The 70,719-nt window shown below is 41.9% G+C and overlaps 3 protein-coding genes across 16 annotated transcripts; 1 reads left to right on the top strand and 2 right to left on the bottom strand.

Moving 5' to 3' along the window:
• Positions 1 to 10,311: 10,311 nt before the first annotated feature.
• Positions 10,312 to 34,454, bottom strand: Nfya (nuclear transcription factor Y subunit alpha). Of its 12 annotated transcripts, none has more exons than XM_076858768.1 (10): positions 34,341 to 34,454; positions 27,553 to 27,703; positions 25,998 to 26,078; positions 23,040 to 23,186; positions 19,666 to 19,797; positions 19,373 to 19,478; positions 17,861 to 18,009; positions 16,604 to 16,777; positions 15,596 to 15,697; positions 10,312 to 13,014 (listed from the first exon to the last, which is right to left on the bottom strand). In XM_076858768.1, exons 2-10 carry the CDS (start codon positions 27,625 to 27,627, stop codon positions 12,961 to 12,963), a joined length of 1,020 nt encoding a protein of 339 aa, XP_076714883.1. In that variant the 5' UTR covers positions 27,628 to 27,703; positions 34,341 to 34,454; the 3' UTR covers positions 10,312 to 12,960. The 12 variants fall into 12 exon arrangements, with proteins under 12 accessions (XP_076714883.1, XP_076714879.1, XP_076714881.1 ...); XM_076858764.1 differs by having other exon boundaries at positions 17,861 to 18,027; XM_076858766.1 differs by having other exon boundaries at positions 25,995 to 26,078.
• A 343-nt stretch (positions 34,455 to 34,797) lies between these two features.
• Positions 34,798 to 40,673, top strand: Oard1 (O-acyl-ADP-ribose deacylase 1). 3 transcript variants are annotated; one of them, XM_076860175.1, is made up of 6 exons: positions 34,798 to 34,900; positions 35,659 to 35,734; positions 36,083 to 36,227; positions 37,207 to 37,265; positions 38,298 to 38,410; positions 39,997 to 40,673. In XM_076860175.1, the coding sequence occupies exons 2-6, from the start codon at positions 35,696 to 35,698 to the stop codon at positions 40,097 to 40,099; spliced, it is 459 nt and encodes a 152-aa protein (XP_076716290.1). In that variant the 5' UTR covers positions 34,798 to 34,900; positions 35,659 to 35,695; the 3' UTR covers positions 40,100 to 40,673. The 3 variants fall into 3 exon arrangements, with proteins under 3 accessions (XP_076716290.1, XP_076716288.1, XP_076716289.1); XM_076860173.1 differs by lacking the exon at positions 34,798 to 34,900 and adding an exon at positions 34,916 to 35,086; XM_076860174.1 differs by lacking the exon at positions 34,798 to 34,900 and adding an exon at positions 34,916 to 35,086 and having other exon boundaries at positions 35,662 to 35,734.
• A 2,123-nt stretch (positions 40,674 to 42,796) lies between these two features.
• Apobec2 (apolipoprotein B mRNA editing enzyme catalytic subunit 2) lies at positions 42,797 to 53,567 on the bottom strand. Its single transcript, XM_076860176.1, has 3 exons — positions 53,300 to 53,567; positions 45,499 to 46,062; positions 42,797 to 43,194 (listed from the first exon to the last, which is right to left on the bottom strand). The coding sequence occupies exons 1-2, from the start codon at positions 53,428 to 53,430 to the stop codon at positions 45,519 to 45,521; spliced, it is 675 nt and encodes a 224-aa protein (XP_076716291.1). The 5' UTR covers positions 53,431 to 53,567; the 3' UTR covers positions 42,797 to 43,194; positions 45,499 to 45,518.
• Between the last annotated feature and the right edge of the window lie 17,152 nt (positions 53,568 to 70,719).

The following is a 70,719-nucleotide window of genomic DNA, read 5'->3' on the forward strand; positions in this document are numbered from 1 at the left end:
ATATTTGATAAAGGGGCTAAAAGCATGCAATGGAGGAAGGATAGCATCTTCAACAAATGGTGCTGGGAAAACTGGAAATCCATATGCAACAAAATGAAACTTAATCCCTTTCTCTCTCCATGCACAAAAGTTAACTCAAAGTGGATCAAGGAACTTGATATCAAATCAGAGACATGGCGTCTGATAGAAGAAAAAGTTGGCTATGACCTACATACTGTGGGGTCGGGCTCCAAATTCCTCAATAGGACACCCATAGCACAAGAGTTAATAACTAGAATCAACAAATGGGACTTATTCAAACTAAAAAGTTTTTTCTCAGCAAAAGAAACAATAAGAGAGGTAAATAGGGAGCCTACCTCCTGGGAACAAATTTTTACTCCTCACACTTCAGACAGAGCCCTAATATCCAGAATATACAAAGAACTCAAAAAATTAGACAATAAGATAACAAATAACCCAATCAACAAATGGGCCAAGGACCTGAATAGTCACTTCTCAGAGCAGGACATACAATCAATCAACAAGTACACGAAAAAATGCTCACCATCTCTAGCAGTCAGAGAAATGCAAATCAAAACCACCCCAAGATACCATCTCACTCCAGTAAGATTGGCAGCCATTAGGAAGTCAAACAACAACAAGTGCTGGTGAGGATGTGGGGAAAAGGGTTCACTTGTACATTGCTGGTGGGACTGCAAATTGGTGCGGCCAATTTGGAAAGCAGTATGGAGATTTCTTGGAAAGCTCGGAATGGAACCACCATTTGACCCAGCTATTCCCCTACTCGGTCTATTCCCTAAAGACCTAAAAAGAGCACACTATAGGGACACTGCTACATCCGTTCATAGCAGCACAATTCACAATAGCAAGACTGTGGAACCAACCTAGATGCCCTTCAATAGACGAATGGATAAAAAAAATGTGGCATTTATACACAATGGAGTATTACTCTGCATTAAAAAATGGCAAAATCATAGAATTTACAGGGAAATGGATGGCATTAGAGCAGATTATGCTAAGTGAAGCTAGCCAATCCCTTAAAAACAAATGCCAAATGTCTTCTTTGATATAAGGAGAGTAACTAAGAACAGAGTAGGGATGAAGAGCATGAGAAGAAGATTAACATTAAACAGGGATGAGAGGTGGGAGGGAAAGGGAGAGAGAAGGGAAATTGCATGGAAATGGAAGGAGACCCTCAGGGGTATACAAAATTACATACAAGAGGAAGCGAGGGGAAAGGGGGAAAAATATAAGGGGAAGAAATGAATTACAGTAGAGGGGGTAGAGAGAGAAGGGGGGGGAGGGGGGATAGTAGAGGATAGGAAAGGCAGCAGAATACAACCGACACTAGTATGGCAATATGTAAATAAATGGATGTGCAACTGATGTGATTCTGCAATCTGTATACGGGGTAAAAATGGGAGTTCATATCCCACTTGAATCAAAGTGTGAAATATGATATATCAAGAACTATGTAATGTTTTGAACAACCAACAATAAAAATTAATAAAAAAAATAAATATTAAAAAATTCTCTCTCTCTCTCTCTCTGTCTCTCACTCTCTCTTTAAAAAAAAAGATTAGAAAAATAATTTTTGTTACTACACAATGATGGGAATAGTACTTATTATCACTAGCCACATGTCAAATTTAATTTATAGGACATCAGGGATGGTATTAAGAAGACGTCTGCCTCAGGAATGGGGTAAAACTAGCCTTAGACAAAACATTCTCTGGTCTCATCTAACAAAGTTGACAAGCAAATCCTGAAAGAATTAAGTTGACCACATTCCAGAACTAAGCTCAGGAATACTTTCAGAAATATTAAAAAATCCAGCACCAAACAAAGTAAATTCATGTCCGGCGCCCATCTCAAAAACTACTGTGCGGGCAAAAGAAGAATATCTGACTTATAATAAGAAGAAAAATCAACCAATTGAGCCCATAATAGAACTAGTAGAAAAGGACATTAAAAGTTTTATGATAATTATATTCCATATACTCAAAAACCTAGAGAAAAGATTGAACAACTAGAGACGTGGTATACATATCTCTCAAACCAAATATATAAGTATGAAAACTATAGTGTCTAATATGAAAAATTAGACACAAAATATACTAGATAGGATAAAAGGCAAATCAGATACTGCAAAGGGAAAGGTATTACTATGAAGACCTAGTAATAGAAATGATCCAAAATAAACACAGGGAGAAAAAAGAGTGGGGAAAAATAAAAGAACTGAACTGTGAAATTATTACAAGCAGCCTAATATGTGTGTAAATGGAGACAGGAGTAGGGGAACAGATACAATTCTTTGAAGAAATAATGAGGGAATATTTTTCAAGTTTGAAAACAAACACACACCTATAGAATCAAGAAGCTCATGAGCTCCAAATGCAAGAAAAATAAAGAAAACTATACCAAGGTACATCATAATCAGATTACTTAAAACCAGTGATAAAGAGGAAAATCTTGAAAACAGTAATAGGGGTGGTGGTGAGAAGACAAATTATGTACAAAGAAGTAAAATTAAAGATTAAAGCAGACTTTTTTGTTGCAAACTCTGTAAGGAAGAAAACAGTGGAACAAAAGTTTCAATGAGAGAAAACTTCATCAACCTGAATGTCTATGTTCGGTGAAAATACCTTTCAAAATTAAATATGAAATAAAGATTTTTTTAGGCATGCAAAAGTTGAACTACTATATGTTCAGCAAATCTGCACTATGAGAAATGCTAAAGGAAGTTCTTCAAATAGACAATAATGAGTGTTAACAAAGACACAGAAAAACTGGAGCCTTCATACATTGCTGGTGGAAATATAAAATGAAATAATCACTTTGGAAAATAGACTGACAATTTCTTAGAAAATAAAACGTACCATATGACCAACCTCTTCCACTCTTATTTACCCAAGAAAAATAAAAGGATATACCTATACAAATAATTGTTCATAGATGTCCATAATAGCTTTATTTGTAGCAGCCAAAAACTGACAATAGCTTAAGTGTCCATCCGTAAATTAGCAGATATACAAACTGTAGTATAATAAAGCCACACATGTATCACTAGTTAATTCCTAATACTACCCAGCAGCAAAAAAGAAATTAACTAGTGATACATGCTATACAACTGATGAAACTCAAAGTAATTATGCTGAATAAAAATAGCCAAAAAGTATATATGTCATATAACATTTTTTTTCCAGTGTTGGGAATTGAACCATGGTCTCACATGTGCTGAACTACATGCACAGGTCTATAACATTTATTTTTTTTATTTTTTAAAGAAAGAGAGAGAGAGAGAGAGAGAGAGAGAGAGAGAGAGAGAGAGAATTTTTAATATTTATTTTTTGTTTTCGGTGGGCACAACATCTTTGTTTATTTTTTTATTTTTATGTGGTGCTGAGGATCGAACCCAGCACCCCGTGCATGCCAGGTGAGTGCGTTACTACTTGAGCCACATCCCCAGCCCAACATTCTTTTTAAGAAGCAAAATAATATCTAGCAACAGAAAGAAGATCAGTGATTGCTTAGGAATGTGGAAAGGGAATGGTGGGAGAAACCTTGTACAGAGGGACACAAGAAAATTTTTGTAATGAATGTGTTTTTTAAAAAGTTGCAGAAAATCTCACTGTAGACATATTACTTATTTAATCAGTCCTTTTAGACTGTTTTCCATTGTTTATCACAAACCATATTGCAATTAATAACCTTGTATATATAACACTTCACATATGCTGGAATGCCTCTAAGATGAATGTTCAGAAGTGGAATTGCTGGGTTAAAGAATGCACCTTTACTCTTGATGAAGATTAGCAAATCACCCTCCATAGATACTGACCATTTTTCATTTCATCAGTATAATAGTCATTCCTTATATCTTACCAACAACTGGTGTTTTCTAGCATCTGAATTTTTGCCTATCTACAGGTAAGAAAAAGTATCTCAACGTATTTTCAACTGGCATTTTTCTAATCATGAATGAAGATGACCATCTTTTATGCAGATTTAAAATACATGTTTTTCTATGCAGCATTTATTCATGTCCTTGTCCATTTTTCTCTCATGTTAGTTTTAATTTCTAGGTGCTCTTTCAATATTAGAGAAATTTACCCTTTGTCTATATGAGTTGCAAATATTTTTTTCTCAGTTTGTCAATTATCTTTTGAAACTTTTTGAAAAGATTTTTCTTTCTTTTTCCAATTGGAGCTCTCTTTTAGGAATTACTACCTATCTTTAGCCGCAGATCTTGGCCTTCTCTGGTGTGGTAGATCCCAAATTTCTCCTGTATCTCTAGACTGCATTTTGCCACCAGGGTTATGATGTCACTCAGTTGATTTTTCTCCACTGTCCAGAGTGCCAGGAGTACATTCCCTGTAGACACAGGAGTCAAATATCTAGACTTGTCCTATAGCAAAGCCTCCTATTATGCAGAATATCAACTTGATCTGATGTGGATATCATGCAATGTGCCAGGCAAGGTTTCTCAGCACTATATATTATGCAAGGTTAAAATATGGCCTTTGATCTTCAAAATCATTCAGTATACAAAAACCCAACTAGGTAAAAACTGAAAACATTCTAAGGATATTTTTTGTTATTTTTTCTCCTCCAGTATATTAACAAGGGTATGGGTTCTAACAAATTGGTTCATAACACGTAGGTTCAAGTTAAAAATCTAATTTTAAGGCTAGTTTATTAAGTTTAAATAAGGTGACAGGCTAACTCTGGACCATACAGCTGTTAATGATCCTAAGAGTTCTCCTGATTCTAAATTCACATTTAGCTTCTGGTATTAATGACCAAATTTCTCATCATTTTTCTCAAAAACACTTTATAGGCACATATTTTCCTATCATTTAATCTAAACTGAATGTAAAGCATATGTGATATTAATATGGGCAAAGCTTTTTTAAACTGGGAGATCCTTTGAGGCAGAGATACTTCCCTAGTGCTCAGTGCCTATTAAATAATCAATGAATGCAGAATAAGCAAATATGCCAAACTCCACTTAAACACAGTTTTCCTCACTCATAGTCCTTTAAATATTCATAAAAAGTACCTGTGATATTAAGGATATCCCCTCCAAAACAGAGCACATCTGAAATCAAGCAAGGGAGAAAATAAGTCAAGATTAGAGGGATATCAGATCATGGAAGAATTACAGTACATTTTTTTTAAAAGGCCTACTGTTTTTATTTATTTTTTCCTTCTTTCTCATCTACTTATTCATTCCCAGCCTCAGGACTGAACCTTATCCTCAGATCTACTTCTTTTTAAAAAATTTTTAATTAATTTATTTATTTTGGTACCAGGGATTGAACTCACGGGCACTCGACCACTGAGCTACATCCCCAGCCTTTTTTTTGTGTTTATTAGAGACAGGGTCTCACTGAGTTGCTTAGCACCTCGCTAAATTGCTGAGGCTGGCTTTGAACTCAGGATCCTCCTGTCTCTGCATCCCGAGCCACTGGGATTATAGGCATGTGCCACCATGCCAGGTGTACCTCTGTATATCATCTCTAAGAAGTATTCCTATTCCCTTCAAAGCCACAAATAGTGTGCTAGGGATCTTATCACCTCTCACCTTCTCAAGGACTTTGCTCTTATCTACTCTCTAAGGATCATTTCCATCCATATCTTAAAAAAAATCAAACAAAAATAATCTACCTCTTCTGAGTCTATCTCATTCTTTTGCTATTGGCTGTTTTCTGATTTCTCTCTCTCTTGAGAGAGACAGAGAGAGAGAGAGATAAAGAGAAAATTGACTGTATATACTTGTCTCATTTTCCATTCACTCTTTCTTTTAAATATCTCTACTATTCTCTTCTCAGCTTTTGCCAAAATGATGTTCATCTCTACCACCTCACCTAAATGATCAGGTCATCAACAACAGTCATCTAACTAAATTAGCATTTTTCCAAGTTCACTGTACTTGATGACATACATTTTCAACAACTAGTCACAGCCTTCTTCTAAGGCATACCATTTTCCCTTTGGCCTCAGGAACACGGTAATATCCTACCTCACTTGCTGCTTTATAGACTATCTTGTAGGTTCTTTCTCCCTAATCATAATCTTCCCTTGGTGTTCCTCAAGTCTCAGTCTTTCTCTTCTCTTTCACTAAGGCTCTTTCTGTATCTACTCTTTCCACATGAACTCAAACAATTTTTATGTACCATCTCTATGCCATTAGTAGATCTCTAAAGGAGATCTAGCCTCTGAGCTCCAGGTTCAATTATAGCTAACATGATTTCTCCACTTCAGTGACTTGCTGGCATCTTAAATTCAACATACTAAAAACAGAACCCTTTTCTAAGGATATTTTTCTTAAAAGAGTTTCTTAATATTTTCTTAAGAGGTCAGTTTTTCTCATCTCAGTGACACTATCATAGCAATTCAGTCATGGAAACCAAAAAACCAAAGGTCCCTTTTTTTCACCATTTCCTGCTGAAATCCAATCTATCAGCAACTCCTATGTGTTGAACTTGCAAAATACATTTCAAGTTAATCTATGCCTATACAGTTATGTTGCCATCTCTAGATCAACAATTTTAAATCCGGACTATATGTTGGGGCTGCTTGTGAAACTTAAAATATACTTATTCCTGGATATCTCCATCCCAGAGATTCTGATTAAAATGGTCTAGAGTGAAGCCATCAGGACTTCCCCAACTTTCTCCTGGAGTTAGCAATGGAATCCAGGGCCTCCGTGCATGCTGGGCAAGCATTCTACTATTGAACTACATCCCTGGCCATCAAGATTTTTTTAAAAGTTCCTCAGGTTTTCTAATGTGTAGCTGAGGTTGAAAAACACTACCCTAAACCGGGTAGCCTTAAACCTGTGATCCTCCTGCCTCAGCCTTCCAAGAAGCTGGGATTATAGACATGTGCCACTACAACCAGCTTCTCCATGACTATTCTAATTGCCTCTTTAAGCTTCCATTCTTACCATTCACTCTCCACTAGCTCTCTTTAATCCAATCTCCACGAGGCAGCAAAAATGAGCTTTGAAAATGTAAATCAGATCATATTACTACTCTTGTAGCACCTTTCAACAGTTCCCTTTTGTATAAAAATAACCACAATTGTCCAATTCTTATTATGAATTCCAGAGCTTGATAATCTGATAGCTGCCTTCCTATCACCTTATCTTAAGCCACTCTTTACTCTGCTAGCTATACTCTGGTCCCACCAGCCTTTTGTCAGTTCCTAGGACATGCCATGCTTTCTTCTTTGTCCTTGGCATTCTTCTGCTTGAAATGCTTTACTGGTAGCTCTTCACAGTGTTCCCCTCATCATTCCTGTCTCAGCTTAAATGTCACCTCCTCAAAGGAGCCTATGATCACTTGATCTCTTAGAGAAACTCCCTACCATTTTATTTCACTTCACTTGACTTATTTCCTTAATAGGATGTATAATCTATAATCACTGGGTTTTCTTATTATCGGACTCTCTTACTAACATGGGAACTTCACAAGGGCAGGTACTATGTCTTACTTTCCCCTGTATTTCTAGCACCCAGCTGTTCTTGATATTAGAATACATGAATGCTACATAATTTTAAATCTTCCTCTTTATTCAAACCTGATGAGAGAAAGACTTTCTATACTCATTCCTCATAGGTGAGGGGTGAGTGAAATAATAAAGTTCCTAAAGGAGGTGTCACATAGTAATGATTCTGGTGAATCTCAGAATATGGATATAACTGTATGGGGCACTATCTGTAAGTAGTGAGAATATTATTTAAGTAGTAAACAGTACAGGGCCAGAGTTATTTCTGTTGGGCAAGTTTGAATAGGGTTCTGCCACCCCAAAACCAATTACAGTGCTTGTCATAGAGTAGGTACTTGAAATATTTGCTGTACAAATAAGGAATTTTTTAAGAGAGTAGGTAGATATCCAAAAGCTTAACACATCTAAGAAAACAGTGAGAACACATTCATTTCTCAAGATCAAAATGCCATAACAGAGTAGAAAGGTGTTTTCTAATATAAATAAATATATATATATATATATATATATATATATATATATATGATGTATAAATGGGACACATTATTAGAAGACATATCATGAATTTTATTTCTAAATAAAATTCAATGTACAAAGTAAAAATCGACATTAGGTCCCTCCCTCCCTCTCCTTTTTCTGGGCAATCAATCAATGGGATTGGAGACTGGTTAGAATGGCAGATAGAGGCAAAGAATTAATTTATCATTAGTAATCTGATAAAAACAAAGATAAGTGATGCCTAAGGAATGACCCTTTAGTACCTATTTTAAAGTACCCCAGGTTCCTTCTTATAAACCCTCAGGAGACCAGACCACAACTCCTTGCTTTCCTACAAGGATCACTCACGCTCCACGATGTCACTAATGTAATAACTGAAGATGTGGGCCAGTTTGTCCATGTCATGTTCCGACTTGCACGTCAGGCTGAACCTGTCCATTAATGCTGTAAACCCTGACCAACAAAGCAAAAGTTATTATATTAGCTGTAAAGTTTAAACTTTTAAGCCCTCTTCCTTCCATGTATTGCCTAAGGTAATCAGATCCTTTCAAGTGGAATAATTCCTTGATCCATTAGCACAGTATTGGGTACTGGAAAGTACCCTGGGCTGGGCTGATTGCTGTTGTAAATGAAGATGCTTTACCTACAAGTACTCTTTTCATCTGAAGCCAGCTGCCTCTTTCTTCCCACCCTCCCTCTCAGGCCAGAGGAAAGTGTGCAATTTCGCCCCATGTGATGGCAAGAAAACACTTGACAAGGGAAAAGGATTAAAACTTGATAGAGAACTCATATGGTAAGGGCAGGCACCTCATGTTACCCATCTTCAAATCCATGACACATATACTCCATATTTATTATGAATGCCTCTCGAAGTGACTGCTAGGTTGCTAGCAAGTAGAACACGTGGGCGTATACTCAGGATGAGTTAACTGATGGGATAAAATGGAATGCTTATTGGAAAATACTCAGGGTTTTGAGGGAAACTTGGGTTCAAAGCCTCCTGTGGCCTGAAGAAATCCTTTTCCCCGCGTATCAATTTAGTCATCTCCGAACCGGGGCTAAACCAGTTCATCCCAAAGGGTGTCTTCCCGCTCGGAAAACAAAGGCCCTCAAAGGTTCCTCCGCGCAGTTAAACCGCGCCTTAGGTCGCCTGGGCACCAGGGCCGTAACTGCGGCCGCCTCCCGGGGATCAGGCCAACGGCCGCCGCTCCTCGCCCTCACCCATCACGTGGACTCCTAGGAGGACGCCCTGGGCCGTGGCGAGCTCGGGTTCCGATCCCCGGGGCTTCCTGAAGACCAGCAGGTCGGGAAGCAGCGCCGCCAACCGGGCCTCCACAGGCCACAGAGGCGGCGCCGCCTCCCGCTCGCCCGTCGCCATGGCGGCGGCGGGGCTGCCCGCCGTTACCGTGAACAGGTTCCCTCCAAGCAGCTGCCAATCCGCTTCGGTAGCCCTGGCGGGGCCCGCCCCCCAACCAATCCGCGCAGGCTTCCTTGGGACTCCGCCCCACCTGCTTCCCGCCGCATAGGCTCCCAACTTCCACCAGGGCCTAGGGGAGGTGGTTTCTGAGAACTCCTTGAAACGCGAAAGACGCTTCTGGGATAAAACCCATCATCTGGAATAAATATCACCAGAGTAGAAATTTGGGTCACTCTGAATTTAGTAAGGACACACGCTCAAATTACTTTAAACTATTCAACCTGTCATTTTTCTTTATTATAGGAAGATTGAGAGGACGTAAAAACTACGAAGCCTGAAAACTGCTAGATCGTGTTGAGAGCAAATGTCTGTCTTTAAAGGTCACAATTTTAACATTATCTGTTATCTGCCAGGACGGGCCTATGGCCTCATCCCAAGAAAGCTCCCAAAGTTTGTTTTTCTCTAGCTCTTGGTTCCAAGACTTCTTGTGATAATGGCACATTGGAAGCTGCTAGTCTTTGTTGCTCAAATTGCTAGACCATAAAGCAGCAATATAGGACGAGCATGCTGCGGATTTTCAACAATCAGAATCTGTTTTAGCTCTCTGAAAATATAAAAAGTGCCTCTTTGCACCCTTTAGGTCTAAATACTTAAAATACCTAATAAATGAAGGCTGTTTTGGTGATGAAAGGGCTAATTATGCTCCTGGTATAACTTCACATTTTGATGAGTATTTCCAGTAGTTAAGACCAAATCTATGTTTAACCCACAGGTGACAAATTCCTCAGCAGGGTGGGAAAGCCAAAAGGGAGTGAAAGAAGACTGAGGAGATAAAACTAGGAAGCCTGGACACTACTAGATTGTGGTAACAGAGATCAAATGTCTATCTACAAAGTTCACAATTTTAACATAAACACAACCTACAATCCAGGGATGCAAACTCCTCAAAAGTCAAATCACTTTTTAGTATTTTTATAAATTTATTTTAAAAAATAACAATTGCAATGACATGATTGATCACCTGTACTCCCCCTACCGCTGGGGGAAAACCTATATAGTGAGCCCCAAAGGAAAATCAAGACATTATTAGGCACCCTGTAGCTAGAAAATGCTGTTGGTCCAGTGGCATAGACACTGACACGTTCAATGTACCAGTGCAATTAAAATATATACATTTACAATTATCCTGCAAAAAAAAAAAAGAAAAAAAGCTCTCAAGAAGTGACACAACTATGCATCAAACCAATCATTCATTCATCTGTTCGCTCTGCATCATTGAAGTCATCACTGTAGTCACAAGGACAAATGAGTAGAAGAATTAGTAATAAAGGGAAAAAAATCCAAAGGTCAACTCCCCTGTTCCCACTTTGTGGGCTATTATGGTGTGCAAAAAATAACCATTACAAAAGGGTCATGAGCTATCTGAAATGCAGTGACAAAATGACAACTGATGCATTTCATTTCAAACAAAAGTCAAACTTGCCCCCCTCCATGAAAAATTCAGTAACAATGAGGTTGGAATTACTATGTACAAACTTATAGACACAAATAAATAGTATTTTAGAACCACCATTGGCTTCAGCATAGAAATTAGGTCTGGGGAATTTCTCTCTAAACTCTCCATCTTAGACTCCTAAACTAACCCCAAGATAAATTCCTCATCATCTTTAATGTTATCTGAGAAAACTGGGGTGGTCTAATTTCTGAAACATAAGAGAGCCAGAAATTTCTAGTGAGTTTACCAAAGAGTCAGCCCTCTGACACCTGGAAAGCAGGAAAAACTACTAGATTCCCGGATCTAGGAAGATATTTCACTTCCAGTTTCCTTTGCATAGCTCTATACCTCTATTTCTACCTTTACTATGGCCTCCCCCTCTGATTTTCTCTTCAAAGGGTTTACTTTCTTTTCTGTCCTAATGCATTTAGAGTGATGTCAAGGATGCAATCTTTACTCTTGGTATTTAAGCCAACCCCAAATGGTCTTCAGAATTATTGGATTTTCCTTCTTTGTTTCCAGAGAAGGCAGCCAACTCTTCTGAAATATCATCTTGGTTCTGTCTCCCAGAGTTCAACACCTGGAAAATAGATTTCTGAGGTCCAACTCATTCTGGCAACTGTGGCCCAGTTCCTGACCCTGCAGGCGTCTCTACTTTCTTCCAGACTGTAGTTTATTTCTATAGTATGGGAGCAGTGTGAAAACCTTTCTGCACAAGGCCTACAGAGAAAGGGGAAAACAAATGCAAATGGCACCAAAGAATCAGCTGCCATGGGAAGAATAAGAATGTCTGCTCTCTGTAGCCAGCACAAAATGCTACTGGAATGAGGCCAACATCCACATCAAGCTATAGCAGGTAACCTGGACTATGTCCAGGACAGTGTGCTTGAATAGTGCTTTCCTGGCCCTTTGTCAAGGACTCAATCTCAGAATTCTCCCTGGCAGTACTTGTAAAAAGGTTTTAGAATAAATGTGAATTAGTCTCTTCATCTTAATGATCCATTCCAGGTACTCATCCACTGGAGGAGAATCAAGCTCTATGACAACACCTGATAGGTAGACTACCCTTTCTCTTTCTTCCTAGGCTGAAACACTCTTCTATTCCCCAAATGTCATCAAAAAGACTACACCTGAAAATCTCTAGTTTGCCTCTCTGTTTAGGAATTACTACAGATGTTTTCAGTGCATCAGCACAGAAGTTTTTGAAGAGTTTTGTTTTCTACTTAGGAAAGGCAGTTTCCAGTTCCAGCACCCTCTATATTGTCTGAAAAGTAGCCACAGCAAGACCTATGGTCCTGATGACCTGTTAACAGAGACAAGCAGACCACAACTTGTCAAAGCTAAAAAGAGATTCAGCAATGTATATTTTAGGTTCTTCAAAATTTTATCATTTTATCCCTAGAGTCCAAAATATCCTTTTGGACTTTTCTTGGCTGAAGTCCTAAAATATGAACCCACAGAGATTCTTATTATTACCACAGATTAGATGGCTGTATCTCAGAGAATTTATTGTTTCCATATCACAGTATGGAACTTTCTTGCTCAGAGGCCATCTGAATACAAAGTATCTATTCAGTTGGTCAGCCTGAGATCCCCCACCAGAGGGATGGATGCTATCTAGATTCCATGGGAAGGAATGAGCTGCGGCTTCCCTGATTGCAGTTCAGGTTGAGAAGGATGATCTTCCCTGCTGAGATGGCTGGCTGGCTTCACCAGTCAACATAAGTGCTTGTATACTGCTGGGCTGGCAAGTGTCTCCTTGTATCATCCTAATCCATGAAATGTCAAATGTTATCAACAGTCTAAAATAGGTCCTGACTGAAAGGGTGAGACAAAGGCTTGCAACTTCAATTTGCCAGACATTGCTGCAATTATAATACTGAGCCACTTATTAAAAACTAAGTGGTTTCTGTCCTGTAGAAAAGGGCAGAAGTGATCGTCAGTGTCCCATTGGAAGAGTAGATCAATTTCCTGGAACAGTGGAAAACATCAGCAAGGAATATGACCTTGATCAGCTCCATCATATGGCCTGGGGTTAGGAGACTCGAATTATCTGTGTCATTGCTTCTTCATCAGCTTGGTTTGGATCCTAGAGACAAAGACAGCATAATAATGATTAGAGTCCTCTGCAATAGCACAATGACCTCCTGGCTTTCAAAGCTTATCCTCAAGGGAACACGTACAACTTTGCCAAGAAAACCAAAGTTCTCTAATATATCTTTAAAGTCCATCCACATGGTTTAAATGTAGCTCCATTAGGAAGGAAACAATAAATCTTATTTCTTAAAAAATATATAAAGTGTAGCCTGGACCTCTATCACCAAACACTTCAGAGTTGATAGTGTTATTTCTTTCCTAAACACATGGAGCTGTGCTCTAGTCTTAAGGGTTAATCAGGTGGCTAAGAAACAGACCCAGAGAAAACACTGTGACATGCTGCATTTTTATGTCATTTTCTGATCATCACATTTAAATACTGAGTGCTTAGCAAGGCTGGAAAAAAACTATATAAAAACCTATATAAAAAAAAAAATTAATGCACTCATTTTATAGATACTTGATGCTTGAAAGGATAAAGTGATTTGTTTGGACTATAATCAAAAAGTCAGGAGGCCAGTAAGGGTCAACTCCTAAATCTTTTGTCTTCTGTATGATTTTTCTCACTAAACTCAGGGTGCCGCTTCTCACTTGAGACCCAGTGTAAAGGCAAAAATCAGTTCTGGGAGGATTTTTCCAATACTCCACAGGAACCACCTTTAGTTCACCATAAAAGTCTCTGAAATCTCAGTAGGCAAGATCTGAGAAAAGGCTGGAAGATTTCTGGATGTATAAAGACTGGAGTTGGGCCTTGAATAATAACTAGCACTTTCTGAACACTCATCATGCACTAGGGACAGGCTAAAAAGGTGCCTAATGTGCATTACGACATGAAGTCCCCACAATATTCCTATGAAATACCCAACACTATTCTACTTTGCAGATGAGAAGACACAGCTTCAAAGAGGCCAAGTTAAGAGCAAGGTCATGTTGTTAGCACCTGGAATCAGGAAGAGCTCTTGGCACAGTGGCCTACCACATTTGGCAGTCCACATTCACACAGTACATGGATGAATAGCAGTGAGAGTGAGGAGCTCTAACACTACAGGTGAGGACTAATAGCTTCAAAGAGTTGTTAGTGTTCCTGTGTGGTGACATTTGAGGAAATCTAGTATAATTGTTGAGAGACATAATGAGAAAAATTGCTTAGAAACTACAAAGAAATTGCCTAATTTGTGGTGAATTAAGAAATGAAGAACATATATTGTTGAGTAAGGGACTTTCATGATAAAAAAAACAAACTATCTTACAAAGACTGACCTTGCATTATTGTACAAGATCAACTGAAGGAGACTGGAGATCAATTTAGAGAATACTACAATAGTGTGATGGAATGTAGTATTTATACAGAATGAATTATCAGTACATGGAAGAAATTCATTAATTCCACAATCATTTACTGAGTGCTTGCTCAAAACTGGACATTATGCTAAGACCAATGAATACAGTAGAGAATAAAATTCTCTACTTTCTACATAACTGTACTCTAGGAAGAAAATGATCTTGAGCATTTAGACAAATTAAATAATTAAATGGTAATTATACTGAAAAAAAAAAATATGTGGGCTAGGAATAACCTTTCCAATCTAAACCAAGGCCTTAAAAAAAAAAAAAAAAAAAAAAAAAGGAGACAGTTATACAAAAAGAGTGAGTGAAGAAGATTAAAGACTGAAAACTTTAAGAACAAAGGCCTATGGCAAGAGTCAAATAGATGAACAGTGAGCACAGAGAACCAAGAAGCAGGAAGAGATGAAACTAGAGGGAAAGGACCAAGAGCACATGGGTGCCTTGCTGGCCATGGTAAGAACTCTGGATTTCAGGCCAACTGCAAATAGGAGAGGGTCAGGGGTGAAGGAGCTCAAGCAGGACAGTTACACATACTTAGAAGACCACACTAAGAGGTCAAGAATGTGAAGGCAGGGACAAGAGTGGAAGAAGGAAGACAAGTTGTTTTTTATATCTAAGTCAAAGAAAAGAGGACTAGAACCAGGCTGACATAAGTTGGGAGGGAAAAAGGTAAATCAATTCAAATTATATTTCTAAAGATAAAATCAAGATATACTGACCTAGAAATGCCTGTAAGGTAATTAATTTAATTTCAGTAACCATTTTATTAAGTATCTTATATTAGGTAAATTATTAACTTCTCTCAATCTGTTTCAATTGTAAAATGGCGATGATAGGTAATTATTATCTCATGGGGCTTGAGGTTGCTTAGAGCTAATTAAAAAACATAATAATTAACATAATACCTCTCATATATAGTATTAGTGAACACTGCTGTTACTATTACACTAAGAAACACTATAACTTATTCCATGAAAACTTAAGTAAAAATTTCAAGAAGGAAATAATAGTAGTAACTGGGAAAAATGAAGAGAGAAGAAAGGTTACAGGATTCAAGACCTCAAGGGCTTTTAAGACCAAAGAGAAAAACTAAGAGATTATGTTGCATTCAATTTAGAGAATGTGATTAGTCCCCGAGCATGAAATGGCAAAAGGACACTGGTAAAGGCTTCAACCCAAGAAAAATACAAGGCAATACATAGAAGAATGAGCTCTTATCACCTCACCTGCATATGGGGACTATCCTTTTCTTTGGGAGAGAAAAATCGTCCACCTTCACCACGCTTCCGAGCCATGGCATGACGGTGCCGAGACTCATGCAGGTATTTCTAAAATAAGAAATAAAACCACTTAGTGACTAGCCAGAACCAGCAGAATTATCTAGTACACACACTGCATTGCTAAAAATTCAAGAGAGCTGTGACCAGCGAAAGAGATAATACTTTGAATTATGGAGCAAGTTTTGGAGAAAGTACTTAACCTAGAACATGAATAAAATGCAGTTAATCATACATAACTATTACTATAAAAATGTAAACGTTAAATGAAAAAAAGGGGGGGGAGGCATAGCAGAGATCACTACTTCCCCCTTAATAGGATACCAAGTTTTAGTTAGGCAAATGGCTGTTCTGTTAAAAAGACTGCATTTCCTAGCCTTAACTGAGGTAAGGTGTGACCATGTAACTAAACACTGGCTAGTGAGATGGATCTAACTTCTTGAGAGAGGGTACCTTTCCTGTTTCCTCTGTTCCCAGACCAGAGCCCAGTCTTGGACTGTTAAGTAGCGGACTGAAAATATTAATTAAAGCAGTAGATAGAGGAGAATGGATCTTGAGAACTGAAGGAATGATCTAACTACCAATCCAGGACAATTTATCTCTGAACTTCTTTTAAGAAAGAAAAAAAGTTCAGACACAGTGGCAAGAGGATTGCTAGCTCCAAGCCAGCCTCCACAACTTAGTGAGACTCTGTCTCAAAAAATAGATAGTAGAGTATCACTGGGCTCAGTCTCCACTACCAAAAACCAAACCAAAATAATAATTAAAAAATCCCATTTAGTCCACTGGTTCTGTTGTTATAGTTGAAGCTATACATAAGCCATAACAAGTGCTAACTCTTACAAAAGATAACAGTCTCCTAATTAGCTTCAGTTGTTTAGAAAGAAAATAAACCATATAAAAGATAATCGTGATACTCCTGCTCTCATCTTGTGTCCTTCCCAATGTTACACATACCCTTCTTTCCTTTGGAATTTTCCCTTCTGCTTCTAGTTTTGCCCGAGCTTGCCTTCTTTTGAGAATACGATGGTACTGTTTGGCATTCACATAGAGGGGCTCTTCTTCAAGCATCTCTGCTCCAGGTAGGGGGATTCTCTGGATAGCAGGCACAGAGCCAGCTCCAGGCACCATCTGCACAAAGAAGAAAACAGAGTTTACAAGCGGCATAGGAAACAGTTTTTTTTTGGTTCCTGTTATATAGATTCCTGAAGAACATTTATTACACTAAAGGTCTATCTGAATTTTAAACAACAGCCTCAGATGATCCTTTTATAGGGAGGTCAGGACCCACAAACACACCCCACGCTTAACTTCATGTACACCTGTTAACATTCAGACAAATCTTTTGGTGCTGCCACATCTTGGACTTCTGTGTTACAGGCTCAGCCTTGGAGTCTTTTGCTCTTTATGAAAAGGCAAAAGCAATACCCTTCATGAGGCTTTACTGGGTATTATGCTCAAGCACAAGAAAGCCTATTGGCTTAGGTGGCTCTAGGCCTCCAAAAAACAAACCTATGTCCAGGAAAAAAAAAAAAAAAAAAAACAACCAAAACCAAAAAACAAACAAAAAACCACTGTTGGTTAGAGGGAGGCGTTAGAGGGTTGGGCCTCTCCTAGTCCATCTCATATTCATGGCTTCACTTTCTAGGTATGCAGCCATAGAATGGCCAGAAACAGTCATAAGAATGAAATAGCAAAAAGGAAGGGAGGTACAGGATGACCAAGTGCTACTAAATGCCTACACGTATAGAAATAGGTTAATAATCCTTCCGGTAGCTTTCTCACCTCTATGCAGACTTCTATTCATTCTTAATTTAGGAGCTATGAACTAATGTTCTATTTTGACATATGGTATTTAGCTTTTACTCACACCCCAACTCCCCAACATATTTATACTTTTGTTTGTTTCTCTAATGATTACAATCTAATTTTTAGTTTATTTTTAGTTTCATCCACCACAGGCGATGTGTTTTTCATTTTCCAATGATCAGTAGCCTATTTTTCCTTTCATTATCTGAATTCTGAATAAAATCATAAAACATTAGATATTTACATCTGCTTAACCACTGCTATATCTCCAGCACTTGAATTAGTCTATGGCACCTAATGTGGGCTCAGAATAAATTATATTTCATTGTATTATTATCAGCAGGCAAAAATTCATGGAAAACAACAGTATATAAGAACAGCAAGCTGAAAAGTAAATTTCCTTACCATGACCATTCCTCCTGAATTGACCACATTGCCTGCCACTGGTAATGTAACAGTGACAGTGCCTTGTCCACTGCTGGTTGTGTTGGTATTGGCTCCTGTCTGAACAATCTGTGCTCCTGCCAAACTGGCTGCTGGGATGGTGATCATGCCTGAAACAGGGACTGTAACTTTAAGAAAATAAAACGTAAAAACAAAATAGGCACACAGAACAGAAAGAAGGGAACACAGTTAGTCCCTCTTCTACCTGACAAACATTCATCCACCCTGGAAAAACATGCTGAAAAGCACAAGAGAAAAAGTACTTTCCTAATCTTAACTCTGGTTTTCTATACATAAAATCTAAGTAATCAAAATCTTTGAAATTTCTATTAACTGTTTAGGACCTTGTCTGGAGTAAATCTATCCTTGAGATGAGTACTTGCCCTGGACAATCCAGTAATTTCAAAAGGAAGCCAGAAAATATGGCGGCCTCTCCTACGCCTTAGTCTAACTACAGCTATACCCACTGCTCTTATAGGTAGGAATAATCAATCTGCCACAGGCAGGAGGTTTTATAAATTTATAAGTTTATGACCCCAAATTGAGGGGTTATAATCTTAAAGCACTTCAAGTCCTTAAACTATCAGCAGTACTTGTTCACCATTCAGTCTGAGCTCTCACGAGGGCCCAGTCCAGCTTAGGCTCTGGTGCTGGATGATAGCACATGATTCTTGTACTCTATGGATTCTGTATACTGCAAAATTTTATTCACAAATCAAATCTTTAGTCATGGAATCTAAATGAGGTATTCTCTTTTTACTGGCAATACTGGATACTAAACCCAGGAAGTGCTCCACCACTTAGCTACATCCTCAGCCCTTTGCTAAGTTGCTGAGCCTGGCCTCCAACTTATTATCCTCCTACTCAGTCTCCTGAGTCACTGGTATTACAGGTATGCACCCCAGCGCCTGCCTGGCCTAACTTACCCAATTATCGGACAAATGTTTTCAAAAGCCTTCAAGTTCAATTTGAGCACCTCTCCTCCCAAGCAAAACAGATTTATGCATCTATTCCTGGAACATTCTTCTCTAAGGGTCCTGCACTGTATATATTTGTTCACATCTCCCTTATTATACTAGAGGCTCTTTGAGAACTCTTCTTTACTCCTGGTTAAATGCTATATATGCAATAGACATATAAATCTTTTGGGAATGAATAATGAGTGACCAAACAAACAAAACACAACAGCAATGGAACAAAATGTTAACTTGATTATTGATATAGAAACTTTGTATTTCCAATCTTCTATTTAGAAATATTTCTTCCCTATAACATTTAAAAGCTCACATAATCCCTTGGATCAGTCTTTTGACAATCACAGTGAGAACTCCATTCTATAAAAAAAACATTGTTCACGGGGTCCTGTAAATGAGTCCTGTCGAGCTCATAGCCAAAACTTCTGAAGCACTTACAATTGCTCAGAATAGAAAAAGATGCCCTAAGAAGTTCCAGGGAACCTATGGACCTACTTACCTTGCTGGAGAATAGTACCATCTGCATTAACTGGCTGGTAGACAATGGTTTGCCCTTCAGCAGTCTGTGCCACTTGCTGTCCCTGAACAGCAATTTGCTGCTGAGTCTGTGGGAAATAAATAACACAATTTGATAGTGTCCAAAAGATATCTACCAAAGAAAACTGACCATGTGGTCCTTTAAAACACACAACACTTTTGATGAATTCCTTTCCCCATTTCTATTATATATGAAATACTTGGTTTTGCTATCTGATTTTCAAAGTCAGTTCTCCTCTTGAATTGACTTATTACCTGAGTCTGGCCAGCAGTGACGGCTGTCTGAGGCTGCTGAATGATGATCTGCTGGGTCTGACCCTGCTGTCCCTGGACCTGCACAGCCTGCCCACCCTGGATTTGGATCTGTCCAGGTGGAACCAGTTGTATCTATGGAAAAGAACACAAAGAAACGGTATTCTATTGCCACCACTTTACTTTAGTTAAATGAATTTCTCTAGAAATTAGGAAATGCTTTGAAGAGGGAAAAAGACAGAAGTCCTATTGTGCTCTCAATTTTGAATTAGTGACAACTTATTTTCCATTTATAAAATGATCAGGGAATTTTAATATGGTCTGGATATCTGATATTGAGGAACAAATGTTTATTTTTAAAAAGATGATAGGTGTCATTGTTATTTATTTCAAGAAGAATGTTCACTTAAAAATACATTCTGGGGCTGGAGATGTAGCTCAGTGGTAGAATGCTTCACTAGCATGCAAAAAACCCTGGGTTTAATCCGCAGTGCCACAAAAACAAAAAAGACCCCACAACATTCTGAAGTGCTTTTCACTGATGAGATGATATTATATGTATTCAAAATATCATTCCCAAGTCTATGGTAAACTGATGGTAGCACAGGTAGATATCTTTATGAGAGAGATACTGAACCACAGAATCCAGTTAAGCTGTACGAGGATTACTGACCCACAGAAACTATGAAATGTTTTTTTGTTTTAGTTTTGAACCTCTGGGATAATTTGTTATGCAAGAATAAGTAACTAAGACAACATGAATGATCCTAATCTTCTTTCCAATGCAATGCCCTCACTAATATTCAGTGTTGTCATTAATGTTTGCTGGCCCTTTTCTGATGTTTTTCCCCAATATTCTTGTATCTATTTCCTTGTTCTCTCTTCTGATTCTATTGTCTGTATCAGGCCAAGAATCTTAATCTAAAAATTATATGCAATGTTTTGCAATCTAGATATCTATCCTTTTTCTTAGAAGGCGTATGGTTTCACAGAAATGCTAAAATGGAGAATACAATTCAAAAAAGGTTAAGAAGTACCTTTTTTTTTTCTTTTTAAAATAATGACTATCAAAAAACACTAATAAGAAGCCACTTCTTACATAAAAGGGATTTAAGCCTTAAGCATTTTAAGGGAGACTGGAATCTCACCTATAGTTTTGTGTGTGTGTGTATAAGTAATTTTTCAGCTTAATTAGTTACAATCCTATTTTAAAAGTAGGGAAATACACAACTCTTCCAAGAAAAACAAAATGTCATTAAATCAGAGAATTCAGAGCTAGAATGAATCCTAGATGTCACCTACATAAACTACATTTCTGGTCGGAAAAACCAATGATTAAATGGATTGGCAATGGAAGTTAGGTTACTACTCTCACAGTATACTGTGCCTAGAACTTGATCATAGTGTCTCTATTTGACAGTGGAGAAGGCATCATGACCAGGGACTGGAGAAGAGGCAGAGAGGGGAAGGGCAGAAATGAAAGAGCAATGTAAAATTGAAAAAGCACACACTGAAAATAAATTTAGAGCTTCATACATTTATGCATGGAGAAATGTGGAAACTATTGTTAATCTCAGTTACAACTCGATTTTGGTAAAAATATGCCAATAGCATTAACAATGTTCTTACCCTCTGCTCAAGCAACCCCACTTTGAAACTAAAAACTCAATTGAAAAGTAAAACTGTAGTGATCTATGTTTATAATAGCCTCATCTATAAAAACAAAAACAAACCCAAAAACCTTCAACTACATTTTAAGGATTCTGAATTTCTGAATCATCAAATTGAACATTATGAAGGAATTAAAAATGACAACTAAGAAAACAATGCAATATATATTTAAAAGAACAGGTTGAGGGGGCTGGGAATGAACCTCAGTAGTGCAGCACTTGCCTCACATGTATGAGGCACTGGGTTGGATCCTCAGCACCACATAAAAATAAATAAAGATACTGTATCCATCTACAACTAAAAATATTTTTTTAAAAATAAGTAAATAAAAGAACAAATAAAGAAAAAACCTATGGGCATGGTATAAATTACGCATAAAAATACAAGGGATTTTGCAAAAATTACAAGTTGAATTTATAAGCAGTGTCATGGCTGATTTTTTAGAACTTATTTACTGTAACTACTAAAACTATTCAGATAAGTAAAAAGTTAATTTTCTCCCACATCTCCTTTTCGGGGCTCATAAACATATATACCCATAGGGAATTGATACTGATTAAAGATGAAACCACACAGTGAACATTGTTTTTGCAAACTATTTTTCACTAAAAATCCTTCAACATTAACCCAAATCAACAGTTCATCCTTTTTAGCAATGACATAATACTTCATATGTGAATATAATTTATTCAAATCATTTCCATAGATAATTAATGGATTCAGATTACAAAAAATTGTTTTGCTAGCACAATGCTGCACTAAATGTCTGTACATTTCTCTCTACACACTGATACTTTTCTTCCCATAGGATAGATTCTCAAGTGGGACTGCTAAATGGTTTATGTATTTAAGAGATAGTGAAATGACCTCCCAATGGGAAATGACCAAAACCAATGTGTGCTTCTGTTTTTCCACATCCATTCTAGCAGTGGATATAACCAATTTAATATCCTTCCAATTTTAAAATTTTGATGCCACGGAGTTGCATGTTAGCATTCCCTATATATTTCTTTCAATTTCTTCTACACCTATGTCCTATTTACTTTTGTTTTGTTTCCCAATCAGTTTTCAAGTCGATTTATCTTTTTAATTGATTTTCAAGAAGAATCTTGCTTTTTAAAAATTCTTTCTATATTTTTGGTAATGTTGTATCAAATTAATTTTAACCTGCTTTTCATTCATTTTCTTCTTCTCCTAACTTTCTAAGAGAAATACTATTTATTTTCATTTCTTTTAAAGCATTTCAGATTATCAAATTTTGCTGTAAGTACATCTTTAGGTAGGTTTTCTTTTCCATTATTTATGAAAAAAACAAGTTTTATGGAAAAATAACAAGTTATTTGGGAAAAAATGAGAAGGATAACATTTCTGACTAGAAACAATTCAAAGCAGGTTGGTATACTCCCTCCCCTAATCCTCAAGTGTGCCAATATAACTTATATCAATAAATCACTTAATAAAAGAGATTCTTATCTTTTTATATTCCTTATAGCAATTCAAGATCATGCTCATAATTAGCCCTAACTGGAGAGGTTCAATTTCTGCTTTATATCACTAGTACTACAAAGAAAGAAAACTAACTAAATAAGAAATAGTGGGTAAAAAACAATTAAATGTAACATGACTGTCTAGCAGTCTTCAACAACCTATTCTTTTAAACTTCTTATGTGACAGACTTTCGAAACATTTTTAAAAATAGCATTCACCTGTTGCAAACCCTGTGTCCCAGAAACAGGTACTTGCATGATGGTTTGACCTTGTCCCCCGGGGACAGCCTGGACCATAATAGGTTGGCCAGTTGATGTGATTAATTGGCCTCCACTGACTTGCACCATTAATGGTTGGCCCTGGACCTAGAATGAAATAAAATAAGAACAATGAAATAACACAAGACACAAAATTATTTTTACTAAGACAATCACTGGAACTATTCTGTTAACTTGCTAGAGGGGGGAAAAGGTAGGAGAAATACTAGGAAAATAAGCTTAGTTCTCAAGTTATATATTTTTCAAATATCCCTGGTATCTCTGACTAAACACCAAACTGAATCTTTTAAGGTCTGATATAATGGAGCATTATCTAAAATCTTCAGAAGTATTAACAGATACAAGACATTTATCACCAAATAAAGTTTTCCTTTTTAAACCAATACCCATGAATGGACTCCTGTGAGGGCTGCAAACCATGAATTGAGAAGAAGGTGATGGATGGTTGAGTGCAATTCTAAATAATCCAGAGGGAGTAAATCAAACTGCTCTAGGAAAGTGGGTAACATGAGTCCTGAAAGCTTATGCAGAGGATTCCTTTCCCCATAGTCTCTCAAGCAAAAGTGAAATGTACACATTTTATTCTCTTTACTCTCTGAATCTAGATGTTTGTTGCTTAAAAAGTTCACTATTAAAGACTTCCTGCAAATATTTTCTGGTCAGTTTGCAATCTTCATGGGAAAGTTCCTCACACTGCATCTTGTAGTATCTACAGTTATTTTAGCTTTATCAGAAGCAATGACAAATAGAAATTAGAGCAGTCAAGTGTACAAACAGAATTTCCAACTTTCAAGGGCCTAGAAGTAAATGAACTACTTTAGAAAGCAGGTCACTGCAAGTGCTCCACCACATCTTAAACCTCAAATATCTAATAGGAAGAATGCTTTCTGGAAGCCAAAATATAAGCTATGTTAGTAATAAACAGGAATGATCAACACAGCAGCTAAGAGACCCAAACTTTCATTTTCATGTTCAATTTTTTTTGAGGAATTATTTAAGAGAACAAAAGAATACTTGTATGACTAAAATATTCATTCTTAATGCCAGAAATTAATGTGCCAGATGAGGAGGATAGTAAGACCCTCCTACCACTGCCACCACTACTGCCACCAATGTACTAAATCTACAGAAATATTTAAATACTAGATTTTGCTTAACTATTCCATGAGAAATTTCACTTTAAGGACTTTACAGCCTGACTTTCATGTTTTCTCCTTCCCTTACTTCCCCATTCGAATTCCCTTTGCTACGCCAAATGCTTGCATATGCTGTATCAGAAAAGATTTATTAGAAGACTTACTGCATGGGTAACTGCAGGAAGTACTTAGAATTCTCCAAAAATAATGAGACCCTTAGAGAAAAGGTTTCCATTTCTTTAAAATACAATTTATTTAAGTAGTTACAAGACACATCATTAATCATTTTCTGGCTACCCACTGTCTTAATTTCCTCCCCCACTGAAATGCTATATGCACATGATAAAACAGACTCCAAAGAGCTCACTGTGTTTACAACACATAAATGATACAAGGACACATGCATCAGACAATAAGCCATACAGTTAAGAGCATGTTACATTCCCATTCCACAAGTGGTTAACAACAATTCAAAATACTATTTTATACATTAATAAGATGAAGCAAGCATGAACAACATAAACAAGCTGTTGAACTAAGATTCCAATACAGTTCAGGACTACCAATGAGCTCAGCTTCTTTTAGACTAATTAATGCTCAGAACTAGCTGCATTATATCATCACTAAATGCTACTGGTGGCAGAGGCAGGAGTTGAAAGGGTAAAGTGAAATGACTGTATGAAACAGTTAACTACAGGATTCTTAGCAGCACTAGTAATAAAGTGAAATGCTGGTTTTATAGTCTAGACCCTACCCCGAATCATTTCCAATTCATGAAAGAAAAAAGGAAGGGCATCTAAATTTTATAATTTTTCAAAAATATGGTTTTTTAAAAAATATCTTTATTTCATTTGTTTATTTATTTTTTATGTGGTGTTGAGGATTGAACCCAGGGTCTCGCACTTTCGAGGCGAGCGCCCTGCCGCTGAGCCACAACCCCAGCCCAATATAGTCATTTTAATCAAGGTAATCTAAAAAGAAAAGACTAGTGCCTCTACTTCTGTTTTTGTTTGTTTGTTTGTATTGTTTTTTTGGAAATTGGAACAGGCCAAATTTTAACCCCAATTTATGGCAATGAACATGGCCATACATAATGAAAAAACTGCACTGTTCAACTTAGAAACCTTTAAAATATACTTTTTAAAAGCATATCCAAGTAACAAGAATCATTAGGGTCGCTCTAATACCTAAGTCTTGAAAGTGTATCCCACCCTGCTGAACCAAACAGAATGGGAATAATCTTTACAAATCTAGTAATAAGACAGGTCATTATTTTCCCAGGAAAGGTAGTGAAAACTAACAGTTATGAAGAGATCAACATGATTCAGTGCTTAAACCTTGCTCAACTATTATTTTACAATCAAGTTGTCCCTTTAATAATAAACAGCCTAGTTAATTTGCATGTGTGTAAAATTCCTTCTCAACTATAATACAAACTCATGAAATTTTGCCATGCAAGCAGATTGAATCTGAGCGCTTTATGAGTCCTAATGCCACTTTTAAGAATTTTTTCTTGTCATGTTTGTTTCTTTTCCAGAGACTTGCTCACTAGTCAAATACAGTTTTCTGAAAACAGATACAGCAGTCACTACATGACTTAGCATGGAACATTATGGAAGTGGCAACTTAGCCTCAAAGACAAGTTAGAAGCATCAAAAACATGCAACTGACTGATTCCTACTTGAGATCCTAACACACACAGCACCAGACATAAGGAGAAGTTCATGCAGTGCTCACAAAGAATCAGAGAGGGCACCACTACCTGGAGGGTCTGGACCTGCTGGCCTGAGGCAGATGCCACCTGGGCCTCAGTCTGCAACTGGACGGCAGTGACACCACCCTGCTGCTGAGAACAGGAACAGGAAGATCTTGAAATGTATCAGGAAGGAAATGTATAGTTCAAGACATGAGATTACCTTACCTCTTGTGGGAGGGGGAGGAAAGTCTTCTTTCAAAAGCCTTACGCTACACAGGGCTTTCAAAATGTATAGTCTCCCTAAACTGAAGCTGTTGTGTGGCAGGATCAAAGATATAAGCATCCTACCCAGAATGGTCCTTAAAACTTACTTCCACACTCAAAAAGACCAAATAACACTAACACAAAAATCTGTACATAGGCTTTCCCTCCAGAAATTTTCACTCTTCTGCTTACATAATTTTAATCCTCTTTATATTTCCTCAAATAAGTTCACAAGAAACAATGAAGAATTTCTGGGGCTTAAATGCAATCACCAATAAAGGAAGGATGAATTAATCACTGTGAACCATCATCTTCATAGTCATTTGCTTTTATGTCCCAAGATCAAGACTTATTTCTATCCAAATGAACTGTCTTAGAAACACTGTTTTCAGTGATTCAACCTTATTTTGATGTTCTCATAAGTTTTGACAGAATAGAAATCCACACACCATAACACTGGCCTGCATGGAGGACCCTTTGTACCTTTCTCAAAGGCAGCTGGAGGAAGCTGCCAGAGCCACAGCAGCTACAAGGAAGGGAAAAGCAGCAAGGGAGTATAAATAATTAATCTCTTAATCAAGAGGATCTCCTTCCTTTGATTATTAGATCAGAAAAACTCACCATTAATACTTCCTTTGCTCTCCCTACTTTGCTAAGTTGGATTTTGAATGCAAATCTATTTCTAAGATAACAATCTTGGCCTAAGGTCAAATGAAAGCATAATACATTTCTTTTTTCCCCTTTCTTCTAGTATTGGGAAAAAAGTGAAGTTTTACTGAAATAAATCTAGACAAAAAGTGTATACATTCAAGGATGCAATTTATCTTATTTAGGAATAAACTATCAGCTGGGAATTTCTTTCTAATATGTGGTTATCCACATGTTTAAATAATATCTGAGTGTTGAACTAAAGCTTTTTAGAATAGGTACTAGGGTGGACCACATCAAAAAATGATGAATTTCTTGAAATCTGACTGGTGTGTACTATGGCCAAACCTTTACAAAATCACAAGCTAGCTCAAAGAAGGGGTGGGAGGGAGGGTTGAAAAATAATAATGATTACAAAAAAACCCCCCAAACTCCAAATGTCCATCAGATAAACAAACCAGATGCTATCATTTTCAATGAGACCAAAGAGGCAATTTATTATTAAACCAGGCCCCCATAAAGAGCAGATTCTAGATGAACACTTTATGCTAAAGTGTTATCATGAACTCATAACACTCTAGCATAAATTATACCAAATATTTCACTAGATTTGGTACCTCTTAAATAATTCCCAATAATCATGTAACAGCCAATTTGTGCTATTATCAGTTCCACTGCTGTGATGTTTCAGGATGTTTTGCTTTCATACCTGCTGCTGAATCTGTCCAGCCTGCACAACAATCTGCTCTGTTGAGCTATTGCTATTTGCCGTATACTGCTCCATGGCCCCTCCCAGAGAGAATCCTGTCCACAGTGAGCTTCACTTTGGAGAGCCTAGAAGACTGTGAGGTGGTGCACTCCTGTTAGAAAAGTTGGGAAAATAAATTAAAATGAGATTGTCAAATTAAAACTGTGTTTAACATTTACAATAAAATGGGATAAGAAAAAAGAAAATGTTATAATTATCAATATTATCTTTAACTAGACTTACATGGTCAAAAATAACATCACAACACCATTTTCATGAAAATACTTTTAGTCCTTTTTTATAAGCGATCTTACCTTTCAATACTACCAGAACAACACTTACACCTTGGCAATACTCATTAAGCTATAATATCTTTGTTGCAAGGCTATTTAACACAGATTTTCAGATCTGTGGGAGTACTTTAGAGAACAAAGATTATTTTGTACCACACACTTGCTGCCCATCAAACATGTTACTCTAGTTCACTATATATGGTAGCAATTTAAAATTTCAGGGCTTATTATTTAGTAAATAGTTTACTCCAAATGTGAAGTCAAATTTTTCTTTATATCAAAATCTCTATCCTATGAACAGTGCAATTATTGTGTGTCACCTAAAAAAAAAAAAAAAAAAAAAGATAAGAAAATCTCCATTTGGTAGCATTAAGAAAGCTCTAGCAAAAGTTTAAGAGTTTGTATCATAATACAAAAACTAAAAAAGACATTATACAATGTCAAAATCTGCCACACCATCGGAGTTAATCTGTCTTTCCCTGTTTTATGCACTGGTGTCTCCTTAGCATCATTACTTTTGTACTTTGGGGTCATTATTAAGTAAAATGAAGATTATGTGAATGCAAGCAGTGTGATTCTACAACCAACAGTATGACAGTTGAGATAGCCAGTAAACAATTAATGGTGGGAATTAGCATGGATACACTATCCTGTCTTTGGCCAAACAATGTGAGATTTTCTCACACTACTTGGAATGACACACAGTTTAAAACTTACAAGTTATTTTCTTTTGTCATTTTCCATTTAATATCCATTTAATATCTTGGGACTGTGGGTAATTGAAACTATGGAAAGATATCTTGTATAAGGGGGAACCATTGTAAGTGTGGCAGGGTAGCACACCTCTGTAATTCCAGCTAATATTTGGGAACCTGAGTTAGGAGGATCTCAAGTTTGAGGCCTACCTGAGCTATTTAATGAAATCCTGCCTCAAAATAAAATAAAAAAGGCTGGGGATGTAGCTTAGAGATAGAGTACTCCTGGGCTCACTTCCCAGTATAAGGGAGGGTGATGGTGGGGGGAACAACCTGCCAAATCCTTAAAGTCAGCAAATAACCAGTAACTGTTCAAATCTATCCTTTTCACACACTTTCAGATTTGAAGACTCCTTTTTGAAATAAGGACACAATTAGATAAACTGAAGTGATATGAGAACCCAGAATAAAGACTTGATTGAAACAGAAACATTATAAAATTCCAAAGATTAACTTCATTTTGGAAATAAACAAAATGTAAATAAACCATTCCTTTTCAATTTTTCTCTAGGCCTTCATAAATTCCAAAATTTGAAAGATAAAATTTTGTGTACTAAGTTGCACATTACAGGGGCAAAGTGAAGTACCACTCTCCTTCAATCTATGTGTGGTAGATGAGATTAATCACTTGAAAAATGTCTCAATACCATGTTGTAAATGAAGAAATCAAAATAGATTTCATTTGCAATGTTCCCCCAAAGCCCCAGCTTGGTGCTACTGGAAAGAAAACTTTGAGAGAATTAATGGCAAGTCTTCTAGTCACTGGTGGTCTGTCCTCCAAGAGAACTCCTATCTATTCCTTTTTTTTGAATCCAGGCCATGAGGTAAGCAGTTTTGCCAGGACATCTGCTGCCACTATGATGTCCTGCTTTGACACAGGCCCCATAGCAATGGGACCAATCAATCAATCAATCAATCCAAAAATTATATGGTAAAATAAACCTTTTCGCTTTATAAGTTGATTATCTAAAGTATTTGTTACAGCATCAGAAAGGTAACACAACATTCATGTATACATCCAAGCACTTAGGAGGAAGTGTACTATACTAAAATGTATTCTGAAATGTATCAAAAAATAAGATGGATGAATGGGTCCGGTAAGGTAAGTATGAATGTTAATGGTAGATTCTAAGTGGTATGTATACAGGTGTTCACTGTAATATTCTTAACTTTACTATATGTTCAAAGAATTTCACAATAATTGTTGGGGAGGAAATATATAATCTATTCTAAAAACCAATCAAGCCTATGACCCCACAATCAAAATAGGTACAATATAAGCTTATACAAGTCTTTATTTATGACAGGATGGCTATGCCATCATAGCACTGTGGCTTGTGGCTATATGGTTGTTCAAATCATTGCCTTTGTTCCATCAGAATGCACATTTCTGGCCACTATTTGGATTTACACATAGGGAACTAATATGCTTAACACATATGTAAAGCTGATATTTTTCACTACATACTGACACATAGACCTTCTGATTTTTATACCAGTCTCTTTTGAATTGGTTGACTAAGTCAGCTGGAGAAACTCTGAATATAGTACAGAAAAATCAGGTTATCAGCCAGACTAAGTGGCTCTGCTAGGGAAGCCAATAGACCTCCTCAAATTTTAACCAGTCTCTAACACACAATACACCTGTTTCTAAACTAAAAAAAAATCAAGGTCAGGATATTTTTATGAACCTTACTATAAGATAGTAATCTAGAGACAAAAAAAAACCAAAAAACAAAAAACAGATCAGTAGTTCCTTTGGATTGTAGAAAGGCAGATGGAGTTTTACAAACTTCCTGGTAATAAAAATGTTTTACATCTTCATTATGGGGGTAGTTTTGCAGGGGTATATATCTGTTTAAACTCATTAAAGTGCTCGCTTATAATGATTATACTTTGAGCCTTAAATGTATCCCAATATTTAAATAAAAAATAAAGATCATGAGATGTCCTCTATATTTCAGCATTTTCAACCAAATTCTCTTCTTCTAATTTCCAGAAATTTACATTTGTGTGTGTTTTGAGTCTTGCTCTGTTGCCCACGATGGACTTGAACTCCTAGGCTCAAGTGAGCCTCCCTGGCTCAGCTTCCTGAGTAGCAAGAATACAGACACCATGAAGCCCAGTCAGAAATTCACATCTTATCAGAATAAAATATAACCTGAAGCACATGGGAATGACTAATATATGTATAACATATAGATTTTATTAATTAGTTTATTCTGATAATACAAATGCTCCAATTTAAGAACATTTAAATCCACTATACTCTGAAGGGTAAAAATAGAAGAAGCCTCAAAATCTAGCATAACTCGTTAACATTAATGAGGGGAAGATTCAGTGTGGAGTGGAGTTCGATACTGACACTACTAATGGTGGATGCTATGAGCATTTGGCTTCAGTGAAGCCATATGTTCTCACTACTGTGAACTTCAGTTAGTGGAACTGTAACACAATCTTGACACATTGTCTTTCCTCAAGAGCTTCTCTGCCTAAGATTATGACAAAATTAAGTCAACCAGATTTAGTCTGTCTAGCTCTTACTTCTAACACAAAGTTTTGAATTTTTTTTTCCTCCAAGAGAAAAAGAATGAGAGTGTGCATTTATTATGGTTAGCATGAAAATTTTCTTCCCAGAGCATCTGTGCCCTGCCATTTCCAACTGCAGAAGCAGAAATTTGGCCAATGACTAGGTATCCATTCTATTTGTACATATAACATTCTAAAATCAACCCTTCCAGAAACTCAACTTGCAAGCCTATGAAAAGCCCTCTGATCACATTTGACAATCATTACCAGGTAAACATTAGACTTACTTTTCTAAGGATCTCTTTCTAACTTTTGATTTTTTTTTTAACAAGAAATACACTTTGTATCACAATTCAGTACACACATAAACTACAAAACATGTTGCTAAAACATTTCATGAAACATTACTTATCTTTATACAACATAAAATGCACCTGGATATTCTAAATTTTATTATTAAAAATGACCAGTTTGACTCACTTAAACTTAATTTCAAAACTCAACACATGAAAAGGGTAGTTTCATGTGTGTTTGATAAAAGGCTGGACAACATTGGGGTGTCCAGCATCCATCTCCCTTGAAGTTTTTGAACTGGAGCTTCCTAATTTGCCCCTTCTCTCCTGTACGGTATACCATGTTGTCAGACACTGTTCTAGTGATTTTGGAAAGAAAAAAAAAAAGTGATTAAGATTTTGACTTCAGAGTACTTTTAAATTTAGTAAAGGAGTAAGAAGTAGTTGTGTGTGGTGGTATACCCCCGTAATCCCAACAACTCAGGAGGCTGAGGCAGGAGAATTAAGTTTGAGGTCAGCCTTGGAGACTCAGTGAGACCCTTTCTCAAAAAATAAAAAGGGCTGGGGATATAAATTTCAGCATATTAATAGTATACTATAAGGCCCCACATCCAGAGAAAGGTCACACTACTGTCTCTAAAATGCCAGGCAATACTACAAAGTTTCTCTGCACACAGGTGGAGGATCTTGAGGTACTGAGCAAATGCCTTTTGCAAAGATGTCTCGTTGGGTGGGGAGGTAGCTCAGTGGAAGCACTTGCCTAGATGGTGAGGCCCTGCATTAAATCTCTAGCACTGCAGGGTGATAGTGGAAAGATATCAGGCAAAAATATTTGGTATTTTTAAAATGATCAAATGTACTTATTTTTAGCTACCAAGATTAAAGCATGATTCAAAGACAAATATAAATGCTTCTTAAAAACATCTAACCCATGCCATCCCATCTATTATAAATAATATGAGAATTAATAGGATTTAAAAAATAATTTAAATAAAGAAAAACTCTTCCTAAAAAGTGAAAAACAAGTTTTAACAGTGTAAAGAATACTGGAATAGTTTTCTTGACCTCAGAAAATGTGATTAAAAAGAAAAAAGTACCATGTACTTAAGTTAACTGAAAAGGACTGGAATAAATGTTTCATCTGAGTAAAAATAATTTTTAGTCTCCTAAGAAAAAACAACTTTCTAGCCCTCAAGAAGTCCACCACTACCATGGGACACAATCCACAAATGAGAAACTAGCTTTCCAATCTTAGGAGGGAAAAAAATATGCATGCCACCCACAGCTTCTAGATTCCCCTCTACCTGAACCTCCAGACAAAATAACTGCTTCCAAACAATTTCTTGGCAAGATCTATATGGGTGATCTTTCTTGCCTAATCTCATTACTATTGCCCACTTCCTTAACCTACTTTATTCTTTTGCCTCAAAAACACAACTCAATATGATGTCTCTGAACATGCTTCTCTCTGAAAGCAATGCTTTTCCATTCTTTCCGTCCAAAGATATCTAATCAACTGTCAAGGCTAACCAAAAGTGTGGTCGGGAGTCACTGATTGCTCTTAAAACACTACAGGACGGAAATTGGCCCCTACACAGCACTAACCATTTAGACTCATTTCCTTTCACCTGTAAATCTCCATCAAGCAGGTGCGGCTCTTATTTACCTCTACCCACTCCCTTTCTTCAGCACCATAGGTGATGAGTTTCCCCCTCAGTCAACAAAAAAAGTCCACAACACTTTCTCGGGATTAGAAGTATATCAGGAAAAAAGAAACCAAAACAAACAAACAAACAAAAAAACCACCGACAGATGTGTGGCCAGAACTGTCAAGTCAGTTACTTTCAAAGTGACACAGAAAGGTAAAAGGAAAAAAAAATAATAATCGGTACATTTCCAAGGGAGGAAGAGTACACAGAATGAGCCGGAGAAGACAAATATAAACAGTAGTTGTGCAGCCTCCGGGAAAGAATGCGCAGGGCTATCAATCTTCTAAGAGTGAGGTTCCAAGCACCGAATGGCCGGGCCTGGCAGACGGCAGGCTTGGTTGGGCTCCAGCACGGAGGTGTGCGGTCCTGCCCGGACAAGCGAGGAGGGGAGGAGAGGAAATGACGAGCCAAAAGGGGGTGGTAACGGCGCCCGGCCAAAGACTCGGGGCTAGTGGGCCAGGATGGGGGGCGCGGCGGGACAGGGGAGAACCAACGGCCCCCTCCCCGGCCCGGAGTGGCGGGGCGGGTCAGCAGAGGCCTGCGGCGGGGGCGGGCCGGCCAGCTCCGCCCGCCGCACTCCGAGCCTGTGGCCGCGGCGCGCGTATTTTCCAGGCCTCCCTGCTGACCCACAGGGGCTGCGGACACAGGGGCCCGGACTCACTCAGGGCCGGGGACACGTGCCCGCGGGAGGTCCTTTCGTCCCGAGAGTCGGGGCGTGGAGAGTAGAAGGGCGGATTTAAGGATGAGGCCGGAAGGACAGGGAAAACCGCCGGAGACCAGGGCGCGCTTGTATTGTTGAGTGTAAGGGCACCTGTGGCAGTCAAGGCCACCACCCGCATATCTAGCGCCCGAGAACCCGGGCCTAAGGGTCGGAGGAAAGAGGTTGCATCCCCAACTGGCACTGGCACCCGGCAAGGGACAAGAACCCAAAGAGCCTTCCCCCGAGGGCGCCATCCCCACACTGGGCGGCCCCTGCAGGCCCCGGCCGGGAGTGCCCCGAGTCGCCAGAAGGCTCCGGGCCGGGGCCTCCGGCCGCCCTGCTCGGCTAGGCTCAGCTCGACTCCCCGGGCTCGACGGGCGCCTGGGCCTCTCCTGAGTGGTCAGCGAGACCCGCCAATCGGGGCGCTGGGGCCGGCTCTGGGCCGCTGGATATTGGCTCCTCATACTCACCGTGCCTCGCTCCCCCGGTTCGCTGCCCGCGCTGATTGGCTCCAGTACCGGACCCCGAAACCCAATCAGAGGCTCCAGCCGCCGCTGCCGCCGCCACTGCCGCTGCCTCGCAAAATGGCGAACCTGAACAAAGGGGAATCGGGCCTCCCTCCAACCGCCTCCGCGCAGGCGCCTCTGAGACCACGCCCTCTAACCCCAGCAGGGCTCGTCCCGCCCCTCTTCGGAGAAGCATCGCGCAGGCGCCCCTGAGACCACGCCCACTTCCTTGATTTGACTACTTCTCGAGTTGAAGAACTACGCAGGCGCCTTGGGGTCGCACCGAATCCTTCAACTCAACGCCGCCCTGAGCGTAGTACCACGCAGGCGCTAAGTCGTCTCTTTGCCAGCTACCCATCCCCTTCTAAAAGGCCACTGGGACACACCCCTGGGTCTAATGCGCAAGCGTCGCTATTCCCAACTCGCGGTCGGGTTTCGTTACGCATGCCCGGGCGGCGGCGGGAGAACACGGCCTTCCCGCCGGAAGTGCCGCGGCCATCACCACCGAGAGTTAGCTCGCCTAGGTAGCTAGAGGGGCTTGTTTCCGCCCCGCTACAGGGCGGGTGCGGCCATCTTGGGAGCGTGCAATCAAGGGCTGTGGCGGGATTGGCTCCGCTTCGGGGCTCGTCCTTTGCTCCCCACCTAACAGGGTCGGATTCCGAGCCCTTCCCCGCTGGGCGGGGGCGTCCTAACGGCCGACTCCTTTCCAGGTGATGAGTGACCCCTGTACTCACTCTCCCACGGGATGCCAGGACTGACCCCTCCTAGGGTGGGAGAGAGAATGGGAATCTTTAGACTCTTTCCTCCCCCAGTTCCTCAAGCTAGGGAGCGAATCTTCACATGAGGCCGCCTTTCCTCGCCCCTCCCTGCGGCTCGTCCCTGCCCCGAACACTAGTTGCGGCTTAACGGGACTGTGGCTGGATCCCTCCGTTGCATTTATAAGCCAAATCCACTGGAGAAATGCTTTTGCGTCCTGCCGAGAAAAGGAGACAATCCTAAATCGTCCTGCTCGGGAGCGGGCTTGGAGAAACGAGGAGGCGTGTCTGGGACCGCCTGGGCTTCCTCTCCTGGAAAGCGCGAAAAGAGAGCTAGCTGGTCACTGCAGCCTGCGAACCCAGGCGTCTTTCCTTTTCCTTGACCCAGAACAGTATTGTGCTGCTGAACGAAGTCATATTCAGCAATAAACATTGGGGAAGAAAACCAATAAGTGGGTGGTCAAGGCCGTTTGAATATAATATCTTCAGGCTACTTAAGCATTTTCACTTGCTTTTCCCTCTCATAGCAGAAGAAACACTTAAATTCTGGAAATAGCGACTGTCATGGCCAGCAGTCTTAATGAAGATCCAGAAGGAAGCAGAGTGCGTAACAACTATTAGCTTATCGGTGAACTGAAATTCAGAATAATTGAGGTCAAAAGCATAAACACCTTTTAATTAAACCAATAATTGGATCGTCTGTTTTGTTTCTCTCTAGTTGATTTACTCAAGAAAGGCTAATACAGTCCTAGTCAGGGACCAACCATCACTTTTCTTTTACATATGCCTTAATTTTTGTGGTAAACTTGTTAAATTCTGTGGTTTTGGTTTTCGTTCATATTGCAGGAGGGGTGGGAAGAGGTAGTGGGGGACACAAACTAAAGGATATGAAAAAATAGTTTAGTATTTTTCTGTATCTAATAAAGCATTCTTTCTCTTTGCACATTTTAGATTACATATGTGAAAGGAGACCTTTTTGCATGTCCCAAAACAGACTCTCTAGCCCACTGTATCAGTGAGGATTGTCGCATGGGTGCTGGGATAGCTGTCCTCTTCAAGAAGAAATTTGGAGGGGTGCAAGAACTGTTAAATCAACGTGAGTTTTGCAAACAATATACCTGTTTTTCCCTAGTTAAAAAGCATTTTCTGTTATACTTTATTAAGACATGCATGCAAACAGGATTTCTAATAATTGCTTTTAATTCTTCAGCTTTAGTTTTTCTTTACAAAAATGGCTTCTGGTTTGGACCCTTACCATATCAAATCAGAATACTTGTAATAGTTTCTAATCTGTATCATAAAACTTCGATGATAATATTACTCCACTTTTCAGAAACCTTTTAATACGAAGTACTGAGCAAAGTCCACGGGTGTTAGCTTGGCATTCAAAATCTTCTGTTTGCTAATATTCTACCTAATCTTCACGAAGGAGTTTAGAAACCACCTCCTTCACAGACTCCTTCCGTCGCTTTTTACTAATGACTTTAAATCAGAGGTATACATTAGAATCACATGTGGAGCTTCTGAAACAATTTCTCAGACCAAATTCCAGGCTTACTGAGTGTCTACCAGTCATTCTGATTCCGACTTCAAACAAAAACAGTTTCTTACAGCTTTGTATTGTAGCTATTTATAAAGAGAACACCTTCTGAATACTTACTTTTTGATTTGTTTCTTATAATGCTGAACACAGGTATAAAAGTCATTAGCAAAAAAAAAAAAAAAAGGTCATTAGCAAATGAACATTTTCAGTAATTTAAGAAATAGTACATTCTAAAACAATTATAAGGCAATAGACTTCAAAGTTTTTTAATATGGTCAGGTAAGAATATATTTGAAATTAGGGGCAAGACAAAAAATGGGTTTTGAAGAAACATGATTATAAGTAAGCTATCAGTAACAGTATTTGGGAAGGCTGATAAAAGCAAACAGTTCATGGGAGACGGTGGTTTATTCACAGTTAAATTATTTCTAGTTTTTAGATAAACTCTAGATTTATAAAGATTAAAACAATCTTAAGAGTGAAAATTGGTGTTTTGGCTTTCCTTTCTATTAAAGAACTGTTTTTTTCTTAGAAAAGAAATCTGGAGAAGTGGCTGTCCTCAAGAGAGATGGGCGATATATATATTATTTGGTAAGATGGGGCCAAATCTTAATACATTCTAAGGATTGGTGAACAGATGGGCTGCCTTGCATTTGTGTTGATTATGATGCTTCATTCTACACAACAAAGAATATCAAAATGCTTTTGATTTTGTGACAACTCAAATCCAATGGTACTGGCTACTTTGAGCACTCAGTTAGAAAGGAGCATAAGGCTGCATCCCAACTCCATGGTCAAGAGTACTGTGCTATGCCCCAAAATCCTATGTTCTAAGACTAGCAAAAGTTTGTGATGCCTCCTCTACTTTATTTCCTAGTCATAGTGATAGAAGCAACAATGTCTCAAAAAACAGAAACCCCAAAGGGTTTTTTTTCCTTATTTTTCTATATCAGATGCAGTGCCAAGTATTACCCAGCTCCTCTTTTGCCTGCTGGTAGAGTAAGGAACTCCCCACTTGTCCAATGCCTTTGCCCCCAGAGGGAGCGTGGCTTCCTTAGTGATGATGGTGAGTGGCTTAGAGTCAACCCACCACATGCCTGATCTGGACAGCATCTGAGTGAGGAGATATCCTAGTTGATGAATTCTGATCTTATAGCTGATGTGATTTTCATTGTTTTTACTTTGGAAACTACCACTTCCTCTCTATGCTTTGGTGGAGAAACAAAAGCAAGCAAGTACAGTTACTAAATAAACAGGGACTTTTAATAGGGAATTTTCAGGTGGTATGGCTTCTTGTTACAGGTATGCAGCTTATCTTTTGGAAGTGGCACAAAGATTTTCATTTACTTTGCTTAGAAACAATTGACAATAGACACAGTTTACCAATTTCAATGTGTTTCCTTGGGAAAAGAAAGATTTCAAAGGTGGAGTCTGAGTTTCTCAATCTCAGTTTTAGTGAGTTTTTCTGGGGACCTCCTATAAAGTGTGGAAGGAGTAGTATGACATTTGCTATTTCTTTTCTAGATTAATTATTCTATAAACTGCATTTATTTTATTAGGATGTAAAGGAATCAAATGGCTTTTTCATTTTGAGCTAATGAGAATGTGAATCTTTGTGTTCAGATTACAAAGAAAAGGGCTTCACACAAGCCAACTTATGAAAACTTACAGAAGAGCTTAGAGGCCATGAAGTCTCATTGTTTGAAGAATGGAGTCACGGATCTCTCCATGCCCAGGCAAGGAAATCCAGGGCCCTGAATGAAGATTTAATTGGTGGGGTTGACTGTTTTAGTCAAAGATGAACAACTTCAAAGTTCAACTGAAAATACAGATTTAAAGAGACAAATTTCCAAACTTTGTATGATCACCAGTGAGCCAGTTGTCTGATTTAGGCCAAGGGATAGCCATTTTCTAGCTTGAGTTGAATGAATCGGTATAAACCCACATCAAAACACACGTCTGCCTCAGCCTACTTTTAGGGGAGAAACCAATTCCATTCAGTCACATTTATTGAATTCTTGGCATACTTCTCTTGAAGCCTGTTCGCCAAGTAAACTAAAGAATCAACTTCACAGCAAGAATCATTTCCAAACTCTGACCATAGCAATTGTGATTTCCTTCTTGGGCCGCTTGTGGTCTCCCAAACCAATTAATCCTGTGTCAAGAAAATTGTAGATTATCGTTGCCTTTTATACTGCATGCTTATTTGTGGTCAGCATGAGTGGTAGCCAGAGGATTTGTCCCTGATGTAACTTCTTAGATATTGGGGACTTATGGGAAGGACAGTGGGTATTCAACATGTCCTTTATTTCCTTTTCAGGAAGTAGTCCTTACCTCTTTTTTCCCCACTACCCTAGTAGTTTTACATCAGTGCTGACCATGCATGCAGGTTTATTGCAAGCCTTAAGTTACTTTGCATGTGCTACAGTGTCCCTTATCTTATACTGGTCTTTAATATACTCATGGCTTATGAATCTGAAACTATTTTTTATCATAATTCTTCAGGGACTTAATTATCACATGATGATGTGAAATTAGCAATTTTAACCCCGTCTTGTCCTGAGGGATGTTGAAGATCAATAAAGTAACATCTTGGATGAAAGGTGCTAGGTGATGTAAGTTTCTCACCAGGGTATTGCAAAGACCTTAGTCCTGGATTGCAAACATTTTGGCATTTTCCAACATTCCATCTTGACCTCCTTTTTTTTGCAGAGGTCCTATGCCTTGTCCCCTTTCTCCTTTTCATTTTCCTTAACATTCCATTATTTTGAATGTATTTGGAAAATACTAGCTGGGTGTGGTGGCGCATGCCTATAATCTCAGCAACTCAGGAGGCTGAGGCAGGAGGATTGCAAGTTTGAGACTTGCAACTTAATGAAACCCTGTCTCAAAATAAAAAATGAAAAGTGCTGGGGATGTGTTTCGGTGGTTAAGTGCCCTACGTGCAATCCCCAGTATTTGAAAAAAAGAAAAATGCCAACCTTTTCATATTCATCTGTAGCCAGTTTTAATCAGTAGGGAGGAAATGGGATAGTGAATCTCCTGTATCATGGCAGAGTTACACATTTTTAATCTAGCATGAAATAATTGGGAAGTGGTATCTTATTGGGCAAAGAGAAGTGACAGCTATTGGATGTTTGAGCTGTGTAGGAATGGTCTTGGGTGACTTCACAGCAAGAATTATTTCCAAACTCTGACCATGGCTGCCTATAGGTGTAAGGCCAAATAACTGCTTTGGGGGGATATAGCCCAAAGGAAAAGGGAAAGAGCAGTCTCCTAGATACCTTCATCACAGCCAATGGAAGTGTTTTATCTTTTTTAGGATTGGATGTGGTCTTGATCGTCTGCAATGGGAAAATGTATCTGCAATGATTGAGGAGGTATTTGAGGCAACGGACATCAAAATTACTGTGTATACGCTCTGAGAGACAAACACTTTCTACGTGTTCGTGTTCTCCTGTGTCATTCCTACTTGGCCATAGGACTGAACAAACTGACCTTAAATTGGGCAGCGAAAAATTTTCACTTTATATTCTGTGTCATAGGCCAATCTTGGGTTGTTGTATTCCAGTATTTGGATTGGGACTCTGGATCTTGGGTTGTTGTATTCCAGTATTTGGATTGGGACTCTGGAGGAGGGATAGCTTGGGATATGTTTCTCTCCTTTTTGCGGGAGGTCAGAAGTCTGTAGCCTGATACTGGGCCCAGAACCCAGAAAGTTGGGCCTGTGACCTCTGTTTGTTCCAGTATGCTACCTGGTTTGTTTGGCTGGCCACTAGGTGGCAACATTGATTGTTTAAGAGAAATTTCAGGAAGATTGAACATTTGAGTTACTTGTGCATCTTTTTTCATTTGTGCACTTAACTTGGCATTATTCTTGATGAAATTCATCCTAGGAGAGAATCATGTTTTGTTTGTTAATACAAAATTGAATTCTGCATTGTTAACAAGGAATTTGTGACCAAACGGAAAAATAAATCTCTTTTCCTTGGGGTTCAATGAGGTTCTGTGCTCATATCTGTTCTGGACTTGAGTAGCAGAGGATAAGCTGATAACTTAACTTCAGAGTTGGAGGGACCACTGGGAAGAGTATCAAGGTAAGAAACATGAGTGGACAAAAACTATGGATCAGTGCAGTTGGAAGGCAGATTTTGAATCTTATGGTGAACTCATCCTCTGCATAGATTCTGTGATGGAATATATCCGAATTTAATCATGACACACAGGAAACAGCATGTGTTGAATGCCTGGTAGAGTGCTTCACACAGAATAGTGACGCAGTAACTCAGTGATATAAACCAAGTCCTTATGAAATCTTCTGAAAATTATAAAGGCACTTTCTCACAAAGTTTTAATTTGTTGGCAAGGTGGGGTGACAAGTTTGTTTTTAACCTCCCTAGAAAATTCTAATGTGCAGCTAAGTGGGATCCCAAGAATACCACTGTAAATATTCTTTTTTTTTTTTTTTTCCTGAAGTTCAGATGTCAAGTCTGAACTTTCATAGTGGAAGAATAAAGTTCATGGATTTAAACAATGGCTTGGTATTGGAGCTATTGGGAAAGCTAGGAGGCATATTTTTTCCCCCTTCTTAGCTATGGTTCTCAGAGTTAAAACAGCCAGACATGCTACTGATTTTTCTCCCAAAGAGGAATGCTGGGTTTATCAGGACTTGCTGCTTTGCTTAGTGTCAAAGAACAACTGGAATTTAGAAGGGGCTTACTGAAACACCAGAAAAGCACTGGTTAAATATAATCTTCGTACTTTAGACTTATGTTCTTATCACATTTCAGCCTGATAGGCAACAGTTGCTAAAAAATATTTCCCTTTCGTATCTCTGTTTGGAGCAGACAGTTCTGCATGTTGTTGGTGAGCAGGGCAAGTTCATCAGCAAAGAGACCAAGGCTTTTCTTATTTTCTATCTACAGAAAATAAAATTGAAGGGAGAAAAGTGGGGAGAGGATATCTAAATACACAAAATTGAAAATGAAAGTGGGGTGATAAGTAGAAACTTGAAGAATTAAAGTATTTTGTTTAACTCTAGGCAAAATAAATCTTCGTGTCTCCCCAACTCCACTATGATGCTGCGGATTGACCCCAGGGACTTGTGCATGTTAGGCTACCACTGACTACACCTCCACTCCTAGGCAAATAAATCTTAACACTCGGTCAAAACATTGGTTTTCTAGGCTTCCTTTACTTTTTTTTTTTTTTTTTTTTTTTTTTTTTTTAGAGAGAGAGAGAGAGAGAGAGAATTAATATTTCATCTTTTAGTCATCGGCGGACACAACATCCCCGCCTGCACGCGGTGCCGAGGATCGAACCCGGGCCGCACGCACGCCAGGCGAGCGCGCCACCACCCGAGCCACATCCCCAGCCCCTAGGCTTCCTTTACTTTTAAAAAGATTACAGCTAATTTTTTTCTTGGACTATGAGACATGATTCTTTTAACAAAACCTAGTCTCATCCAGGATTGTCTGTAAGTGGAATTCTGGGACTCAGCAGGGATGTAATAAGTTGCAGATAGTCTTGGGGTCAAATTCCGATGACTTATCACACTTGAAGCCTGGGGAAAGGAGGCATGGCCTGATAATCAAAATGAACACATTATTCTTGGAAACCCAGTTGGAGTTTGGCAAACACCCTGAAGTTCACATGTGAAATTTTGTTTCCATATAGGACTCAAACCTTTTAGGAAGTAAGACTTTTGACATTCTTCTTCCAACACTATCAAGTATCATGTATTGAAATCTCTTACATGATGTGTGTCTACACGTTGAAGTGCCTTTCATCCTCCTCTTAATCAAGAAGCTAACTGCTTATTCACTGGCAATTGGGATGTTGGTATCTTATAACATTCCTCTGCTTTTTGTTCCACGTTCTGCTATGCTTTTGTCAGAGAAGGGGGAAAGCCCTCATTTAAGTCACCTCAGGAGAAATTAGTTTAAGAGAGGCAAGACTGTGGTGGGCAGTGTGCATGGGAAAGATAGTTCCTGTTGTCTGGGAGGTCCTGGTTTAATCTTCCCTCTCATAATGTCATGGTCTAAGACGTCCTTACACCTGATTCACTTACTGTCCATGGTAACTTCCTGATGCACAACTTCCTTAAAATATCAGGCCACAGAAAAACCACACTATTTCTTTTATTAATGTTGCTGTTTTTCTTTCTTAAAATAAAACAACCCAATTTAACATAAAATGCATTTCTGGATGTATTTCAAATATCTATACGGTGGGTCTGAAGCCCTATGCCTTAAGCAGCTCCACAGATGCCTGGTGCCCATATGTGGTTGCTTTTCTCTCCTTGTTGTTCACTTTCCTGTTTCCCCAAAGCAGCAAAGAGAGACAGGCACAACCTGAATGGATTATAGCAGTGAGAAGTGTATTGAGTCCTCTGAGGGCCTTGTCCAGTGTGATTAGTTGATGTCAGATGTTGTCCAGCTCCAGATGGTCATATTAGGAAGACAGGCAGGTCCAAGATGGCATATATGTCACTACTGTCTCTTGATGGCAGCATGCAGACCTTCATGAAAAAAACAGATTGTTACTGAGAGCCCTGTAGGTACCAACAAATCCCTGAATCCAGAATTTCTTCTCCATAGTTTTCTATGGTTCCTGGCTGAGCCAGGATTGGGTTTGTTTCTTTCATTCATGTTTTGGTGTGATTTATGCAGGTTAAAGGCCCAGAGAAATCTTTAACTCTTCTCTTGGTTAAATATATGGTTAAACGTTTTTTCCCAAAAGGTGAAATAAGAGATAAGAGGCAAATTTTATTTAACAAATGCTCATTTCTTGGGATGATTTTAAGAGGCAAATCTTATTTAACAGATGTTCATTTCTTGGGATGATTTTAATTAAGCTGGGTTGTTCTTTTGAGCTTTTAGACTACAACTCTATTTCATGCCTTTTTAAAAACTTGGTGCATTTCCTTCAGGATTGTGAGCATTTAAATAGAGGACAGGGAAGCATGTAGTAGACTTAGAGGGCATAGTTTTATATGTACGCTGAAGAAGGAGGCTTATAATGTGGGCAATGTCCCAGTAATACTCTATTTTTAAATAATCTGACTTAGAAATGGACTTTTTCTTCAAACTGGTTTATTTTTTGACTTAAATCAGTATGAGCTGCAACTCTCAATTATCCAAAATCATACTACCCCTGAAAATGCTTAATTTTAATGGAAAAAAAAAATCCCTGAAAAATCAAAACAAAATCCCTGAGGATTGTTAGGTAGCTAGAAGTGGCCCATGAAAAATATTTAAGAAAGGATAGTAGGATTAAAATTAAAATATTCTTCATTTCTCTATAGAGTCTATGTTGGGTTTATGATTACAGTGATACCAATTATACTAAAAAAATGTTTCAGGAATTTTGAAAGTTAAACTTTGTATTTTCAGAGGTCACTCTTAGCAGTCTGTCTCTTGATGCTCACCACTACCTAGAGTGTCATATTTTCTGTGAGCCAATTACCTCATGCTTTTCCCCAACTGAATTCAAAGATTGAGTCCTTCTTTTTTAAGAAATGACTGAGAATCATGTCTTCAGGAATTGCAAATGCTCAGCCTGAGAATGAGCAAGTGCCCTATGTGTGTGCCTAATAGAAAACACCTGCCAACAGCAAGCTCCAGAACATTGATATTTCCTAAATGTGTCTATAAAGCAGCATCTCCTCTTAGGGGTATTAGGAGTGAGAATCACCCCCCAAAAAAAAAGAATTAATAGAAACATGTTGCTTTCATGTTTTATTAATACAGGAGTTGTTTGAGAATTAAAGTTGAGTATGAGGGTGGTTAAATACCCATCTCTATCATCAGAGGTTTTGATCAGTAACTGTGGCCTTGTAACGGGGCTCAGTTCAGTCATAGCATTTCTGTGGGAGCAAACTAGATCAGACAAAATCTAAAAGAAGATAGTAAAGGATCCTTTACCCTCTTTCCTGAGGATAATTGGCCTGTTTCTGTAAGAGTCTAATTTACCCTCAGCAAGAGGCCAAATTGGCCTTAATTGTGTCCTAATTATTTGCTTAAATAGCTAATCTTTACTTCCAGTTCTCCTATCACCTCTTGATATCTGTAGGAGGCTACTTCTGAGCTGCCACCTAATTTATAAACATCTTTTTAACCCTTTAAACATTCCTGTATAAACCAGTTTGTGGCTATTATCCTGATTCTTGCATTCAACATTTTCCAATGCTGAGGTCTTCTCAATAAGGAAAATGTTCTTGCATTAGGCATTCATGCAGCAATTATTGATCTCCCTCAAAGCATAACCATTTGCTTGAAAACATAAAAGCAAGTCTGGCCAAAATCAAAAGTTGACTACAAATCCACTTGGGAATTTCAGAATTACCAAAAATGAAAGAATTGCCCCTAAAGAACGAAAAACCTCCATTAAAGAAAAGCAGATGTGTAGACTGCAGGCAGCTTGGGAGTAGAGTATACCTGGACCCATGCACAAGGGGGGCATGCTTGAGGGACTTAAATATCTTCTCTGCTGTTGTTCGGTAAGTGGCCCTTGTGCCATCTAAATCTTACTGAAGTTTCATCTGTCTCAAAGCTTTAGGATCCCTTTCAACCTTGGTTTTCCAAGTTATAGGAAGTTAGTTTGAAATAAAAGGATAGAAAAGAGAAAGGATTTTGGCACAAAGATTCAGAGGTAAGAGAAATGAAACAAAATGTTCTAAAATGTTTTAAAACCAACCAAAAGCAGAGAAGCGTAATCCTTCCAATGCAGATTAAACATTGTGCCATTCATTCTACCTGACCTCAGGTCTTATTCAAGTGAACGGTTGGTGGAAAAATGGTGCCCTGGAACCAGGAGAACTCACATGAGGCCGAGCCCAGCTGCCTACTTCAGGATGTCTGCCAACTTCTCCTCATAGTATAGGAAGTTCTCCTGAATGTCCTCCCAGGGCTCGAAGGCCTTGGATTGACCCTCTTCTTGCTCCACAAAATTCTGCCAGATGTACTCGAAATCCTGGGGCTTCATGATACGCAGTTTGCAGCCAGCCTCCTTCAGTTTCTTCAGAGCAGTCTGGATCTCTGGTTCTTCCCACATGAAGAGTCGCCCCACCAGAATGAGCAGGCGCAGGTTCTTGGTCTTCCCAAGGGTTTTGATAATGCGGTCAGCGCAAGCTACACAGGGACTAGAAGACACATACCAGGTGACATTGTACCGCAAGGCCGGGTCAAAGGTGGGCAGGATGGTGTTGAAAAAGGCTTCCTCTGCGTGGGCAGCTGCATGCTCATCCTCTAGGTATCCCCGAGATGCCTGGACTTGGCCTCCCTTGCCCTGCGCTTCAACCACATAGCAGAGGAAGGTCTTGTTCCGCCCAGAACTGTACTCCACATTCCGGAACTGAAACTTAAAGAAGTTGACAGGCAGCCGCTCTCTGTAGGTAAAGGAGACAAAGGGACAGGGAAGGAGAGAGAGAATGATGAGTTCTTGTGTCTAGAACCAGCCTAGAGTAGGTAGATCTCCAAGCCATCCACTGTTACTAAAAATAGGTTGCCTATACTAATGACAGTCAGAAAAAGGCATGAAAGAACCCACAAGTGATTACCTGTGGGGAGGGAGAGAATTTGGATTGGGTTTGTGTTCTGGTCACCTCACTAGGAAGGATCCTCAACACTTTCTACCATCTAAACAGCACATACTAAATCAGTGAACCCTTAACCTGGCTATACCTTCAAGTCACAAGGAGGACTAAGCCTGGGTCCCACACCAAATCAATTAAATCAGAATGTCTAGAAAGAAGTCCCAGGCATCAGTATTTTTTTAAAACTCTCTAGAGAATTCTAATGTGTGTCTAGGATTGACAAGCAGTGTTCAAATAGCAATTTTACCAAGTAGCAAGTGTGTTAAATTTCTCATGACAGAGCAAGACAAAGATTTTGCAAAGCATTTCATGCTTTCATTTCTCCTTGTAGCTCATGTAAATTGCATTTTGAGCACGGAATGGCCTAGGTCTTGTAGTATGCTTGTAGACTGTTTCTCAAGTCTGTCTTTTCCTTCAAGTGAAAGGATTGTCACATGGTCTGTGTGAGAATTGTTCCCTGTGAGACAAGACTGCCCAAGGATACCTTGGGATAAGCAAGCTTGTGTGTAGTATTGAGTCATTTCATAGTCATGAAAGATGTAGCCACTGCCATCCAGATGCTTATAGTCCAGCACCTGGATTCTAGCTGGCCCAAGAAGGCAAAAATAAAAGAGCTGAGAGCATTAGAAAACTGCTAAAAGTGGAGAGGTAGACTAGAGAACCTATGGTATTAAAACTTTCACCTTGATTCAATCAGGAGGCAGCAGAGAACTGTTACCATTTTTTTTAGTAGAAAAGCATTTTAAAGTGACATCCACAGCAGGTTACTATGGCCAATGGAGTGTAGCTGGGGTGAAAAAGTGACTAATCTTCTTAGGACACCAAACTTAGTGACAAGGAGTTCAGGTGTCCAGTGGCTTCAAAGAGGAGAAGGATGATTAGAAAATTAGGAAAAGGCCAGGTTGTTAATAGTAAGAAGGAGACAAAAAAGGAGAAGAGCTACAGAGGGCGTCAGAGTTGATATTTCTGTATATGTGTGTGTTTTTCTAAAATAGGAAAAATCTGTGCAGGTGTGAAGGTCGAGGAGAATGAGGAGGTTTTAATAGGAGGGATTGATTTTCAGAAGTAAAGGAGGGGTGAGTACCAACTAGAGACGCCAAATGTATTTCTTTTTAATGTATAATCTCAGAGCTGGGGATGTAGCTCAGGGCAGAGCTCTTGCCTACCATGCACAAGGCCCTAGGTTCCCTCCATGCTCAGCATAGCCAAACAAGTAATCTCTATACCTTTCCGAGAAGATAACTGTGGCATCACTAACTCACATGCCCTGTCTCCACCCTTTCTTATTCCCCAGAAAGGTCACCAGACTCCCTGGGCTACAGGGGAATCCCTGGTATCCCAGAGCCTTGGCTGCTTAAGGGTAACAGCAGATGCCAAGAGCTGACCTGAGTTGTTTCCTTGCAGGATTCCCTGCCCCCACTCCATCACCAATTTTTTTCTACACAAGTTTCCATGTCTCTTGCTGTCAGGTTAAGTTTCCACTGTGGAGATGAATGTGTTTGAGGACCCAGCCCCAGAATCCCTTCAAGTACTATACTTAGCTCTCTAAGCCCCTGTGTCCCTAGTTGCAGGTGTTTATTATTTACTTAACATTTTAGCAGAATAGATCACCTGATGTTTCCTCTCTCCTTTTTCAGTCCCTGCTGAAAATTCACTTACCCCGAGCTCTTCCTAGTTACTCCACCTGCCTGCTCCTGAATTCTACAAGTTGCTCAGGGGTCCCATCACTCTCTGGAGTAGATTTTGCTCCTGAGAAGTACAGAACTCATCTTTTTAGCCCAAACCCTTGTTTTATTCCTCAAGGTCTTTTGCCAGGCCACCCTCCCTTCTCCAGGTCAATGCAGAGCCACTTGTATGAGAGATTCTCCAGTGGAATCCTTGGAAATATTATCATTACTTGGGGACTTCAGCAGTAGCTACCTGTGTGGTCCCTCAGGTTTCTTCTGGAATCTCCCAAAGCATTGTTCCACCTTTGCTAAGTGTAGTTCAGCCACAAGTATGAATTTGGCTGCATACAACTGCAAATTTGGCTGGGTAGTTGTGAGAAGCCTGCTTCTCTCTACCCCACTGAAGTTCTGACATTTTCCCTACCTCTTCCCTGGGCAAGAGGAGAAGAATCAGAAACCTGAAACCCAAGCAGGGAGAAGAAAGGTCATCTCTCTATAAATATCATTTTCTGACCCCTCTGGCCAGCAGCCCCAGAGCTGGTTGTGTCCCTCAGCGGGGTCCTCTGGAAGAGGTGCTGGAGGAGAAGAGCTTTCAATGGGCAAAGGAAAGGCAGGGAAGATTTGGCTTTTAGTCTTTCCTTTGGGCTTGCCCAGAGACTGAGCTTGCTTGGCATCTTGATGGGCTTCTTGGTCTTCCAGAAGGAGCATGAGGGTCAAGTGAGGTACTCTGGGTTTCCCATAGACTAAAACAGCCAGGTCCTGGAGGGAATCCAGGAGAACAGAGGTAGGGGAGGTCTGACATTTCTGCAGCAAGCTGGACAGCATGGCCACCTCAGGTGATTTTGTGGAATCACAAGATAGGTCAACACTATTTTGCTCACTGGTGGAAGAAAGGACATAGAGACACCTACCTTCTTAATCACAAACGGTGTTTTCTAAAAACATGATATGCCTAGGCATTATATCTACTTACACCTTTTTTTTTTTTAACCCCAGCAGATAATTTCACTATTAAAGGAGTGTGTGTGTGCAGGGGGTGCATTCTATCTGTGTGTGTGTGTGTGCATGTACATGTGTGTTGGAGTGGTGTGACCGAGAGATGATGGTAATAGATCTCCCTCCCTCTGCATTCAGTCCCTTCTTCAGGAATAGAAACCACCATTATATGATTCCTGTTTCTTTCCTGCAGATTCAGGCAGCACTTAATTTAGGCATTGTTTTCTCATGTTTTCTGCATACAAGGCCATGGGCATCATAATTATCTAAGAGGGAAACCCAGAATCCTAATATCTAGCAAGAATTGGAAAGATGGTCTGCTTGAATGAGGGAGAAGAGCTGAGTACGTCTTTTTCTCAGGTTTGCATTTCCAAAGTAGAAACCTGTACTATGAAAAGAGGCAACCTGGAGGGCAGTAGAAGATGGTCTGAAATGAAACGTCTGCTTCCAGATAACTCTCGGAGTGGAAAACCTACTCACAAGGGATTGAACATTGACTCATTTCAGCTTTCCCTCACTAGACCTGCCAGTGACCTGTGTGGAAGATGTAGCCTTGCTCTTTTCTTCGGTTGCCTTCTTTTTCAGACTACTTTCAAAGTGGATGCCAAGGAGTAAGCCTAGTCAGGGAGAGGAGTGTGGCGCAGAGGCAGAGGGTTACAGAGCTGAGGAGGGAGCTGTAGATTCGCAGGACTGGATGAGGATCTGCCCCAGGCAAGCTCTTCTCCCCAGGAGGTACCATTTTTGCACATAGCTTTGACCTCCTACCAACCCTCCACGCAGGCCAGGGTGGCAGTCGGTGGGCTGTCTTCTTCCCATCATGCTCCAGAGGCATCCTTCTCTAGACGCTGCCTCTTCTCTCTGTCCCTCATTTGGCCACAGGAAATTCCTGGTAGCTCAAGAAGTGGTTGAAAGAAGACCCACTCCATCTGCCACTTATCTCTGTTGTGTGATAATCCCACTGATAGATTTTTCTTTTTGCAAAAACATACACAATACAACTAGCAGGGTGCTGCCAGTCACTCCTTGCTGGGATGGGGAGATGGGGAGACAACCTACCATGGTGCCTCAGAGCACCCCTAAGCTTCCTGCAGGCAGAGCTAGGCATGCACTAGGAGAATTCTCATCTAAACCCAGCACCATCAGGTCCCCAGACATCCTGAGCTTCTCTATGCCAGAAGATCTTTCTCCAGTTCATTCCCCATCACAGATCTAGCAGAGAGACTAATACATAATAAATATTCATTCATTAGTTCATTCATTTATTCAGGAAATATTTGTTGAGTACCTATTAGGAGACAGGTGCTAAGGATAAAGCAGAAAAAGACAAAGTCCCTGCCCCCCTGTGGGGTAAATATTACTATTGGGGGAAAATGGGCAGTAAATAGCAATTCCTACTCAGTAAATATTTGTGAATGTAAAACTAATCCTCTTTATGGCTTTGGTTGCGGTGGGATGCTTTGGAATCAGACAGTTCTGGGGTTTTTGCCCTTCTACTAGCTGGGCAAATTACCTAGCCCTCTAAGGTTTAGCTTCCTTATCTGAAAGACTGAGTTATTCAGCCTTTTAGATTGTGAATAATGGTAGAATCTCAATAAATTAAAGCTAGTATTGATGGACAGTGCCTTTTCCAGGCTCAAATCATATCTTTTAGAGCTTCATTTTAATTAATTTATTTTTGTGGTACTGTGGCTTGAACCCAGGAGTGCTCCTACCATTGAGGTTTTTTTTTTTTTTTTTTTTTTTTTTTTTTTTAATGAATCACATTCTCACTAAATTGCCAGCTTGAACTTGTGATCTTCCTGCCACAACCAAAGCTCTGGGATTCCAGGTGTGTGCCACCACACCTGTCCTAGAGCTTCATCTCCTGCATTACCAAACCTTTCCTTTTTCTTCACTTCCTCTCACTTCTAGCAATTGGAGTGGTGTACTGCTAAGTATTTAACACCCAACTCTGGAAGAAAGAAAGAAAAAAAAAACCTCGATTTCTAACCTTTTCTGATTTTTGTAATGTAATTACGTCTGCTATGGAGAAGTCACTGAACATAGAATAGGGAAAAGATACACATGATCACCTTTCAAGCCAATAGGAGCTAGTTTCACTGCAGTTTTAGGCCTTTTTCCAGCACTATCCACCTATTGCTTTATTAATGTGCTTAGGTCTGCTTCATCCTGAGCACCTTATTCAATCTGAAGCACTGCAGTCATCTCTTATCCTTACCAGCTACCCCCTTTTTCGGACTATTCTCTGAAAAGCCATCTCTCTTCTGCTGGTTTCCAGCCCAAAAATATAGGGAGCATTTTGGATCCATTCCCTAAGGGAGTCCAAACTAGGAGAGGACTGGCTTTGCTGGTCCCTTGGATTTCTGGGCATGTAGAAGGGAAAACTGTTTCCTCCCCCTGTCCCAGCAACAGTCATAGCTCCACCTCTAGGCTATTTTAAGCATCTGTTTACCCAGAGGGGCCAAGGAAACAGATCTCCACAGCTGTTGCTTGTGGCCAGAAAAGACTCAGGCTCCACCTTCCACCTGAAATGCGCTCAGAGTGTGCAGAAAGGTGCTTGCTTTGCCTGTTTCTCTGAGCCTTGGGTCATGGGAAGCCTCTGACCCTCACTACCTTGCAGATGGACCCATGAGAAAGTCTGTTCTGGAAACATGGGACCCAGGATGATAGGAGACAAGTGGCAAAAATGAAATCAAGTAAAAAGAGACAGGTGGCCAAGAAACTTGACTGGTGGTCAGAAGACCTGCCACTTCCTGGTTCTGTGGCCTTGAACATGTCACAAAGTCTCCCTGAGTCTCAGTTTCCCCTGCTGTAAGGGGCAGTAATCAATCTCCCTCTCCTAGCATCTGCTGAGGATTTGAATGAGCTCATTCACTTGAAAGCATGAGTGATTTTAAAGCCCTGACAAATGTCAGTTACATCAGAGGACTTAACCCTCAGGACCCACTTCCACGGGACACAGAGCATGTTCAACTCGATAGTCTAATTTAGCTCCTGTGCTAGGGAGAGCACAGTGCTGCATGCAGTGGGGTGTGTGTGAGCAAAGACAGTGTGGCTTAGCATGCTGAGGTGTTAGAAAAAGGATCTTCCACAAGAGCCCCTGGAATTGAGGACGCCCCTGGCCTGGTTGCCCTAGGCTTTCCCTGTGTCTATATTAGTCTGTGCCCAGCTGCTCCCCTAATCCTAGGATGAGGGTACGATTAGCTGGTTGAGCATGGGCAAACGGAAGTACAAGGGCTACTCACACCTCAGGAACTAGGCTGCATTTTCCCTTAGGCTCCTTTAGAAATCGGAAAATATCTGAGCTGGAAAGGGTCTAGAAGTCAACTAGCGTAACTTTCTCCAGTTAGAAATGATAAAACCAAGACTGGAAAATCACTTGTCAAGCATCAAATAGCAAGTTCAAATTACCACCCAGGGCTCCTCCCACCCTTGAGGGCATGGTGCCTCCATTCTTTCTGAAACTTCTCTCAGTGGGGTGCCCACTCTGCCTGTGCATGGTGCTGGAGCCCCTGTGAAGGAAATCCTGGACCTGGAGAAAGTGTGGGCCCACATTTTCCTTTCTTAAGGATTCTTAAAAGATTCAGCAGGATCTTTCTCTATAGAAACAGAGGGGAAAGGAGGAAGACACTTGATTTTATTCCTAGAAGTGGCACAATCGACAGGACAGAGGGACCCTGTACATGGCCCCCCTCTGGAGCCTGTAGACATTTTCTCAGCCTCACTTGAGCTGAGCTCATTGGAACAGAACTTCTGGACTTCTGTCCAGAAGTCCGGGGCCTGTGTTACCTGTTCTGTGATTTCTTCCCTAGGAGGAGAGCAGACAGCCTCTGGGGAAACTCAGAAGAGACTTAATAAGGTGAAAACTGTTTCTCACTCAACCTTGGAAAAGGATAAATCTGCCTTAAAATCTTCTACTCCAGAGAGAAACTCTAAGAAAGTGCCAGAGACATAAACATAGAGGAGAGACCTACTCAGAAGCAGAGCAGAGAGATGAGGTGTGTGGTGGTGGTGGTGGGGGCGGGGGAACATGACTTTGGGACCATTTTAAAATGTGCAAATCTTACCAAACTTCTTGGGAATAAACCTCTCTCCAGAAAGGCAGGTGACTCCCAATATCAGGAGGCCATAGTGGCGGTTTCATATTTGGGTGCTTGCCTCCAAAGAGTTCTCCCCTTCTCCTGAGAGAGCCCAAACTGGTGCCCAAGAGGCCAAGACACCCCAAAGACCCCTGCCAGGTACACAGGTGCCTTCTCCCAGAGCTGTGGCTAACCCTGACCTCTGCTCTTACATACTAACTGTCCGTAGCCTGCCCCACGCCTAAAATCTCCTAGGGAGGAGGACCCAGGCCCATGTCCAAGTCTCACCCTGTGACGATCTCAAAGGGCGGCAGCTCAATGAGCTCCTTCAGCTTCTCGGGGTTCTCCAGGTCGTCCAGGTCCTCCCCATTTTGGGAGGCCGGTGCAGCAGCCGCAGCAGCCTCTTCTTTCTGGGCCATAGAGGGGCTGTGGTTCAGGAGTTACTGAGAGAGCAGAGGCTACGGGTCTGGGCCAGGGCCTGGCGGCAGAGTCCCAAGCAGCTGTCAGCAGCTAAGTATGGCTGGGGATGACGGAAAGAGGACCTGGCTGGCCAGGCTTTGTGCTTGTGTCCCTCAGTGACAGGCTTTATAACCAGGGCCTCCTGCCCCTCCCCCAGGCCCTCTCCCTCTATCTTTTTTTAATTGAGTGACAGAAGGTGCCAGGGTGGGGGAATGGAAACTCTGGCCATTACTATCCCCTATCTATCAGTCTGAAAAGACAGGAAGCTGGCAGGTGGGCACGGGAGGCCTGCTTTTCCCTGCCTTCCTCTCCCTCTGCCCTTTGTTTCCAACCTTCCCAGCTCATGGGGGAGATTGTGAAAGGGCCACGGGGCAGACATCTGGAGATTAGGAGGAGAAGCTCAGAGTTTCCAGCAGGCTGTAAAGGGGGTGGTTGCAGAGAGCCCAGCCATTTTCACTGGGGGAGCCTGGCTTCAGGGAGGAAGAGTCCCAAGGAGAGATAGGATAAAACCATGATTTGGGAAGAATGTGTAAATTGTGACTCAAAGGGAGTAGATGCTACTTTGGCTTTTGTGAACCCATGATGCCATGGCCAATGGAACAGGAGTGACAGGAGCTGCGCATTGACCAAGATTTTAAATGGGCCTGGCGGTGAGTTTAGTGGTCTACACAGGAGATTAGACTTAACGTCTCTACTGCTGTGTGAGGCCATGTGAGCTATACCCATGCTGCACATGGGAAGATTCACAGACTGTCTTACTCCAGAAGACAAACATTCAGCCTGCATAAGATGCTCCCTCTCAGTCAGTCCTTGATTCATTTAACAAATATTCAACTGAGCATCTGCTCTATGCCAGGTGTAGTTTTAGTATTGAAATGATGGCAAAGAACAAAGCAAAGGAAAGTCCCTGCCCTCATGGAGCTTGCAGGGGTTGGATGATAAATAATATAAGTAAAATATTCATCTGTATGATGTTTGGTTTTGATAAAGGCTAAGGAGAAAAGGCAAGGAAGGGAAGACAAAGGGGCAAGGTGTGAGACTGCATTTTCATAGGCTAGCCAGGGAACAAGAATTGAGATAAGATCTGAAAGAGGCAAGGGAACTAATCATATGGATCTCTAAAGGGAGAGCTCAAATTCCAAGGAGAGAAGCAGCAGGTGCAAATGCCCTGAGGTGGAATGTTCCTAGCATGTTTGAGGAACAAAGGTAGCAAAGGCTGCAGAGTCCTAGGAGAGAAGGCGAGAGAGGGCGGGGTTGGGGATCATGAGCTAAGGAGACTGGGGCCCTGTGGACTCTTCTAAGGACCTTGGCTTGTTCCTTGGATGAGATGGGAAGCCATTATCCCTGAAGAGATTAAACACATGCTCCAACTTAGTTTTTGCAGGATCTCCCTGGCTGCTTGATTGAGATCGGGCCAGTGGTGGGAAGGAGCAATAGCAGAGACCAGTTAAAAGCCTGCTGAAACTGCAGAGAGGAAAAGCAAAAGCCCTTGAGCTGAAAAGCAGCAGAAGATGGCCAGTTTGCAGCTCATCTGACACATGCTTCCCCGGGTCATAAGTCTTTGTGTTTGGGGCAGTATAAACTCAAACACTAGAACATTCTCGGGAAAATGAAAGGGAGGGATCAGGGTCATCTGCAGGTTTAAATGAGGAATGGAAAAACACTAGGAAACTGGCCTGAACATGGCTTCACTTGGGGTTGGACAGTGCTAAGAACATAGGGTACCTTTCCAAGGGTCTGCCTAGGAGCAGCTGGGACTGTTTGTTACAGAGGACTCCTACCTCCAGAGAGTTCCGAGCAGCATAGTACAGGGTTGGTAGGGTGCTTGGTCACTTATGCTCCCTCCTTACTGTCTAGGCATAACTATTAATGGCACCCTTTGACTCCCCAAAGTGTCTCAGTGTGGGCAGTGAGTTATATGTCACCCGGCCTGTTAGACTCATTATTAATCTTGTCCAGAGATTACTTTTAGGCATTTTCCCAAAGGAATCAAGCACAGGGTAGAGGGAATAGTGCCCATGTCCACCATGAAAAGATAGTATCAACTGATGAATAACAAAGAATATTTCTCATCACACAAACTTACAACATTTAATTGCGAAGAGTTTACTTCATTCTTTTATTTAATCAACACTTAACAAGGGCTTCTGTATGTGGTAAATACCAAGAATACAGAGATACGTGAGCAGGGACTCATGTATCTTTGTGACACTTGGGGCATTGACCTCACACCAGGCTCGCATGGGTGAGGACGATGCCCTCATTTTACACATTAGGGATCTGAGGCAAAATGATTTGTACAAGATCACCAGACCTTCTGAGCCTAAGTTCAGCCTGATTTCCAGGGCTAATGAACATCTCTAACACATTAGAAGCAGGAGTCCTTATCCCTTAGTTGATGTGCTTGGATCAACTAAGGACAAGGAAAACTCTCTGACAGGAAGACTCCTGTCAGTTCACTCTTCCTGGTAGGGATGGGGTCGTTCCTGAGGGCAGGTTCTTAGTTTTTGCAGGATCTCCCTGGCTGCTTGATTGAGATCGGGCCAGTGGTGTGGGGGATCAAACCCAGGGCCTTGTGCACGCAAGGCAAGCACTCCACCAACTCAACTATAGCCCAGCCCAGGTTCTTACATTTTGGCTTTCATGTATACCCTGGATTAGGAGGAAAAACAGTCTGTGTTCACAATCCTATCTCAGCCTCTGATTCATGTGATCTTGGCTAAATTGTATCTCTGGGCCTCAGTTCTCCTCCCATGACACGGGCTAACTGCTGCTGTCTCCTCCAGGATGGTCAAAGGAATCAAAGTGAAGGACAAGGTTGGGGGGGATGGCAAAGACCACAGAGCACAGGTAAGTGGTGGTGAGCTTTCTGACTCTCTTAATAGCTCTGAGAGACACTGGGAAATGGCACTGGGAAAGTCCCTTACTGTTCTCCCTGAAGAGATGATCCCTTGCCCCCACCATACCCCTGGATAGTTTTCCTTTAACTTGTGGGAGAGTGCCTTGAGGCTGATGACTGACAGCTTCCTTTTCCATAGCACCTCCTGTCATGTCCCCCCGGCATCCCTGGAGGCCCTTTGACCTGCTCTGGCTATTTATGGCTCCTCCTGTAGACCTAAATTCCTGGCTCTCCTTTCCAAGTCAGACCAGTTCCCCCGACTGGCCCCAGAGTTACAACAGCTAATCTGAGGGATCAGGTGCCAAGATCCTGGCTTCTCCCCCTGCAGCTGCTACTACACTCTTTGGGGGGCTGGGTGCCTTGTCCCTTACCTCTATCCCTATTGGGGAAGGTTCTATCAATGCCCTCCTGCACTGGAGGAAACTGGGCAGTGAGGTATTTTGTTCAAGGTCACACAGGAGCTCAGTGATGTGCTGGAGTTTAAACCTAGCCTTTTCCTCCTGCATCTTATGCTGCCTGGACCTCAGTAACAAGGAGAGCAGTGAACTGACATTAACACAGCCCTGGCTCCTGCTCGGACAATACCGTCAGCACCTGCACATTAATTCCTCCACTCTCACAAGGATGTTTAGGGTAGGTACTGTTAGAATGCCCATTTTACAGATCTTGGATCTGAGACCTAGAGGTTAAGCGGTGTGCCACTAGTGAAGCAGAGCTATTTGTTTCCAGTGTCATACTCTTGACCCCTTTGCCGTTCAGTCCCTACCCTACCAGGATTCCTGAGGCCAGCTAGTGAGGAGGGGAAGAAGGAGCCAGAGCAGCTGGAGAGGCCCGACAGGAGCTCTTGCAGGGAGGCAGTCTCTGGCAAGTATTTGATATTGAGGGGTATGTGTGTGTGTTGGGGATACAGGGATAGTGACACCACATGACTGTGAGTGGGGAGAGAAAGCTAACAGAACTCTCCCAGCATTTCTCTGTGGGCTCCTGTCCCTGAAGCATGGGTGAACCCTGGATAGTTGCAGCCAGCCACTCCCCGTCCCATTTTTTCCATGATTATTTCACAAAACATTCAGGGGCTCTCCTGGTGGATGAAAGGGAGGGGATGAGGTCAGGCCTGCCTGTTCCTTGGGCCTTGGCTAGATGTGAAGCAGAGAGGCCAGGAAAAGGGCTAATGGAAAATAGAACCTCAGAGGAAAGTTTAAATTCTCACTCTGAAAGAAGATACCTTGGGGGTGCATGGTTGGAGTCGATGCTTTATGTGCAGGGACAGCTGGAACCCCAACAGAGTGTTGCCCCAGAGACAGCTTGGGCGTGCCTGCCCCTTCGGTCACTACTGAGACAAGGTACACAAACAACAGGCTACGGGCACCAGACACCCCCTGGCGGGCAAGAGTCTGCCCCCTCTGGAAACCACTTTGTTGACATAAACACGGGGTGTCCAGGGCTTTGAGCCACCTTGGCCAGGGACAGGGAAGAAGGCCAAGGGTCTCCCAGAATCTGAGGCTGGGATTGGCGAGGGCACCAGAATCACAGAGTGGACCGGGTTTTTCAATCTTCAGTAAAGGACACAGTGCTTGCCTTCCCTTATAGAACACGCTGCCCTGGGAAAATGGTGACACCCGGGATTTTAGTGCTGGTCACTGTGATCCTCCATTCCAGCAGCCACTCCTGGCTCTGCCCAGCTCCCTCAACATTACCTGGCTTGAGTCTTTGAAGAAAGTGGTCTGATAAGAATCTGCCCATTAAGGTGACTAATACGGTTCCTTTGAAGGAGTGTTTGTAAGGCCAACAGACCTACAGGGACAAAGTATAAACTCTGCAATCAACTTTTGAGAGAATTCCAGCCCTTAAAATGAGTAAATTGTTGGAGTGGATCCAGGTGCAAGAGTAGGGGGTTTTCTGGTGCTCCTCTGAGTGGACAATTTCTGTGTGGGTCTGGGGACCTTGTAGACATAGATACTAGGTCAAGAATGAGACCCTGAATAGACACTGTGGAGGCCTCTCGTGGCTTACACACTAGAAGAGGGGACCTGAGCTTATGAAGGGTCTTAAAAAGCTGGAGGGCAGAGGGGGTCTTGGAGGGAAGGAAATGTTTCAGGGGCTCTACCTGAGTACAGAAGAGGAAGCTCGGGGTCTGAGGGAGTCCCCAACAAGTCCAGCTGTAGACTGAGTACTTAATGAGCTGCTAGTGAGGATCAGCAGTAAAATCCTTACAAAAGGGTCTCGGGCTTGATTCCTGGCACTACAAGAAAGGGGAACTCTGGGAAGATTCTGAAACTGAGCTTAGGGTATAGGAGAGCCTCAAGAGATAGAGTGGGTGGTAGCCACCCACAAAGGAAGATGTGATTTTGGAGTCTGGCCCAAGCCTGATAACGAGGAGGGTGCCATCAGCTCTGCCTGCCGAGGGTTGCAGGAGCCTGAAGTGCACTTCCTGCCCCTGCCTCCTCCCAGCCCAGCTGACTGACCTCTGCCCACCGGATGTACACCTACAAATCTGCTATCTTACCTCTCCTCTCTTATGTTTCCATTCTGCAGAAATTGGCAAAGAGAGGAAGAGCAAATTGTTGAGGAAAGAGAGGAGAGACGAATATATCACTACCTGGCTTTGCTCTTTCACCTACCTCTCCCCACCTCTCCAGCCATGGGATGGGAGATATGCTCAGCCTTGTGAGGAGTCTGCTCTCCTGCCCGCACAGAATAAATCATATTCAGACACCCATTCCAATGCATAAGGAATAATACTACCCAAGGACAAAGAAGCACATGTATGTGATTTGGATGGCATACATTGGGCAAAGACGAGGTGGCTCCAACTCTTTTATAGGCACAACTCTGGTGACAAGAGGGGAGAGGCTGAATGCAGGTCTGTTCCAGACTAGTCTCTGAACTCAGAGTTGGGGTAGGGGAAGGGCAAGAGGCCCAGAAGTATTGAGAGACTGTGAAATTAGAGCCCTTCTGCCTAGGATCAGGGAGCTGGTGCAGAGGGGGATTTTTAAGGACAGATCTTTAGGGTCAGATCTTTAGGTTCAGAGCTTGGGGTTGGGATCCTACCCTTTCATTTCATGCTGAATTTCTGTACAAGGCCAAGAAGCCCTTTAATTTGGCTCATGCCAGTGAGGGCTAGGGACACTGCCCAAGTTAATCTTCTTTCTAGGACTGTGGGTCTTGACAGCTGGTTTGTGGCTTGCCCTGGGGAGGTCAGAGTCATATCATAGACATGGTGCATCTTCTTGGAGGATCAGCTTAACTTCTGGAATTAACTGGTTATGTGAATAAAATCCCAGCAAATATTATAATGCCTGTATGTAATTATAGTAGTACCAGTAGGTGTTCCTGGGGTGTTGACTTGTCTAAGGTCCCACAGTGAGAACAGAGCTTGATAAGAAGCCATGCAGTGGTGGCTCCCAGGCCCTTCTTCTGTCCATCAGAATTTATAATGAAATTTGGAAAGTTAAAAGTTTAAACAGGGTCTGGGGATGTGGCTCAAGCGGTAGCGCGCTCCCCTGGCGTGCGTGCGTCCCGGGTTCGATCCTCAGCACCACATACAAACAAAGATGTTGTGCCTGCCGAGAACTAAAAAATAAATATTAAAATTCTCTCTTTCTTTCTCTCTCTCTACCTCTCTCTCTCTTTAAAAAAAAAAAAAGTTTAAACAGTTAATGTATATAAATGGAGCCATAAGTTAAACCAAAAGCAAAATTTATTTTATTTTTTGTGGTGCTGGGGGTAGACCCAGGGCTTTGTGCATGCTAGACAAGTGATCTACCACTAAGCCATACCCACTCTAAAAGCAGCTTTTAATAATTTGATTGAGGTAAAGATAAGATATACAAGAATAAGTAAGAGCTGGTTGTTTTGTGCCTGTGATGATGGCCAGGTTAGCTCATGACCTGAGGAGGAGGCTCCAATTTGCTAGCTGTCAGGTTTGGGAAGTACTTTACTTCTGCCTGCAACTCGGAGCAGGGTAGGCCTGAATCGGACCGCAGGTGCTTACCAGCCAGGTGGTTTCCTGGGGTCCACTCCTGGAACAACAGACATTTATGGAGAACTTATTCTCTGCCATAATCTCATTTATCCCCCACCCCAAATCTGTGAGGTCCACATTTTAGAAATAAGGAAAATGAAACACAGACAGCTTAGGTTGTGCTAGGTAACCAGTTAATCAATGACAGAATCAGTCTCCAACCCCGAGTTGGTCTGACTCCAGGTCCAGAACTACAAACCACTGTACCATATTATCCTCATTCCCCAAGATGATCTGACTCCCTGGGTCTGGAGCTGGGCTGCATTCTGTACCTCAGTAAGTACCCCAGAAGGCCACTGGACCATACTTTGAGAAGCAATGCTCTATAGCAGCAGTTTTCCCTCTGGCTGCAGATTAGAACCAGAGATTTCCAAAACTATTAAAGCCCTTCCCTTCTTTTTCATTTGGTCCAAAGTAAGGGTGGGAGTGGTGGCATTTTTTTTTTAAGTGTGACAATGTATACATTAATCCATTCAATCTGTCAAAGTAGGTCTGGGTATCTACTTTGTGTCCTTCCCTGCCCTGGGGCTGCAGATACAAAGGTAGGTGGGACCTATGTTTGCTTTCCCTGGACACAGGTGACTGGCCTGGCTGGGTGGAGTCTGCTATTGGTGGAGGAGGGGAGGCTGGGTGAGCTCTGGAAAGAGCAAGTTCATTCCCTTCTCAGATGCTGCTGCTGCTGCCTGGCTGCCCTCTTTGTAAGGTCTTCAGCCTCACCCTAGAGGATTGTTTGTTTGAACCCCCAAGCTCCTTCTCAGAAAACCACAGATTGTCAAAGTTAAACAGGGCCTGAGAAGTGATCTATGTCCTGAGCCCTTGAACTTTCGTAGGCAGCTGACAAAAGTCCTGGGGATCCGTGTTAAATCTAAAGATGCTGGGAGCTCATCGCAAAAGGTCTAAACCACAGGTCTCCACTGGGGCCCCAGGAACATGTCTATTTTAAAATGCTAAAAATGGCTCTGGCACACTTTTAAGCCAGGGTTCTCTGGCTGTAGCAGAGGCGGTCCTGGGGAATTCTAAAACCATCAATGCCCTGGCCTCATCCCTGGAGAGTCTGATCAGTATTTTTAAAAACATCCTGGTGATTCCACCAAGCAGCAGGTGGAGGCCCCCTGACTGCAGGGCATATGGGGCTTTCCAGCTGGCCTTGTGCAGACACTGGGGAGGCAGCCCGGGACAGCCACTCCTTGCCACCATTGCAACTTTGAAACAAGAGCAGAGAAAAATAGGAGGAGGGTGGAGACAAAAATTTAAAAGCCACGAGAGGGTGGAGAAAGGGAGAAACCAGAAGGCTGGATAAGAAGTTCCTACTGAACTCACCTCCCAGCTCCCTAAGGCTTACATTCACTTTTTTTCCTTGTTATATTAATAGTTAAGTGATATAAAAAATTGGAAGTATAAGAGTACATGAAAACAAGAAAAAGCATCTGTAATCTTACATCAGAGATAATCACATAAAATCTTAGCATGACATACATTTTAGCTTATTATTTTAGTATTGTTATAACTGTTATTGTTATAATATTTTAGTATTATGTAATATATAATAATATAATCTTTAATCTTAACATGGGACATTAGTATCCTTTTTACTTTATTTCCCTGTTTTGCTTTTATGTAATGTTTCAAAAGTTTTGTTTTTCATGTAATTAGAAATCTAAGTGCTAAACCATCATGCTGAGTTTGGGAGGGCTTGAGTGGGGGTGGAGACGGTGCCTACCCTCCCCCAGGTGTGGTCACCCATCCATGTCTACTCACATGCAGGGGCAGAAGCTTCTATGCCCACTCTGCAGCCCTGGACACCCTGCACTCAAATGTGCACTTGGCATCATACTTTCAAAGTTATTAATAGAATTTCATATTTAAGTATTGAAAGATGTCTCCCTCTTTCCCAGATCTCTAAATTCTAAGGAAAAACAGTACCAGGGTACCCAGGAGAGTGGCCATATTAGACACAACGGGTCCCTGCTCCTGAGCCTGCTCACAGTCTCTCCTTACTCCTGCCCCCTCTCCCATGCCCTGGGGCCCCAGTTGCTGTTCTCAGCCTTGGATTGAGGCTGGTGCAGTGGATGGGTTGTTTCTCCACAGGTGACAGGTCATGGCAATGTTCATAGTGGATCTGACAGGCAGGGTGTCGGCAGCAGTGTGGCCACTTTGGTGATGGGGTGTGGTTCAGCACTTTACTCAGCATGAACCTGTGCAGCAGCTGGTGGAACTGCAGGGCTGGCTCCGAGGGACAGGGTCTATGTGCTGCCTGATAGCTGGGCCCCTCCACCTTTCTGCAGTACTCCAGCCCAAAGAACCAAGTCCCTGTGTACACGTGGGAGCTCTGAGTAGTCTTCCATCCTGTTACCTGCATGTACCTGATCTGAATGATCTGCTTCTGGGGCCTGGTGCTTTTCCTCCTCCTGCACTGCTTCTGCTACAACCACCACGTGTCTTACTAGATCAGGTTTGTGGGCTGCTAGGAAGAACATCATTATAGTCCAGCTTATGGTGAGTTAAAGGGCGTAAGTCTAACGGGTGTGACCAGAGGCCACCCAAAGTTCCCTCCCAGGTCCTTCCACCCCAAATAGAAGGCATAACCCTGGAGAGATGGTGGTAGAAACACTTAACAGAGGTTGTGCCTCGGCATCTGGAGGAGGTCCTCTGGCATAAGGACTCTTGATTACCAAGAGGGAGCCCTGTGAACTAAAATGTGGGATAGTCATTATGGTCCTCATTTGAGGGCCAGGGGGAGCTGGTGGGAGGGGAGTGGAGACTTGGAGAGAGTGGAAGAAGAGGGCTGGTTGGGATTCCAGGCAGGCACCGAGGGTTTTCTCCAGTCCTGCTGCTCTGAACGTACCTTCAACACTGGCCCCAGTGTCTTGCCTGTTTTCTGGATTCTAGGGACTTATTTTCTTCACGCCACTCAGTTGGCACCTGGAGGACACTGTCCAGTATTGGTAACCTCTTCTAAGTGAGAGGCTTTCCTCCTTCTAGGTGTATGTGACTTCTGGAGGTCAGGTTCAGTATGACCATCTTTTCATTCTCCCACAGTGGCCAGGTCCTCAAGAGGATGATGTCTTACCTAAGCTGACAGTAACCAACCTGGAAGGACCACATTCTGAAGGCAGGAGCCAGAGATTCCTGGGCCATTTCTATCCACAGGGGGCCAGTCCAGCTGCTCCAGCCTTACCTCACGGGGTCGGACTGGCGTACTCTGGTCTCCTGTGCAGATCTAGCAACTGGCACTGGGATTCACCCTGTCTGACGCCTTAGCTCTTGTCTGCTGGAGCCATAGGGATGAAGTTCATCCACCTCTTTTTATTTCCAGGGGGTTGAGCTGCAAATGCAAATGTCCCATTTCTTGGGGCCTGACTCTCAAGGAAACAAAAGCCTTATCTTTGATTAAAAAGCTGCCATGCTCAATTGCTTATTGCTTTCTTTGGCATGTCACTTGCATGTGAAACAAGGGATAGACCTTCCTTCAATCAAATCCCTCACCCAATAGCATTCTTCTCATCTGCTTAATATTTCAGCCACCTCCCTGTGATTGACTGGATTTAAAGGAAAATTACCCAATTATTTCCAATGCTGTAGAGTGACAACCTAATCCATCCTTTTCTATCAAGAACACTTGTCCTAGAAGCTTCCAGAAGAGGGCTGCCCTGTGTGCCTGCCTGTGCCTCTTTTTGTCTGTCTTTGCTTCTCACCATCCATTTGCTCATCTTCTGACTTCCTGTCTTAGTTTTTCCTATTTTTCTCTCCTGTGTTGGACATTCCCTTCACTGCCCCTCCCTTCCCCCATCCTCTTTCCTCCCATTACCCACCGCTCCCAGGGCTTCCTTTTCCCCAGGCCTCATGCTCTCCTCACTGCAGGCAGCAAGGTTTCTCTACCAGGGTCTGATGGTGCATGATATGTGGAGGCAGAGAGGCCGAGGGATAGGAAAAACGGGGAGCAGGGCTCCCAGCTGGTCTGCTTTTCTCAAATGATAAAAGTAGCAACACTAGTTGGGGAATCCAGGCTGCTGCTTGCAGGGCTCTAACATTTCCTCTCACCAGGGGTTCCCCTGGTCTGCAAGAGACGTGTGTGTGTGTGTGTGTGTGTGTGTGTGTGTGTGTGGCGGGGGAGGAGGGGGTTACTGAGGATCAAACCCAGGGTCTCAAGCATTCATACACGCTAGGCAAGTGCTCCACCCTGATCTATACTCCCAGCACTGCTAGATCCTTGGTGCCTGGTGTTTGGAGGGAGCCCCTTCATGGAATAGTTCAGGGTTTGTGTTATGGTTTGGGTGTGAGGTGCGCCCTGCAAAGCTCAGGTGTGAGAAAATGCAAGGTTTAAAGAAGAAATGATTGGGTTATTAGAGCCTTAACCCAATCAGTGAATCCATCCTCTGATAGGATTAACTGAGTGGTGACTGAAGATGGGTAGGGTGTAGCTGGAGGAGGTGGGCATTGGGGGAGTGCCTTTGAGGTATGTATTTTATATCTGGTGGGTGGAGTCCCTCTCTGCTTCCTGATCATCAAGTGAGCTGCCCCCCCCCCCAACTCTTCCCCCAGGTATGGAACCAACCTTCTATGGTCTGAGCCTCTGAAACTGAGCACCTCAGATAAACTTTTCCTCCTCTACAATTTTTCCTGTCAGGTCACAATTTTTCCTTTTAGTCACAGCAGTAAAAACAGCTGACTAAGACAGTTTGGCTCTGTGAGGGCTGGCCTTCATGTGATAGATCATCCCCCCTCTAGGATCCCATTTATGCCTCTGGTCTTTGCATCCTATGAACCAGATCTGTGTCTGTAGGGCTGGTAGGGACCTTTGGATTTCTTCAGTGCATTTCTGTAACCAGGATTGTCCCCAAGTGAGGCAAATACTGACTTTGGAAATGAGTTCATTATTCGTGAACCAGACCCTGGAACAGGCTTCTTGTTGGCATAACCCTTCCTGACTTGGAACTCAGCTTGACAGATATTTCACAAAGCCCTAGAACTTCATGACTCAGAGGTGAAGGCAGCAGACAGTGGAGGTGGGTGGGGAATCTGGGCAGGAGTGGCCTGGTGCTTCCTGGAAGAGTCCTACCTCCCAGTCACCCTGAAGAGGGGAAGGGAAAGTGTCCCTGTCTGTCGTCAAAGTCCAGTCTCCTGTGTGACTCAGAGCTTCGTCCAGCAAAAACTAACCCCTTCCCTCTTTTTCATGTCAAAATTCTAGGCACCCCTTCCTTGCTGGTCATTTGAGCATGAGGTCTTCTTCCCAACTGGCTGCCCTCTCTCTCTTCCCTCCTGACAGGGAAGGGAGAAGAAGGGAGGGGGCTGTGTCATGGACAAGAGGCTAGAGAATCACCAAATGAGACAAAAGCAGAGGAAGTGACCACTTATCTTTTTTTTTGTTAAGTTGTTTTTAATTTCCAGTTGACACATAATAAATGCACATATTTATAGGGTACCATGTGCTGTTTTAATTCTTGCATACTTTTTGTAATGATCAAATCAGAGCAATTAGCATGGCCATCACCTCAAACATTTGTCATTTCTTAATGGTGAGAACATTCAAATTCTTCTAGTGATTTTGAAATACACAATGCATTATTGTCTATTATTGTCACCGTATTGTGCGATATAGCAGCAAAACTTAGTGCTGTCTTATTGTAACTTTGTACCTGTTAATCAACCTCTCCCCATATGGCACTCCTTCTGATACCTGCACTCCTGTGTTCATTGCAGCACTTTTCACAAGTACCAATAGGGAATCACCCTAAGAGCTGGGATACTATTCAGCCTTAAAAAGCAGAAATCCTATCATTTGTGTCTCATGAATTAAGCAAGGCACAGAAATATAGATACGGTGTGATATCACTTACATGCAGAATCTAAAATATTTGCTCTCATAGAATTAGAAAGCAGAAAGGGGGAAGTTACTTTTTTCTATGGGAAATGGTAACTGGAGGTTGCAGGAACTCACCATGATTCCGTAGGGAGGCAGGCCAGACCATGATGATAACAGTTTCCATTTATTGAGCACCCATTATGTGGTATATGCTTTTCACTTACTAGCTCAATAATGATAACTACTATCCTATGAAAGATAGATATTATTATCTCATTTGACAGACAGGGAATTGAGGCTCAGAGGGGTTAAAGATTGCCCAAAATTACATAGCCAAAATGCAGGTCACCTGGGATCCAAAATACATCCTCTTCTCTCTCCGCTGGCCATTTATTCAACAAGTCTTTATGCAACATCTGTATGCACCTGAAGCTGAGGCGACAGTAGGAGACAGCAGGGACACAGATGGAGGCACTTTCATTCTAGTGGTGCCATCTCTCCTGGCCAGAGTTCTTAAGGGCTCAGCCCCAAAGTTCAGCTTTCCCCCAAGGGGCAGTGTCTCTGCTAACTCTTGAGTGCAAGGAGTGGTACCAGCACTGGGTAGGAAGCGGATTCCAATGCCACCAGCTATGTGTGGGTCAGTAGCCCTCCCTGTACATCCGCATTTTCCCCTGTGCAGGAAGGGGCGGGCTATATGCTAAGCTCCCTTGACCTGTACATTGGCACCCGCCTGCAACTTCTTACAGCCTCAGAGCCTCAGGCCCAATCCAGACTTCCGGAGAAGTGCATTTTAATAAGATCCTCTAGGTGATTCATGCACACATTGTAATTTGAGAAGCTCTGGCGAAGTCTGGCTTCTCTTATCTTCTCTCATTTTAATAACCTCTGGCTGGGGCAGTCGCTCACCAGCAGGGGGCGCCGTAGGGAGGGGTTTCAAGGTGCACCGCCTGTACCCAGGTGAATCCTTCCCTTTCTCCTCCCTTCTGGACCTACTCTGCTAGCTAAATTGACTCCTGGGATCCTCGGCTCCTTCCTTGACTCGATTGGACTTTGCCAATAGAAAAGGACAGTCTCCCCCACTCTTTATGGACGCTGGGAGGCATGAGTCGGCCAGGAAGCTCTAGGCCACTCCTACCTGATTCTCCGCCCACCTCCACTTGTAGGCTGGCCTGGCTGACCGAGTCTGGCTGACCTGTCTATTTCTCAGAGAAGGAACTACTGTTCCGGGACAAGCCAGCAGCCTCTGGGAGGAATTAGCCAGAAAGGTGAGCCCCTTTCTGGGGCACCTGGAGGTGGGTGGGCACTGCAGCGGGGTCACCTGGACTCAGGGGAGGGGCGAGGCCAGAGTGTGGGGATCTTCTGTGGCAGGAGAGGAAAAGGGCCCCTGCTGCTGGGTGCTGCTGGGCTGATCTGTGCCCTGTAGAAATGTGGGCATCGCTAATGAGCGCTGGCTGTGACTCAGCGCGGCCTCACTCATCCCAGTGCTTTTATGTCCTGTAATGATAACTGGAGATCTAGCAGATGTTGGGAGGTGCCGTGAGAACAATGAGGGAGAAGGGTTGAGTTTAACAGATCTGAGCAGCACTTTGCAGCAGGACTCTGGATCTTTGTGCTGGAGAAAGCAACTACCTAGGGACAGGCGATGGCGGGATTCTCAAGGGCCCTCATTTTAGGGAAATGCTATTCAGGACAATCTGGGGCCTGGAGCAAGACAAACTGGAGGAATGAGTGTGTGTGTGTGTGTGGGGGGGCGGTATGGAGTTGGGAGGCTCCTATCCATACTTGAATAACTGTAGTGCTGCAGGTTCTGTTCAGCAAAACTGGGGACCCTTTCCCCTCCTGGGGCTAGGGGGAGGATGGACATAGGATCAATGCAATCTGCAAGAGCTCTCAGTCTGGGGCCCCAGGGCTGAGTTGGGGGAGGAGCTAACCTGCTAGGTAAATGAATGGTCTCCTCTTGACGGGCCCCTGAGGCTTTGCGGGTGGTACATACATACCACCTACTCTGGGTGGGTACGCTGGGCCAGGGGACATCACTGCACCACCCAGTGGGGTGGGGAGGATTTGGACTCTGGTCTTGGGAGGCCCCAAGAAGGTTGTTGCTGTAGAAACGAAGTGGGTCCCCCCCTTCCCTTCCCACTAGCTGGCTGGTCCCCTGACACTAGTGCATTGGTGGGCAGGGGGTAAAGGGTATCACTCATGGAACCAGGGGCGTGCCGTTAGGTCCTTCTATTTCTTTTTACTCTATTTCTATTTCTTGTCCAGCTTCATTCCCTCTAGAGGAGGAAAGAAAGGCCTGGGACAAAAGGATGGGCGGGGAGGGTGAGGGGTGTTTCTGAAGGTCCTTGTCATCCTGGCGCATCCTTCCTTTCTGCCTTCCTTTCTGTCTTCAGTTGGTGCTTAATAGTCCCCGTCCGTCCTGATCTATGAAATGAGATACAAATAACACCAGCTCTTTGAGGATCAAATGAGATGAGCCATGGAGAGGGCAGCGGTGCAGAGTGAAGCTCCATAAATGATAGCTATTATCAGAGTTAGAATTATGAATATGGAAGAGCCAAAAGAAAGGGATGGAACCTAGGAGTAGCTCGAACCCACCTTCCCACCAGATGTGGGGCACTGTCAGCTCACCTGAGTCACCTGTGTGCCCTGCAGGCAGGCTGGCTGAAGAGGCTGGCGCACTGACCACAGGGTCGGGTTTTAAGGCACAGGGGGCAATGCAAGCCTCCCTTCCGATCCACATCTTCAGTGAGGAAGCCCGGTAAAGAGGCCCCGCCTTGAGTCCATCCCGAGGACATAGAGGAGCTTCTGCCCTGTCTGGAAGGGGGTGGGAAGGGGGCTTAGTTTTCCTGGGGAAGGAAAGAAGGTAGGCAAAACCTCAGCTCCAGGTGGGTGGTGTGAGAGAAGGAGCAGGACGTAATGGATGCCAGAACTTTTTCAGTGGAGATCCTGGTGAATCAACCCGAGGGGATTCTGAGGACTTGGAAGGAGCACATCCTGCCTCACAGATCTCAGCCGCCAAGTGAATGAATTCCACTCCCTCAGCAGCTCCTTGAGAGCTGAGTAAGACGTCATCTTTGACAGGACCGAACTTCCCACAGTGCCTGATACACAGCCGGTGCTCAGGAAATACTCATTTGGGAGAGCTGCATGTGGCGGCAGATGATCAAGAGCTGCTCAGGCTGGTGGGATGGCCGGGGAGAGAGATGCGAGTGGGGGAAGAGACTGCCAAGGGAGGGTTGGTGACCCAGAGAGGTTCTACTGATCAGGAGGGCTGCAGGGGGGACACAAGGCAGGTGGGGAGAAGTGGGAAAAGTGGGAGCCAGAATGAACCTGTCCCATAGAGTGAGAGGGTGTTGGAAATCAGGGGACTTGAAGGTGGATTAAGGAAGAGCTGGCGTTTCTACTGGAGGCTGCTGGGAAGTCTCCTGTGAGGAGCAGGCCCCCACCTTTGTTTTTCTTTCTTTCTTTCACTTTTAACTTTTGTTACTCATGTTGTACTGTGTGTTTGCCTGGGAGCTACCTTGGGAGTTTCTGGCAGAAGGAGGGGCATAAAGAAACAAACACATTTGGACAGTGCTTATCATCCACGAATGAGGTCACAGGACTTCCCTCCATCCTCGGGATCGCCTGGGACGTTTCCCCTCCACTTTTAGTAACTTTGGAAAAGAATGATAAAGTTTACATAAAATACGTGTTTGGTGCCATTCGTAGTCCTTATTCACGTCTTCTGCCCTCTCAATTTGCCATGGCCTTTAGCTGTGACCAGTGGGAAGAGTTTGGGGGGTATCCTTCCAGACCTGCACTGTCTTAAGACAGCAGTCACTAGTACATGTGGCCACTGAGCACTTGAACTACAGCAAGTCCCAGCTGAGATGTGCCTTAGGTGTAAAATACACACGGAATTCACAGACTTGGTGTTGGAAAAAGAATGGAAGATATCGCAATAAATTTATATTAATTGACTGCTGAAATAATATTTTGAACGTAGTGGGTTAAATAAAAATAGCATTAATTTGTCCTATTCCTTTTTTAATGTGGCCACCAGAACACTTAAAGTTACATATTTGGCTTGCATTTTGTTTTTATTGCACACGACCACTCCAAATCTTTTTCTACACATTTATATCTACACACACACACACACCCATAAACGCATATCTATACTATATACACTTATCTTTTTTGCAGTGCTGGGGATTGAACCAAGGGCCTCTCACATGCTAAGCACACACTCTACCACCGAGCCATGCCCCCAGCCTATGCCTTTTTTTTTTTTTTACATTAATAAGATCAAAGGAGGCCTATGTGTGTCTTGCTTTTTTCACTTAAGATTTTGCTGTATCAGCACTTGCAGATCAAGATAAAGTCCTCTTTTTCCTCCTTTTTATTTTGAGACAGGGTTTTGCTAAGTTGTTGAGGCTGGTTCTAAACTTGTGATACTCTGACTCAGCCTCCTGAGTTGCTAGTATGCCACCACACCTGGCCAGGGTAGATATTTTGACAGGTGAAGAAACTGAGGT

Source organism: Callospermophilus lateralis, chromosome 6 (genome assembly GCF_048772815.1).
Source record: "Callospermophilus lateralis isolate mCalLat2 chromosome 6, mCalLat2.hap1, whole genome shotgun sequence".
In the NCBI taxonomy this organism is placed as follows: Eukaryota; Metazoa; Chordata; class Mammalia; order Rodentia; family Sciuridae; genus Callospermophilus; species Callospermophilus lateralis.

Excerpts from the sequence above, each read along its gene's own strand:
- Nfya (XM_076858759.1), bottom strand. The coding sequence starts at position 27,627 with ATGGAGCAGTATACGGCAAATAGCAATAGCTCAACAGAGCAGATTGTT. Across the intron at positions 23,187-25,994 it reads AGGTCCAGACCCTCCAGGTA|GTCCAGGGCCAACCATTAAT; the intron begins GTGGTGCCCTCT and ends ATTTCATTCTAG. Across the intron at positions 15,698-16,603 it reads AAATTCCAAAGGAAAGAAGG|AAATACCTGCATGAGTCTCG; the intron begins GTATGTGTAACA and ends TTCTTATTTTAG.
- Oard1 (XM_076860175.1), top strand. The coding sequence starts at position 35,696 with ATGGCCAGCAGTCTTAATGAAGATCCAGAAGGAAGCAGA. Across the intron at positions 35,735-36,082 it reads AAGATCCAGAAGGAAGCAGA|ATTACATATGTGAAAGGAGA; the intron begins GTGCGTAACAAC and ends TGCACATTTTAG. Across the intron at positions 37,266-38,297 it reads GGCGATATATATATTATTTG|ATTACAAAGAAAAGGGCTTC; the intron begins GTAAGATGGGGC and ends CTTTGTGTTCAG.
- Apobec2 (XM_076860176.1), bottom strand. The coding sequence starts at position 53,430 with ATGGCCCAGAAAGAAGAGGCTGCTGCGGCTGCTGCACCGGCCTCCCAA. Across the intron at positions 46,063-53,299 it reads CCCTTTGAGATCGTCACAGG|AGAGCGGCTGCCTGTCAACT; the intron begins GTGAGACTTGGA and ends CTTTACCTACAG.